Source organism: Corylus avellana, chromosome 1 (genome assembly GCF_965113065.1).
Source record: "Corylus avellana chromosome 1, dhCorAvel1.hap1.2, whole genome shotgun sequence".
Lineage (NCBI taxonomy): Eukaryota > Viridiplantae > Streptophyta > Magnoliopsida > Fagales > Betulaceae > Corylus > Corylus avellana.
The window spans coordinates 23,156,175-23,228,263 of NC_142490.1; the positions used below are offsets into that span (position 1 = coordinate 23,156,175).

The 72,089-nt window shown below is 34.7% G+C and overlaps 5 pseudogenes; 1 reads left to right on the top strand and 4 right to left on the bottom strand.

Annotated features, from left to right (window-relative positions):
* Nucleotides 1-7,160: 7,160 nt before the first annotated feature.
* On the bottom strand, nt 7,161-8,735 carry LOC132171816 (tyrosine decarboxylase-like; annotated as a pseudogene).
* A 5,300-nt stretch (nt 8,736-14,035) lies between these two features.
* On the top strand, nt 14,036-36,832 carry LOC148588130 (cyclic nucleotide-gated ion channel 1-like; annotated as a pseudogene).
* Nucleotides 36,833-39,605: 2,773 nt separating this feature from the next.
* On the bottom strand, nt 39,606-41,147 carry LOC132169490 (phospholipase A1-Igamma1, chloroplastic pseudogene; annotated as a pseudogene).
* A 7,989-nt stretch (nt 41,148-49,136) lies between these two features.
* LOC132169492 (phospholipase A1-Igamma1, chloroplastic pseudogene) lies at nt 49,137-50,675 on the bottom strand (annotated as a pseudogene).
* A 19,533-nt stretch (nt 50,676-70,208) lies between these two features.
* Nucleotides 70,209-72,089, bottom strand: part of LOC148588131 (uncharacterized) — a 5,165-nt pseudogene continuing 3,284 nt past the window's right edge.

Genomic DNA, 72,089 nt, shown 5'->3' on the forward strand with positions numbered 1-72,089 from the left:
TGTCCTAATGGAGTCCCAATCAGGTCTTGGCAGAGTCTCAACAGATTCTGACCGGGTCCCAGTGGCGTCCCAACCGGGTCTCGGCACAGTCCTGTCGAGGTCTTGGTGATGTCCTAGCTGGGTCTGCCGATTTGAGAATTCAATGCCCAAAATCAGAAAATTTGTTTACGGTTTTAAAAAATGAAAACAATTTTTTTGGAAAATTAAATAGGCTTTTTCGGTCAAATCCAAAATATTTTTCGTTAACTATTATTTTTCGTCACACCAAACATCTGAAAATATGAAAAATATTTTTCAGAAATTATTTTATGCCAAAACAAAAAGAGCCATAGAATTTGAGTTTGACTTTTGTTATAGAGTAAATCTAAAAACTTAATTCTTATTCAACTTTTATATAATTGGGTTGATGTAGAGCGTCTATACATCATTGGATTTATGTGTCTTTTTTTAATAACAGTTGATCAAATAATTTATGAGAACTCCACATATGCGCAGTTATACAAAAATTATATAAGAGTTGAGTTTATAGAATTACTCTGCTATGTTTGGCAAATTACCTTCTCCATATTTTCACTTCTCCCAAAAAAAAAAAAAAAAATGAACTCCATTTCAAAATGATTATCAAAACAAGTTTTATTTTTATTAAAAAAAATCATTAAAAAAATTAAATCTTATTTCACTTTTACTTTATTAAAATCATATAATTAATTAATATCCACATATTTAATGATATGCCCAAATTGGATGCGTTTGACCTTGCATTGGGGAAATAAAGCTTGACTTACTTTATGCGTGGGAGTATTTTAGAAGCTTATGCGTTTTTATGGTTTATGTGGTGTGTTTTAGGGACTGCGTTTTATATTGCATGAAATTGCGTTTTGGTTGTAACTGGCAAAGACGTCCTTTTCTAATTAGTTTTCACCATGCTGGCGTTGGTTTTACTCTATGAACCACCAACCTAAATGGTACATATATATCATTTAATAATAGAGGCTTATTAATGTTTATTAACAGCTCGTTTAATAATCAAATTTAGTTCGAGCTAAGCTTAATTGAGCCGATCGATCTCGAGTATGTTCATGAGTAACTCTGTTCATTTACGGCTTTGAGTGTCTCATCACAAGAGAAGAGTAATCACAACTATTAGTTAATAAAATTTATTTGTTAATTCATTATAATCTCTGACACTAAAATAAATAATGACAAAACTCCATTATTATTGAATTATTACAAAATAACATCTAACTCTTAAATATTAAATAAAATATAAAATTAAATACTAATAATCTAAATAAAACTAAAACACTCAATTATTTAATTTTCATTGTGCATCAATAATATATATAACTTGAGACTTGACTTATCTGATAAATGAGACACATAATGAGTTCCCACGTAATATATTCCTGACTTGAATCACCAATAGATGAAATTGAATAAAGGCTATTCAACTTAATTAATAAATTAATTAATGAAGACATTTGGAATATTGGAAACAAATAGAGAATTGAAGAAATTTTAGTCTCATATCTGATCGGCCGTACTGTGAACTTCCACATTGAAGACTTGATCCTTTCACCTACAAAAAAAAAAAAAAAAAAAACGAAAAGACGACTTAATCCCATCAGTTTTCTGGGTTTTTTTGATGAATAAAATAGTATTTTTAGAATGGATTTATGGGTCATCTTTGATAGAGGAATTATGATTTTTTTTAGTTCCTTCAACGTACACTCAGGGACAGAGCTAGAAAGTTTTATGGGAGGAGACTAAAGCAAATTTTTTTTTTTTTTTTTTTTTTTTGCAGCATGTAATGAACTAGTACTTTTTCTATTTTTTTTCTTCTTTTTCTAATCACTGGTAGTACTTAAATACAATGAAAAATTGAGCTTAGAATTGTGTCATACTCTCCAATTAAATATTTAAATTCTAACAAACAATATTCTCAATATTTAACAACCATAATATCCAAATTACAAGACCATTTAGATTAGGAATTGAGCTTAGAGCAGAGATGGAGGGAGGGGGGACCAGCTGGGGCCATGGTCCTCCCCCCCACTTTAAAAAAAAGGATATTACCAATTATTCAAATTGCTATAGCTAGCTTCCAAAAAGTCTCTATAATTAATACACCTTTACAACGACGTTGCTTACACACAGAGACGGAGGGAGGGGGGACCAGCTGGGGCCATGGTTCCCCCCCCCCCCCCCCCCACTTTTAAAAAAAGGATATTACCAATTATTCAAATTGCTATAGCTAGCTTCCAAAAAGTCTCTATAATTAATACACCTTTACAACGACGTTGCTTACACACAGAGACGGAGGGAGGGGGGACCAGCTGGGGCAATGGTTCCCCCCCCCCTCCCTTCACTTCCTTAAAAAAGATATTTTAAGGAGTAAAAAAAAAAAAAAATTAAAAAAATTATACTGGTCCCCCCCCCCTAAAAACTAAATTGATAGGTCTCGGTCCCTCCAACTCTCTTCCACCAGTCGGTTCTTACTTCTTAGGTCTTACTTCTTACATCATGGAGTTTTTTTTTGGTTAATTTTTCTATTGTTTGGCTTGGAAATTTGGTTAAGAATATGAAAAGTTGATTTTTTTTTTTTTTTTTTTTTCCTTCATAGATTGGCTGTTGGCTTGGAAACTTGGAAATTCCTATTGCTACTTGGAAATTTATGTGTTTTTTGTTGTTGTTATTTTCTTTATGTATGTATGTAAATCTTGGATCTTTTCTCTGTGAAAATAACAACAACAAAAAACACATAAATTTACATACATACATAAAGAAAATAACAACAACAAAGAACACATAAATTTCCAAGTAGCAACAGGAATTTTCAAGTTTCCAAGCCAACAGCCAATCTATGAAAAAAAAAAAAAAAAAAAAATCAACTTCAGATTCTTAACCAAATTTCCAAGCCAAATAATAGACAAATTAACCAAAAGAAAACCCTAGGATTAACCTAAGAAGTAAGAACCAACCGGTAGAGGAGAGTTGGGGTGACCGGGACCTATCAATTTATTTTGGGAGGGGGGACCAATATAATTTTTTTTTTTTTTACTCCTTAAAATATCATTTTTGAGGAAGTGGGGGGGACCATGGCCCCAGCCAGTCCCCCTCCCTTCGTCTCTGTGTGTAAGCAACGTCATTGCAGATGTGTATTAATTATATAGACTTTTTGAAAGCTAGTTATAATAATTTGAATAATCGGTAATATTTTTTTTGAGGAAGTGGGGGGGACCGTGGCCCCAGCTGGTCCCCCCCTCCCTCCGTCTCTGCGTACACTTGAACTTCAATCCATATCTTTACATACAATAAATTAAGTAAGGAAAAAATATAAAAAAGCTCCTCAAACTACCAGTCATTTGCAATATGGCTCCATAATGTTCAAAAAGTATTAAAGTAGCCCCCAAACTACCAAAATGTATCAAAAATGCCACTTATTTTTTTATATTCCTATAAAACCCTTATTCTTTTAACAAATAAAATAATAAAATAATTTTTAAAAAATACAAAAAAAAAAAAAAAACCAATGGGCGAATAAATACAAAAAAAAAAAAAAAATGTTTTTTTGGAATAAATAAATAATTTAAGCCAACTACAATAATTAATTTAGGCCAACTACAGTGACTATTCATATCGTATTAAAGTAAAATCAGACATACGATTCTTGAGATATTCCAAAAAAAAAAAAAAACAATTTAATCTCTAGAGTCAAATTCTGTGAAAAAATTGTTTTTATTCTCCCATTGATTTTACTTTAATACAGCATGAAGTAATTTGTAATTTAGACCAATTACAGTGACTAATTATTTATTTATTCCAAAAAACTTTTTTTTTTTTTTTTATTCGCCCATTGGTTTTTTTTGTATTTTTAAAAAACCGTTTAGTTTTTTTTTACAATTATTTTATTATTTTATTTGTTAAAAGAATAGGGGTATTATATGAATATAAAAAGATAAGTACCCTTTTTGATACATTTTAGTAGTTTAGAGAACTACTTTAGTACTTTTTTAACATTAAGGAGTTTATATTGCACACAACTGGTAGTTTAAGAAGCTTTTTTATATTTTTTCCATGAAGTAATTTACTGAAGGTTTCATTCACATGTGGCTGTTGGAATCCCAAAGGTGTACGTGTTGAAATAGTTGCAGCTTCTTGTGTTACTTTTACCCAATATTATGAATCATATAATATGACCTCTTACAACAAGTTAAGGTTTTTAACATTTCCTAGTCCAGCACAACCCCGCGTTAAAGTCTACCAATGCCATGTCCATGTCTCTCTTCCTATACCATTTATTCCAAAAGATTAACCTGATAAAAAGAAGTAAATTTATAGCTTGTTTGGGATTGCGTTTGAAAAATAGAGCTTTTAAGTCAAAAAATGTTTTTTTGGCAAAAACTTCATTTTTAAGCTTTTGGCAAAAGTACTTTTTGGCCATTTTTAGGCTTTTTGGACCCCTTAAAAACGTTTTTAATTTTTTTTACCAAACGAGTACTTTTTATTCAAACAGACTTTTTGTGTGTTAAACGTAATTTTAGGCACTTCAAACGCAATCACAAACAGATCATTAATCACTTAATCATTACTTTAACATTCTGCCTCACGTGTGGGCTTAAACTCCCTTTTAATAGGTGAGGCCTAACATGCTAAATATTTAATTTAAATTGGTGAAAATTTGACGAAGTCAAGGTTCGATCTCAGGACCTTCGGCTCTGATATCATGTTAAATTATCACTTATCTCAAAATAACACACACACATACCACTTAAACCCTAAACCGTTAAATTACCACTTATCCCAAAAAAGCACGCACACATACCACTTAATGCATCTCTCTCACATCCCCCTCAACATTAAATTATTAATCTTCACCTTCAAATTCCAAGCATATATATTGCGAGGTGATCCATAATAATCTTGGCAACCAACCATGGCACTATCCACAATTTTTATTTTTCAATGCCCAATTATGTTTTGCGTTCTATTCTTATTAGAAACGTAAATTTGTCGCATTAAGTCTCAATTTATTGATACATCATGTTTCTTTTACGAACCTAAATATTAAGTAATTTTAATAGGCTTTTGGAGGAAAATTGAACCTCACAACGCAAGCGCTAATTTGTATAATAATTTTCATCAATCCATACTTTATTCCAATATTGTACTTAGACTCCGTTTGTTTCGATGTAAAATACTTTTCTTTGAAAAATTAATATTTTCAACATGAAAAATGATTTCCTGGAAAACATTTTCCGGTGTTTGGTGCATACGACATAATTTTATATATATATATATATATATATATATATATATATATATATATATATATATATATTTTCATTAAATCATATTAAACTCTAAATTACGCAAATGTCCCGACTAAGTCTTAGAAGTGTCCTAACCGAGTCTTGTAGGGACCCCACTACGACTCGCAAGGGACCTGCTCGGACCCAGCCTAGACCCTCTCAGGACCCGCCCAGAACCCGTTAGGGACATTTTTGTAATTTAGAGTTGATGCAGCCTAACTATGGGGAAGCGAATAAAACAATACGAGAAGAAGAATAAATAACTCTTAGATCTTGAGTCTATCAAGAATCTGAGAGTTCTTCTCAAAACAATAGAGTCTATATAGGGTTTAAGGAAAATATGAAGAAAACTCCTCTGAGTAATTCTTATTGAAAGAAAATTGATCAAATAACATAGACTGTCTTCTCAAGAGGCTATAATTATATATTTATAGCCCCAAAACCCCTAGTACTAATAAAGAATGGAATTAGGGCTCCCACAACCCTAATCCTAGTAAAACAAGTAAACTAAGTCGGTTTTAAACAAATAAGAGCGAAAAAATAACATAGGAAGCTCCGAGTGCGCTCGATCGCAGGTAGAGTGCAATCACAGTTCCAGGGGATATTCCCTTTGCTGCGCGAGTCTGGGATCTTGTCACCGTCTTCTAGGGCGTCTTCACACATTTATCCCTTCGGGTCTTCCTCATATACTCGCAGGCATTGTAGTCTACATCAAGAGTTTAATATGATTTTCTCCATAAACACCAAATACCAAAAAAAAAAATTCCAAGAAAATGTTTTTTGCTGAAAACATTTTCCGACATTGGGGACCCGATTGAGACCCCGCTTGATTTTCTGTACACGTCAAATACCGGAAAATGTTTTCTAAGAAATCATTTCCAAGAAATTGTTTTCTGCCGAAAATATGTTCCGACGTCGGGTCCCGGCGAGGTCCCGATAAAGTCCTGGCAAGGTCCTGGACAGGTCATGGGCAGGTCCGAGCGGGTCTTGGTCAAATCCCAGTGGGATCCTAGGTGAGTCCCGGCGAGGTATCGGGCTGGTCCGGTTAGGTCCTGGTCAAGTCCCGAGTGGGTCTTGATGGGGTCCCAAATAGATCCTGGGCGAGTACCAACGAGGTCTCGGGCAGGTCCAATTGCGTCTTGAGTGGGTTTTGGCAGGGTCTTGGGCAGGTCCGGTCGGATCGCAAGTGAGTTCCAGTCAAGTCCCGGGGGATCCTAGGCAGGTCTTGGCAGGGTCCGTCGAATTTAGAATGAGATGCTCAAACTCGGAAAATGGTTTATGGTTTTCAAATGTGTAAACCAACCGTAAACCATTTTTCGAAAATTGAAGAATTTCGGTCAAAAGGAAAATATTTTTCTTTGACTATTTTTTTATATCTCATCAAACACCCGAAAATACGAAAAACATTTTCCAAAAATCATTTTACGGCGAAACAAACGGAGCATTAATTAGAGGTTACAACACTGATTTAGACTAGTATTAGGACTTATAATCCCGCTTGGACTTGGACTCTTTTCATAACTAGGATTAGGACTTAATATTATAGCCCCACTCGGAGTAGAACTAGGACTTTTACATAAAAATAAAGATTAAAACAATATTGCTCCCAGTAATCTCAGAGAGGTAGGCAAAGATATACTTATAGTCCTAACTTGCTAAGGACTGTAACAATTTCCGCATCGCATCTCCCTCTTTCATTGGTCTTTCAAATGCTGTTCAATAAGTAAATTCAATAGCATAGTCTTCTATAGCATTTTGTGTTTGAAAATTATTTTCTGATTGGAGGACCACGTACGCCACAAAGAATTGAGAAAGGGTAATGGATAGAATTTTACTCAAAGCTTACTTTTAGTTGGTGCTTAGTATGGCGGTTGCATGCTCCTGCACAACTTTCCAAGCCATTATCACGTGTCGTTCCTCTACCAGAGTCGCGCCGACGGCGAACCGTATGGCGTAGACATTCCCAACCACGGCATGAGTCATGAAAACGCGGCCTGACATGTTAATGGACTCCAATAACTTCTGGTTCACCTCATTTGAACTTCCTTCTTCTTCTTCGTCTTCTACGACCTTATAATGACCATTCTCAGCGTTACCAATTTGGTGTGATTGCTTTGGCTTTCGCATAGCTATACCCATTGCTTTTGGCAAAACCCTAAAGCAAACCATAGCAAAATTTCTAGGCACCACAATTTCAAACCTCTTGTCCATTGCTACAAGCTCTTCAAAGACCTTGGCCATTTTAACATGACTTCTCAAGAAGTTCCTCAGGTTAGCCACGCCATAGCTTCTAAGCACAAACCACAGCTTCAAGGCTCGGAATTTCCGGCTTAGGGTTATCTGCCAGTCTTTGTAATCCACCACTTGCCTTGAATCGGTGGCTTTATTCCTCAAGTACTCAGGGTTGGTTGAGAGAGATTTTATCAAGGCGCTCGGATCTTTCACCCAAAGGCAGCAACAATCTAAAGTGGTTAAGAACCATTTATGAGCATTGAGACTGAATGAGTTTGCACTCTCAACGCCATCCATGAAATGCCGGAACTCAGGACAAATGCATGCACTTCCGGCATAAGCACCATCGACGTGGACCTACACGCCATAATCTTTTGCCACATGGCATAACGCGCCTACTGGATCAACGGCAGTTGTTGAAGTAGTCCCCACAGTGGCACATAAAAACAATGGGACTAAACCTGCTTCTATGTCTTTGCACATTTCGGATTGGAGGAAGTCTGGTGACAGCGCAAATGATGTCGACTTTGTGGTCTTGATAGCTCTGACATTGTTTGGGTGGATTCCGGCTATTTTTGCTGCTTTTTGGAGTGCAATGTGCGTTTGGTCGGAGCCATAAACCACCAACTCTCTCATGTTGTCTCTCCCGATTTTGCTTAGCATTTGATCCCTTGCAGCGACGAGTGTGCACAAAATGGCCTCACAAGTGGTCCCTTGTAGCACACCCCCACCATTGCCAGAGAAAAGAAAGGACTTGGGAAGCTTGAGCGTCTCTCCAAGCCAATCCACGACTATTGTCTCAAGCTCAGTGGCGGCTGGAGATGCAATCCAGTTGAATCCGACCACATTAAATCCGGCACTAAGCATTTCGCCTAGAAACCCTGCTGTGCTACCACTGCTTGGAAAGTAAGCGAAGAAGTTGGGGCTTTGCCAATGTGTTAAACCAGGAATTATATGCTCCTGCACGTCTTGCAGAATGGTTTCCATGGGCTCTGGATTATATGGGGTGGACTCCGGCAAACGTTGCCGGAGATATCCTGGTTCCACTTGGCTTAGAACAGGGTATTTCTCAACATTCAGATAATAATCGGCTAAGAAGTCTATCATCACGTGGCCTTGCCGCCTGAACTCCTCAGGGTCTAGTGGATTGTTGTTAAAGACAGAAGAGTGGTCAAAATTGAGGCTAGCCATTTTTGGTACGTACAGAGAGAAGAAATGGTTGAGTTGGTTTCTTTGGTTTTCTCAAGGAAGAGTTGATGAGTGGGAAAGAAACTGAAGCGGATGAAGAGCTTATATAATTCAGTTAATTTACTTCAACTCACCATTCCTTGACGAGCTCATGTTGAGTACAACAAGAATCGTATAAATTAAAGTCGACCGTTTCAAAATTATTTGGTTAATTTAATCTGTCACAAATATTAATTAGGTTGACAGTAGGGAGGGGGGACCATGGCTCCCTACTTCCTAAAAAAAATATTACCGATTATTCAAATTGTTATAGCTAGCTTCCAAAAAGCCTTTATAATTAATACATGTTTGTAATGACGTTGCTTACACATAGAGACGGAGGGAGGGGGATCGGCTGGGCCATGCCCCCCCCCCCCCCTCCACTTCCTCAAAAAAGATATTTTAAGGAGTAAAAAAATAAAATAAAAATTATATTGATCCCCCCAAACCCCCCCCCCCCCCAAAAAAAAAAAAAAAAAAAATTGATAGGTCCCGGTCCCCCTAACTCTCTTCCACCGGTTGGTTCTTGCTTTATAGGTTAATCCTACGGTTTTATTTTGGTTAATTTTTCTATTATTTGGCTTGGAAATTTGGTTAAGAATTTGAAAAGTTGATTTTTTTTTTTTTTTTCCCCTTCATAGATTAGCTATCGGCTTGGAAACTTGGAAATTCCTGTTGCTACTTGGAAATTTTTGTGTTTTTTGTTGTTGTTATTTTCTTTATGTATGTATGTAAATCTTGGATATTTTCTCTGTGAGGATTTCTAGTTCTTGATTTGGTATGGTCGTATGAGAATTTTTTATGGGTTTTTATAATTAATGCCATTGAGAAATCTCTAGTTTCTCTTTGAATTTTTGTTCCACCCATTGAATTTCAAGTTTGAAATCATAATGATTTATGAAATTTTTGATTAGGTCCGAATTTGGAGGAATTTTAGTAAGAAGCTAAATTCCTAAAATTAACTAGAGGCTTTTGTGTGTAGAGGATTTCTATACATGATTTAAGATTTGGGTTGTTAGATTAACGGGTTTAAAGCTTTAATTTCACTATTGTTTATAGTATGAACATAAACCTTAATTTGTATAGTATGAATTAAAATTAGGGCTTTTGGTATGTGAACACTAGGATTGCTAATTGGATGTGTTAATTACATTTAAAACGTTAATTAACCCTAGACTCTCATGAGTTCAATGGAAATTGATGCCCATTGGGTTTAGGTTCTAATATATCATATTATAATCATATTGATTGTTGTATGTGAATATGAGTATTCTAAATTTGGGGTAAGTTGCTAGATCGATGGAATAGGAAGAGAATAATAATTACAGGGTTAAAGTGTAATGTTTAAGTTAGAGTCTATGTGATGATTATGTTATTCATGTGAGTTTGTTCATTGTTAACTTACACATATTTTTTCTTTATTTTCTAAAGACTCAAAATGATCATGTAAATTTATTTGTAGATGATGAGAAAGTCAAATACAATACTTGACTATGGGAAAAAAAAAAAAAAAAAAAAATGCAGAAGCGAAAACATTTCACTGTGAAACTGCAGTCAGCATAAGAGGTTATCAGAATTACATATACAAAATATATATAATAAGAGCAAACAATAAATAGTTCTAAATATGTATTTTTTTACTATTTAGAGAGAAAGAGAATGTGTATTTATATAAGATTGAATGGAACCTTATAAAGTCGAGTCACCGAGCGAGCGAAACCAGGGTTTTGGACAAAGCAAATTAAGACTGGATTTGTTGTTGGATTTTAGGATGTCCTGTTCTCATCTTATAGCAAGGTACTAGATCTAGTCAACCATTTATGTATATAGTCTACGCCAAGTCTTTCCTTTAATTAATTTATTTATTTATTTTAACCACGGAAGAAAGTTTAATTTATTCCAAAGTCTTATTAAAAAAAAAATATTATTCAAAATTCTACCCGATCGGCTAGCTAAAAATACCTAGGACAAAAGTATAAATTCAACTAGGACGGGCGTAAACCTTGTCTTTTAGCCCCTCAAATGGAGAGCTGTCGATTTACCACTCTAATAAATTCTATTATCTCTTGATTAGAATTTTACTCGTTCTTAGATAATAGTAGTACAAAAGGAAAATAATAGTCACAATTCGAGTTGATTGCCAATTATATTTTATTTTCTATTTTAGATTAGGATTTTATTTTATTTGGTTAAGATTTTATTTTATTTGATTAGAATTTTATTTCGTTTTCTTATTAGGATTATATTTACTTTAATTATTTCATTTCCTTCTTAGGATTAAGTTTACTATTACTATTAGGATTATGTTTACTTTCTATTCAAATTATTATCAATTAAATAATTTTATTTCAAATACTTTGCAGAATTTTATCTTTCTTTTAACTTGTAGTATTGTTTTATCTTTTGATGAGAAGACGCTGACACTAGTATTGCTTTATCTTTTGATGAGAAGACACTAAAGCTTTTTATTGTGGTTACTTAGAGCCTGCTTGGGAGGATTGGCCAAGAAATTTTGGAAAATGATCCTCTCCATTTTAAAATTCCTCAATTTTCTCTATTTAATTTATTTTGAAGGGTATTACATTTAATGCACTACCATCATTAAAACTTTTAGACAATACTACCTTTCAAAATACACTAAATAAAAAAAATTAAGAAATTTTAAAATAGAGAAAATCCGTTTCCAGAAATTTTGGTAGGAGAAAAAGAAAACAGTGCAGTTGGTATAAATTCTGGATCCTATTTCATTTAAATTCTTTTCAAGAATCTAAATGCTCCAACAGAATTCACATGGTGTACAGCCAATTTAGTAATTGGATATAGGACAAGGTTAGCATTAATTAGTTACATGAACATTAAATGAAATTTAATGCCAATGAGATATATTGAGTGGCTGAGAATTAACCAAGTTTTTTTAAAAAAAAAACCAAAGGTCGTTTTTTCAAACGTTTGCTTATCACGTGACGCCGTTTGTTCAAGATTTTTTTCACGGCACTGCACTGTTTTATATACATAAATGGTTGACTAGATCTAGTAACTTGCTATAAGATGAGAACAGGACATCCTAAAATCCAACAACAAATCCAGTCTTAATTTGCTTTGTCCAAAACCCTGGTTTCGCTGGCTCGGTGACTCGACTTTATAAGGTCCAATTCAATCTTATAAAAATACACATTCTCTTTCTCTCTAAATAGTAAATAAATACATATTTAGAACTATTTATTGTTTGCTCTTATTATATATATTTTGTATATGTAATTCTGATAACCTCTTATGCTGACTGCAGTTTCACAGTGAAATGTACACGGACCGACACACTGCATCTTTTTCGGTTATTAAAACTTTATATATATATATATATATACTTTTTTTTGGGTGGGTGAATTTGGTTAAAGGGAGGAGAGTTGAGTCATTTCAAATCGATTATATTAGCTTTCAAAATTATAAATATTTGAAAAACTATAACGTCCTTTTTTTTAAAGGGATCTTTTGGATAAGTCTCCTAATTAGTAATTTTATAAGTTATTTTTGTGTCACTCTCACTACAAGAAACTTAATCTTTAGGAATGACTTATTTTATACGCTAAAAGTTCCCTAGTGGCAGAGCCAAGATTTAGTGTGAGGAGGGGCGAAATTACAATAATAAAATATAATAGTAAAATATGGTTTTTAATAGTAAAATATGTTTTTCTCCTCATATATATAATTTTATGAGAATATATTGCAAATTTTAAAATATTAGAGTTCAAATTGAAAAAAGTTCAAACTTGAAAAAAGTAAATTTTGTAATGAACGAAAGACCATGTATATAGTGAATTTGCACGGGAATTCTTAATTGCATGACCGTCGCCATCCCATCTTTAGCAGTAATTTTACACCTAATCAAAAATAACAAAGAAGGGTTATGAGATTCAGAACTCGAATAAAAAACAACATTTGCGTAGAAATCATCAATATTAACTCAAACAAACCAATAGACTCAGTGGCTGGAAGAAATATTGCATCAGGAATAGGTCCAAGAATGGCTGATGGCCTGGCCTGCAATACACAACAAACATAATCTAAACAATCTAGAAAAACTTTCATGATGCTGTTTTTTGGGAGTAAATTAATGTGTCATTCGAAGAATGACGATGCGGCTTTTAAAATTACAATTTGATCAAAATTCATTAATGATTAATCACAAGTCCAATGGTTATTTTAAAAGCCACATCATTCTTGAAGGAAAACAAGAGGGACATGTAGTATTATTCAATGAAATGAAGAAAACGAGGCCGAAAAATACTAATACAATCATTTAAAAAAAAAAAAAAAAAAAAACACATTTTTCTCAAACTAATACTCAATTTGTAATGTCTCTTCGATTAAAGATTGCATCATATCCCCTCCTCCCAATTACTAAAACTAGATCATAACCCATGCTATGCGCGAGATTCTTCATTATAATTTAATTTTAAAATCTAAACGTATTTTTATCGTACTTTTCATTATAGGTTAAAAAATCATAAATTAGTGGAATAGCAATAAATGACTTAATATATATATATATATATATATATATATATATATATATGTGTGTGTGTGTGTGTGTGTGTGAGAGATGACATTCAGCACTTATTAGACTAGATTGAAGAAAATTTCCTCTAAAATAATTTGAAGGAAATTTCTATTAAAAAAATAAAATAAATAAATAAAGTTATACACATGTACATTTCTAAACATAGTGACACAAAGTTACACAAAGCATTGCATAAATGTAGAAATTACAAAAAAAAAAAAAAAAAAAAAAAAAAAAAAGTACTACTATCATAAACAGTTTATTTTATTTTAATCCATAAATTTTAAAACATGTTAAAATATTTGTTCCCTTATGTGTAATTTATAATGAAAAAAAGCATAAAGAAAAAAATAACAAGAGGAATCTAGCTTGAGAAAATATTGAGACCTGCACAAAATAACTCTAAATTCGGGAATAAATGAGATCAAATTTGTTTCTTACTTGACCCACGTATCTTCTCTCCTTAATGCTTTCAACACGTACGTAAATGATTCATACGGACGGAAAGTATTTTAAAATGTGTTGTAAGTTTATTTTGCCTTTATTTTGCATATAATCTTCTAAATTATAATGATCGCCCCAGTATGGTTTCACTTTTCATTTGTTCAAAAGTTTCACTTCGTAACCAAAATCCGTGAGAAATTTTGTGTTTGCAATGTTAATGTGGTTTATATTTCATAAGTTTATTGTGTTAATTAATGTTATTATGATTGGTTGTGTTGGGGTTGGAACCCATCTTCAGTTTTTCAAGTAATTTTTTGTAGGCATATATTGTAAACACCTAAGATTATAGGATCTATGACAATATTTATTTTATATGGCCCCACTATTACATGAGTTGAAGAAAGAAAATGATATAAAAATATTAACTTGATTTTTTGCTTCTTATATTCTGCTCGATCAGGAATTTAGATATTGAGAATCAATTAGATTATGGAGTTGATTCAAGAGGCAGACACAAGAAAATTCATGACCAATCAGGGAGGCTCATTTTGATGTGGCATGAGATGTTTTTAGTGACATTTGTGATCACAATATCAATAGTGGACCCTTTGTTCTTTTACCTTCCTGTGATCAACGAAAATGACAAGTGTCTAGCATTAGACAGGAGATTAAAGATCACTGCTATTTATTTGCGATCGTTCTTCAATTTGATCTATTTTGTGAATATCATTTTGGAATTTTTTCGTCCTTATATAGATGAGAATGCTAGCTATTTGTCTGAAGGAACTGTGATGGATACAAATGCTCGACTAACAGCAAAGAGGTATTTGAGGTCGTACTTCGTAGTTGACATCCTCACTATTCTTCCGATACCACAGGTAAATGAGACTTTTTTGCTTCTAAACTGTTATGATTATTATTTTTTTCATGTTTAACTGCAATGAGGATTCTATCATTTAGCATCTTTCCTTCAAACCTTATAGTCTCCTTCGTTTCATCTCAACATATATATATATATATATATTTTTTTTCTTTTAAAATAATTGTGTAGTACTTCATTCAAAATCAAGAAGATATATAGAGCTTGTTTCTCTTTAAATACAACATCATAGATACAATAACGAATCACTTCTACCCAAACAATATCTACGACATGCTTAATTGTTGCTTTAACAAGCTATAAGTTACTAGAGTTGAATATTAAACTTCTCATAAATTTTATTGATCACTCTTATGTTCATATAGACTATTACGTACATAGTTGGAATACAAATACACTTAAATAGAAAATATAATTCTAATAGAACGCAAATCTCATATTTTCTACTAAAGATATTGCTTTATCAGCAAGTCTTTTTATTTTCCTGGTAAAAATAATAATAATACATCATTATCTTATTTAATAATAATTCTAATATATAAATATTTATAATATATATTCATCTGGTTATGAACTCGTAACACTCTTTTTCCCTTAAAATGACCTTTGTCTTCAAAGTCGTAGAAATGATTAAAACTTATAGCAGCTTCGAGAAAATATTTGTACCCAAAAATATTTGAATCCAAAAAATTTCTTGAAATCCTCCCCAAACTGATTCGGGCTTTACTCCTAACATACTTTCTTTAACAAGTGTCCCACCAAGGCATCAACAACTCTCTCTTCTATTTATTTATTTAGTTGGGAGATTTGTCGAGATTTTCAAGAAAAGGCAAAACAAAACATGCGAGACATAATTAAGGAGCAAGGCCTTTTGTTTTGTTTTTTTTTTTGTTTTTTTTTTTTGTGTTTTTCCCTCTTTCTAAGCCGCACAAAGAAGATAAATGTCTCCTCTTCATGAACCTCAACATCAGAAATATTAGGAGTGTAGAATTGTTGGCTAAAATTGGGAACCAAAACGAGATACTCGATTTTTCATTTTTGAAAACCAGAACCAAAACCGGAGCCGAATACCCCAATTATACAATAACCGGCCGATTCCGATTAGTACCAAATTATCCGGACCAAATAACCAATTTTTTAAAATAATTATATTTTGCGCTTATTTTAAATATTGGGCCTAAAATTTGATTTTAATTTAACCATTTTGGCCCGTTTTGTAAAAAACTATTTAGCTTTTTTTTTCCCAATAATTTCATTCGCATCTCTCTCCATAACACTGGAAAACTCTGGAAAGGGAAAAAATCAAACATATTCGAAACACCTTATTCTTGAGCAGAAGAAGCAAATAAATTGTTGTATTGTTGTGGACCATTCAAACAGTAGGAAATCTACAGCATATACCAATCAGAATTCAGAACAAAGGAACAATCCAAAAAGCCTGCAATCCGAGGAACCGGTCAAACAAAAATCATTCCTTCGCAAATCAGATCCAACAAAAATCATTCATTTGCATCTCAGATCCAAAAAAAAAAACACACACACACACACACAAAACTCACAAATCCATATCGACACAAAAGCAGAATAGGAAATCTACAGCATAATAGACCAATCACTCAATCAGAACAAATGAAAAATCCAAAAAGCCTGCAATCCGAGGAACACCGACAAACAAAAATCATTCCTTCGCATCTCAGATCCAATAAAAATCATTTCTTCGCATCAGAGATCCAACAACAAAAATCAAAACACACAAAACCCACAAATCCATATCGACAGAAAAGCAGAATAGAAAATCCACAGCATATACTAATCAGATCAAATGAACAATCCAAAAAGCCTGCAATCTGAGGAACACCGACAAACAAAAACCATCCCTTCGCATCTTAGATCCAACAAAAATCATTCCTTTCCGTCGCATCTAATATCCAACAAACAAAAATAAAAAACACACAAAGGCAGAACTCGGAAGTGAAGCGTGAAGACAAGAGCGAGAGAGAGGGAGGCGGAAGTGAAGTTGAAGTGTGAAGATGAGAAGTGTCGTGAGAAACCTCATAACCCTAAACCTAAAGTAAAAATAAAAGCGAAAATATATATATAACCTAAACCTAAAGTAAAAATAAAAGCGAAAATATATATACATACCAGATTACCCAGTTCAACATCAGAAATACTAAGACTACGCCATAAAATAATATAGACCATAAATAATTATTTTAGCTTTAATTTTTTTAAGTAAAGCTAACATAATTACGATCTCGATCATTTTCAATCGGATAGATCCTGCATCATCCCACATAGATTTGAGCCACACAGAGTCTAGATCCTCAAACATGACTCGAATCAAGTCTTTTGCCACCACAAGTTGGTTCTCCAAATTCATCTTCAACTAAGCTAAATAAACCGTGCAATTTATACATAATGGAGGGGAAGAAAAACAAGTGTAAGCCTAAAGACTTAGTGAGTTAAAATGCACAAGGTATTTATACCATTTAATGATGAACTCCGGTTGATAAATTATGCAATATTTTGGCATGACAGTTGTTCATGAATACAGTATAGATATATTACAAGCTATAATATGTGATTCAATGATAGTTCAACTGTATGGTTTATCCAAGATATTACATATTCTCAGCAGGTTGGCGCTGTCCCAATGAACCTCTAATACAATGTTGTGTCCATACCATTGTACGCTATCATCCATAACACTAGTAGCCCGATTGAGTCTGACCATGGGTGGCTTACGCTACTAATGATGTACGTCTTATAGTGACCCGCCAATTAAGGCTGCGGGTCACGAAATACCCATTGAATCTAAGGCTCATATATCATATCGACACACACATTTGACCATAGAGTTAACATATATAGTAAGTCCATAACTGTTATCCTGTATGTATCAATGTATAATGTCATACGATGCAATTAATCTTATCCATCTTTTACATGCATGCTCTTACAAACTCGTCATGTTCTTTATCTTGTTAAGTAATACATTTTCACAATAATGTAGAGTTCATAGCATAGAAAAAAATGTGTTTAATGAGAATTATAAAAATGCATGTTTGGTACACAAAATAATTATGCAATGCGGGAAAAACAACGGCTAGTGTCATGTGAGTTTGTACTCACCCGGATCGTATAGCTCTTCCAAAAGTCCCTTTGATGGTTTCAATCTCTCTAAATTTGTGAAAAGCCTAGCATTATTCGTAACTTAGGCTAGAATGAGTCCTAGACCTAAAAATACACCAAAACAAGGTCTATATCTGAACGCTCTGCCAAACTAGTGAACACTCGGGCTCGGGGTTGAACGCTCGGTCAATAAGGGTCGAACGTTCTCACAAAAGGTCTATCCTGAATCCAACGACCTTCCATCTATAGAGCATAACCAACCTAAAATATCATCACCAAGCAGAATAAAATACTTCTAATGGAAAAGAAATGCTAAAAACATGATTAAAACCTAGAGTTCTTGATTTCTAACAACTAGGCTACTGTAAAACATAAAACTAGCATAACAACATAAGAAAAACAGCTAGAGAGATGGTTATCTCCACACGACAAGAATCCTCAAGAAGTTCCTCCTCCTTCAAGAACACCCAAAAATCTCTCAAAATCTTACAACAACACTCAAGCAGGGGTTCATGCCCATACGTCCGGCCAGAAGGTTCAGGTGGAGCCTCATTTGTTCCAAACATCCACCTATCCTCCCAAACTGGTTCTAAGGCTACCCAAAGGATTCCTAACATATTCCTAGCCCAAAATAACTTCTCCACACAACATGAAATATACCCCACAAGAATTAAACACTAACAGATTAAGGGCAACAACAGAACTATAAGCTCAAAACTATCAACTAAGCTAATTATAAAAAGCACTTAAATAACATAACAACTAAGTAACGGACAATCTAAGCTTAGAAGATTACCTCCTTAAAGCAAAACCTCCAAGAAATCTCTCATTCTCCTCAAAGAACTCTTACAACTCATAAAATAACTCAAGCAGGAGTTTTAGAGGGCAACATAGGCAGAATGAGGCTTAAGAGTCGAGTGGGGAGGGGTATTTATAAAGTTGAAAAGCCTGTGAGCATTGTTGGAATTGTCCTGAAATGTAGAGTACATGCAGTATTATAAGGGAGTACGTCTGCGTACTATTTGTAGGCGTACGTCTGCGTGGTCCCTCATACATTCGATAAAAAATTCGAAAATTCTCAAAATGCCCTCCCAGTTGTTCCTAGTGACGCAAAGCCCAAATTAAGACTCTAATTAAACTATCTAAGCTTAGTTAATTATTTGGGTCACTACAGCAGTCCTGCAGTGCAACGAGCGTTTGGTACTGTTGTGCTGAATGTTCGCGTATTGTTTACCCAATGGTTTTAGGGTTGCAGGTGCTTGCTCGGACATTATTCAACAGTCAACAAAAAGTCAACGAACACTTAGGCTGGTCCCTACACGAACATTCGTATACTATTACAGGCGAACACTTGGGTGGTCCCCACTGCCAAACATTCGGTTAGTAACCAGAAATTTTCAAAATTCCCCTTCAGCTAACCCTAGTGACCCAAAAATCCAATTAATCCTCTAACCAAGCCATCGTTACCCTAATAATTATTTGAGTCACTATAGAAGGAGCTGAGGCTGAGGCTACAATTTTGGGTCAAGGATAGCTTGTTGAAGGTGATGGATAAGGCTTCAAAAAGGAGGAAGGATCTAGATAAAACTATAGACAAACAGAAACATAAAGAAGAATTTTCATGGAAAAAAAAGGAGGAAAAGCTTCTTCCCTCCTCCCAAATTGGGAAGGGAAACAGTTAACTTTCGAGAGGAGTTGTCTTCTGATTGTTCAAGTATAAGTTTGTTTGATTTCAATGTCCACGCTTTGTGCTTTCCCCCCAACATTTTTTTTTTTTTTTTTTTTTGTTCAGACATTGCAGCTCCATCAATATTTATTAAATTATAGCCTCCACTCCTTGCTAATGTTCCCACTTTTGAATACTACTTATGCTACTTTGTTCATTCTTCTGTACCCCCACAGTACTGCACTTTTGAACAAAATTTGCATAGTCAATGAGCCAAAAAGAAGTGGAAGAAGCCTAAAAAGAGCAAAAGATAGAGCCATCCAAAGTTAATGGACATCCTCAAGCAATTGAGGTTCATGACAAGGGACAAAATAGTGTCAAGTGCCATTTCTGCAAAAATTTTGTGTATGTTCAGAAAGATTGCAACAAACGTAATCCCATTTTTATAGAAATTTTAGCTTGCATATGTTTCTAATCAAATCTTACTATGGTTCCTTCTAATACTTTGTGGATTGACTTAGATTCTACTGATCATATTTCTAATTCAATGTTTGGCTTCCTTGCAATCTATACTTTAAACCCAAATGAAAATTTCAGTCATATATCTATAGAAAGATTAGAGAGATTAGTAGAAGATGAGATTCTTTTGAGTATAGATTTTACTGATTTTGGTGTGTGTGTGGATTGTATTAAAGGAAACAACCCAAAAACAGAAAGAAATGTGCTACAAGAAGTGGAGGACTTCTTGAAATTGTCCATATAGATATTTGTGGACCTTTTGACTCACCATCTTTTGGTAGAGAAAGTATTTTGTCACCTTTATTGATGACTTTTCACATTACTGTTAATATCTATTTATTGCATGAAAAATTTGAGGTTGTGGATGCCTTGGAGGTATACATCATTGAGGTTGAAAGACAATTAGATAAAAAAAGGGATAGTTGTTAGATGAAATAGAGGTGTTGAGTATTATGAAAAATATGATGGATTGGGTCTCAATACCCTGGCCCATTTGCTAAACTCCTTGAAAGGATGGCATTTGTGCACAACACACTATGCCATGCATGCCTCAATAGAATGGAGTAGCTGAAAGGCATAATCATACTCTAATTGATATGGTTTGGAGTATGCTAAACAATTCCTCTCTACCCATTTCATTGTGGATGAAAGCTCTTAATACCACTGTATATTTATTTAACAAAGTTCATACTAAAGTAGTTCCAAAGACTCATTCTGAATTCTGTACTGAAAGAAAACCATGTTTCAGATACCTACATGTTTGGGGTTCTTCAATGGAGGTTATAATTTATAATCCACATGAAAGAAAATTGGATTTCAAAACCATTAGTGATTATTTTATTGGTTATACAGAAAAATCCGAAGGGTATAAGTTTTATTGTCTTACACATCGTACGGAAATTGTTGAAATTTATAATGCTAGATTCGTTCAAAATGGTGAAATCAGTATAAACCACGAAATTAGGTTATTCAAGAAGTTAGGGTATAAGTCCCACAACCCATAACTTCTAAAGAAGGTTTTGTTCCTACAGTTGTAGAATTGTTTGGTAATGTTGAACAACAGATTAATGATCAATCACTCAATGATGAGATTATCACCATTAACCATTTATGGAAGAATCACAAGAAATAACATTAAGGAGGTCTTATAGAAAATGAAGACCTGTAATTTAAAATGATTATGTAATTTATTTACAAAAATCTGATTGTGACATAAGGACAAGTAAGGACCTGATTTTTTTTTTTTTTTTTTTCACAAGCCATCACAAGCAATGATTCTGTTAAATAGATTGATGCCATGAATGATAACTTGAAACAATAGACCAAAATAAAGTCTAGGATCTCGTTGAATTTCCTGAAGGATATAAGGTAGTTGGGCATAAATGGTTCTTCAAACAAGTTTGACTCTCATGGAAAAATCAAATGATATAAAGCTATGCTAGTGGTTGAAGGTTTTAGTTATAAATGATGCATTGATAATAAGAAGACCTCTCCATATCCAAGAATGACTCACTTAGTATCATTATTGGTTTGTGATGTAGGACGATATTTACTTATATTTTCGGTAAAAATGAAATAAGAAAAATATCAAAAATAATATTGGAGTAAAGCCACTTGATCAAAATTTTACCCGTTCTCAGAAAATTAAAGTACAAAAAGAAACATTGTTACAATTCCCGCTGATTGTCAATTTTATATTATGATTTATTTATTTATTTTTATTAGGACTTTATTTCCTTTCCTTAATAGGGTTAGATTTGTTTTAATTATTTTCCTTTCCTTATTAGGATTAGGTTTACTATTGTCACTAGGATTAGGTTTACTATTACTACTAGGATTATGTTTACTTTCTTGACAAATATTTCTCTTTTATAAACATGCTAGCTTATTATGTAAAACTCAATCAATTGATTTATTATCAAATTAGAAAATTTTCTCTCAAATACTCTGCGAAGTTTTATCTTTTTTTTTAGCTTGTGTGCTTGTTTTTATATTTTAAATAGAAGACGAAGACACTTCTCATTGCAGAATCAAAGATATTGTTATTTGGTTAGTTACTTTAGTCTTCAGCTACGCCATTTTGGTAGCTCCTTATGATTTAGAGTTGCACCAAATGGATTTGAAAACCCTTTTTTTGAATGAGTGTTTAGAGGAGGAAGTCTATGTGGACCAGCATGAAGGCTTCTCAATAAAGGGAAAAAAACACATGGTTTGTAAATTAAATTAGTCAATATATGGAATCAAAGAAGCTTGCAGAAAATGGCATCATTATTATTAAGGTTTTAAGGAAAACACTATTAATCAGTGTATATACCTAAAGGTTAGTGGGAGGAAGTTTATGTCTTTATAATATATGTTGATGACATATTGCGTGTTAGTAGTGATCTTAGTTTGTTACGAAACCAAGGACTTTCTCTCTAAGAACTTTGAAATGAAAGAAATGGGTGAGGCAACCTATATGATAGGAATATAAATATTCTAAAATTGATCATGTGGTTTGTTAGGATTGTCTTAAAAATGATACATTGAAAGAGTTTTACAGAGATTTGGGATTGAAAACTGTTAAGCTAATTTTGCTATAATTCAATAAGGGGATTAGTTTCGTCTCATGCAATTCCCATGAAATGAATGGGAACGTTAACAAATTGAAAGAATACCTTATGCATTTGCCGTAGAAAGCTTGATGTATTCACATACTTGCACTAGGCCAAACATCATTTTTATAGTTGGTATTTTGGGTGGATACCAAAGCAATCCTAGAATGGATCATTGCAAAGCTGCAAAGAAAGTAATAGGGTACTTGCAAGGAAAAAAAATATCATATACTCACTTTAAAGAGGTATGATCATTTAGAGGTGATTGACTACTTCGATTCAAACTTTGTCGGATGTGTTGATAGTAGAAAATCAAATTTTGGTTATCTATTTTTTGTTAGCTGAAGTAGCAATCTCATGGAAAAATGCAAAATAAACCATCATTGCTGCATCCAAAATGGATGCTAAATTTCTTGGATGCTTTGAGGCCACAGTTCACAGTTTACACTTGCAGAACTTTATTTCAGGACTTTGAATCATCAACACTATTGCCAAGTGGTTGAGAATTTATTGTGATAATTTTACAGCTTTATTTTTCTCAAAGAATGACATATATTCTAATGGCGCTAAGCACGTGGAGTTTAAATATTTTTCCGTTAAGGGGGAAGTTTAGAAACAATGAGTATCTATATATAGAACATATTAATACAAAACTCATGATTGCAGATCCATTAACAAACGACTTACTACCAAAGTCATTTAAAGAAAATGTTAACAAAGTGGGTCCTGATTGTAACCTATAATGCTCAAAATGTTTATGGATTGTGTATGCTTGTATACGTTATTAGACACTTTTGAGATATCATTAAATATGTCTTTGATTTTTCTTGTTTTCCATTTTGTACATACATATAAGATTTGAATGAATGATAACAAAAATAGTACTCTTTGATAAAAGACATTTGTTTGGACCATTTTTTAGCCACTTCTTATTTATGAACCGCGATTAAATAGGTTGCTAGTGTTTGGCACATGAAAGACTATGCCGCCTTTTTGATATACAACCAGGCACCATGACTCATACTAATAGGTTGTTTGATTATGGTATTTATAATGACCAACTTAAAGTAAGGATGGATTAGATTTTTTATTTTATTTTTATTATTTTTTATTTTTATTTCGCTTAATGTTGACCTTATTGAGTCTAAAATAATATTTGTCATATGGGTCATGTAAAAGATTGTAAGAATTTAATGACCCATATGAAAACTGTTAGACTCTTGATATTAAAGGTTATTTAATTCTAATTCTTTAAATTGTTGGTTAATTAAGAGAAATGGTTTTGTATTTAATGAACTCTTACTTTTATGGGAAATGGAGTTATAGATGAATAAGGAAACCTAGTCCTCCCTTTCTCTTATAAATATACATAACCTCTGTCGGATATGTGTAACTTATGAGGTTCAAGGGAGAGAAGCTGATTTTTGGTGTTTAGGCTTTCAAACCAAGATTTAAGAATGTTATATTGCTATGCATTGTGGTATATATGTTCTTTTATCTGTTTATTTTGAAATCATGGTAGTTACGGTCTTGAAATGTATAGAATGTTACGTAGATTTATTTTACAGATCTTACCCATGCTCCTTGTAATTTGTCCAGATTTTAGTTCCAATTATTATTTAAAAAATGAGAAGCTCGAAATTTTTGGACATAAGGAAGCTCCTAAACGCCATTGTTATCTTGCAATATGTGCCAAGATATCTTCGAATCCACCAATCATGGGAGCAACTTATCAAAACTTCCAGAGAACTTTGTAGAAGAATATGGATTACACGTGCATTCCATATTTTTGTACATATAATCCTTGCCAGCCATGTAAGTTTGATTATCCCTTGTTAAGTTTTTTTAATGCTTATTTCAGTCTTGCTTTAATATGTAAGTAGTTTTTTTTTTTTTTTTTTTTTTTTGTAATTTTATAGAACTTTACACTTTACTAATAGCAAGCATGCATGCATTTCGCTCATTCTTTTTTATACATGCATGTATAATCGTAACTGATGCTATTATATGAAACCCGTTAAAAACCTACAAGAGTCAATATGTTATGATAATAAAAACCTAAAAGCAAAAATGAGATTGTGACATCCGAGCGAGAGTATATAGGAACTGAACCCTAGCTCTTTAGAAATCCTTTCTAAGTAAGTCCCTTCCAAGAACTATTGAGATTTGGTCAACACAATAGAACTCATACTCAAATTTTGCATGTTTGTGGGCGCAAGAAGTGATACTCTAAACAAATGAGCTTTTAGAATTTTACTTGAATCATGTTAAAGATTTTCCCAATCAAATTTTACAAAAAATTGGATTGTAATCGAACCAAGTCAATTACTCAATTAGTATACGATCAAACTCGACTTGACAAAATTAAATATGACTTTGAGTAGGGATAGAACCATGTATAGACCATGGCTACGTTTGGTTTTCAAATTTTCTTTTAATTTTTTTATTAAGTTATATATATATATATATCATTCTTTCAACCATTTGTTTTTGCAAATTCAATGGACATACTATTGAATTTATGGGAATCATGTGAATTTGAATTTGTGTGGGACTCGCATATGATTCCATAAATTCATTGGAATGTTCATTGAATTTATGGAATCATATGTGAGTCCCACACAAATTTAATGATAGATTCACCAATTCACAATACGAAGATGGTTGAAAGATGGTTAAGAGAATAATTTTTATCCAGAAATGTGTGTGTGTGCACGCGTGTGTGTTAAGGCTTAAAAACTAGGCTTGCCCCTATCAAAAATAAGTTTGAGCTCTTATTCATACTTTGGCCTCTCTAGATAAGAAATCTTGGTTCCGTCTCTGAACTCGAGCTTGAGTCAAGTTCTAATTGTTTGAGTTCCACTTAAGTGAAATTAACCGAGTTCAAATTGATCAACTCAAATAAAATGAATCAAGCTTGAGCTTGAGCCATGTTTCAGTTTACATTAACAAACAAAGACCAGCGAGTGGGCCCTGTCTCTTGTCCCCTAGTCGCTGCTGCTGCTTGCAGGTTGTCTTGTAGTGTTTATGTAATTTTTTTTATTTTTTTTTGGTATTTCTGTTGTATTTTGTTTAGGGTTCTTGTCTCCCTGTACTTTTTTGGTTAGATCTAGTAGAGGAGACTTGAGATCCGTTCTTGGTGTTGGTCCCTATCTTCTTCGGTTCCTAATTCGGACTTAGACAGTATATTTACCACTCTAGCCTCTTTTAGCAGTGGATGCTACTGTTTCTCTGTCTCTTTTGTTTTTATAACCGTTCGTGCAGTCAGTTGAAAGATGTTTAAGAGAATGATTTTTATCGAAAAGTGTGTGTGTGCGCACGCGTGCGCCTGTGCGTTCGTGTGTGTGCGTGTGCACGTGTGTGTGTGTGTTAAGGCTTAAAAACTAGGCTTGCCCCTATCAAAAAAATAAGTTTGATATGTGTTCGCCTTAATATGTGTCAGGATTTAGATATGTTCGCCTTAATATGTGTCTCTTTTGGTTTTATAACCGCTTTGTGCGGCCATTTGAGAGGATCGGATCACTTGTTTGATCCATTTCCTACCTTTTGTATATATTTCTGCACTGTTTTATTTCATTTTAGGCGTGTTGTTGGGGAGCCCACCATTTTTTTGATTTTAGGATTTTCCATTCTTTCTTCATTTTGAATTAGGGGGGGAAGTAACCCTTTTTCCTTATTTAATTAGAAAAAAAAAAAAAAAAAAGGAAAAAAAAAAAAAGAAAAAGAAAAAAAAAGGGTGGGTCAACCATCATAAAACGAGAAAGACGTGTTTTGCAGAAATAGAAACCTTTGGGAAAATGAGGAGGGGGTGGGGCTAAAAGAGAAAAAGCTTTTAGATCGTGTAGTCCTCAAATGGGAGAACATAGCAGATAATAGTGATAGAGAGACGGGGGGATGATTTTGCCGTTGAGGGGGTCAGGAGGAGCATGATGGCCTCACTACAAAAAATAAACTTCTATTTTCTGACGTGGCAAAAATCATGACGTGACAAAAAATGTCACGTTAGAAAATATTTTTCTGACATATCAAAAATTATCATGTCAAAATTTTTTGACATGTTAAAATAGCATGTCAAAAAATTCTGATGTGCTTAGACGGGCGAAAATAGCACATCAAAAAATTTTAACGTGCGAAAATGGCACATCAGAATTTTCTGACGTGCTATTTTCACACGTCAGAAATTTCTGACAAGTTAAATATTGACATGTCACTAAAAAAATTGGCGGAATTTTAAACTTTTTCCCTCTTCTTATTTTCTCTCAACTTTTTTCCTCTTCATTTATTTCCCCACACTCTCTCTCTCCTCTCTCAATCTCCCTTCTCTGCACGGCAGCTCCCTCTAGAGGAAGAAGAAAAGGAAAAAGTGTAGAGAAAAAATTGAGAAGCAGCAGGTTGAAGAAAGTAGAAGAAGAATAAGAAAAAGAAATGAAGAAGAGAAGTAGAAGAAAAAAATAAAAAGGAGAAGAGAAGAAGAAGAAGAGAAGATAAGATTTGGGTTTTTGAAGATTTGTTGGGTTTGACGTTTAGGTTTTTGATTTTTTAGATTGATTTTTTGATTTGGGCTTTTGATTTTTTGAAGATTTTCTTGGTTTGGGTTTGGGTTTGGGTTTTTGAAAATAGAGAAAAGAAGAGAGAGAAAAAGAGAAAATGGAGAAAAGGGAGAGCTGGAGATAAGAAGAAAGAGAAAGGGAGAAAATTGAGAAAAGAAGAGAGGGAGTGGTGCAGAGAAATTCCAAAATAAAAAAATTTTAATTGAAAATCAATTTTAATTAATAAATTATTTAATTGAAAAACAAAATTCCAGAAAAAATTTAAAAAAAGAATTTTTTTTTTTTTAAAAAAAATTTACTGACATGTCAATTTTGACACGTTAGTAAATTTCTGACGTGTTACATTTTAAGACGTTAGAAAATTTTCACGTGCTAAACAGTAACATGTTAGAAAAAAAAAAATTTAACTAACTCCTATATATCTAACATTCAACACACGTCAGAAAAATTTTCTGACTTGTCAGATACCATGACACGTCTTAAAATTCTAGTAAAAAAAAAGAAAATTGTTATGACACATCAGAAAATTCTAGTAAAGAAAAAATTGTATTTTTTTTTTTTTTTTTTTGTAGTGGGCCTTAATTATGTAGGGCTTCGATATATGACAAATTTACGTGAAAAACCTTTTATTGTAGAGAAAAAAAATTACCGGATACATCCTATTAATCCACTATAATAAAATAGATTTTACAACAGTCGAGTTTCTGCCTAAACTTGAGTTCAAAGCACATTGAGAAATAATACAAAAATATCAATTTTCTTCAAAAAAAAAAAAAAAAAACAAAAAACAAAAATCTGCATATATGCAGATTTTTTTTTTTTTCGAATGAAAATTTATATCCGTAGAATTTACTCATCTTTAAGCGTCTTGTCGATCTTTTTAGATACTTGGTGCCTTTTGGTACTTTTTCTCTATCAAAAGACAGCCTGCTGGCACATGGCCTGTGAAATTCACAGTGGATGCACCCTAAGTTGTTTTAAATGTGGTCACAATTTAGAAAATTACTCATTTTTAAATGATGCTTGCCTGTACGAACCCCAAACACAACGCTCGTTAATTTTGGAATATTCCTTGAAGCGCTTCAATTTGGTATTGTGTCATCCAGGAATATTCTATAAAAGATTATGGACTGCTTTTGGTGGGGCCTCCGAAATTTGAGGTTTGTATATGTATTGGACTCTTTGTGCTTCATAATAGTTTTAATCAGCATTTGTTATCAATAAGAGAAATGTTAGACCTATAATTTTTTATAATTATTTTACAACCTTGTTGATACATGTTAGCATATGATTGAAGAATGTTAAATTTTTTTAGTAACCGACATTACTCCAATTACATGCTGACACATCATGAAGTTATTAAAATAAAATAAAATTTGTAAGCGTAGCATTTGATCTTGTGAATAAACATGCAATGTTATTGTAAATTGAAACATTTAAGTAGTGAAAAGTGATTGGAAAGAGAAAAAAAAGGTCTTTTTATTGAATCTTTAAATACATAAGATGAGCATTCACTGTGAGTTCTTCAAATAAAAGTAAAATTTGAGGATATAAATTCATTTTATGAAATTTAGAGAGCCATTTTAAAAATGAATCAAATATCAAACTTCTTATACTTCTCTTTAATTTACACTACAAAAAAAAAAAGAATAAAAAAAAGGATTTTTTGATGTGTTTACAATCATACATTTTTTGCTACGTCACTAATTACTGACGGGCCGGGTAATTACAGCCATGTTAAGAAAAACTTTATTGACGTGTCATTTTGACACGTCAATAATTATTAACGTGCTATTATTTCACACGTCAAAAATTAATTAATTAATAATATTAATTATTTGTCTTAAAAAAATATTAGATAACAAAATTTAATTGGTATATATATATATACCTGATTCAAAATTTAATACATATATTAATTGATTTTTTCTTCTTTCTCTCTATACATAATGATTATTTTGGATTTTTGTTTTAGGTTTGTTTCTGTCTTTGGTATTTTTTGTTCTGTTGTGCTTGTTTTCTCTCTCAGTGGGTACTGCTTTTGGGGGTTTTCACTCAAACTCTCCCCCTCCCTGTTTGTTTGTGTGTGCCACCGATCTCCTCCGCGCTCACTTTACTGCTCACCGCTGGCTGTCGGGTCTTTTCACGCGCCCCTCCCGCACCAAGCTTTTTGTGCCACCTTCCGCGGCGGCTTCCGGCCAGCTCGCGATCGGCCTCCTCTGGCTGCTGTGACCCGCTTTTAGTGTTTTTCGCATTTATTTTCCTATTTTGTATTTCCTTTGAGTTCCCCTGTATTTGGTTTTATTTGCTGTAATTTCTTTTCCTGCATTAGTTTTATTGTTCCCTTTATTTCCCTGTATGATTTTATTTATGCTTATAATAAGGCTTTCTCCTCCTGCTTTGTTGCGCTTGGTTGCTGCTCGATATTACTAGTCCAAACCTTTTGGTTGTGGATGTGAAATTTATCCTGACTTTTGAGTCGAAGAGGATGAGTATTGGCTTGTGGGTTTTGCTCTCAAGGCCAAGGAATAAGTATCGGTTTGAGGGTTTTGCTCTCAAGCCCGAGGAATAAGCGTTACCTATACATTAGATGGTGTCTGTTTGTTACAGATCTGAGTTTTCAACCTGATATTTAGTCATAGGTTAGCAGATGCTGTATTTTGGTTGATTTGGTATGTTGTTGATGACTGTATCTTTAGCTTCGGCTATGATTTACTTCAGAGCTTTTTGCTCTGTTTGTAAAAGCTTTAGGCTCGCAACTTTTATCAATGAATGAGTATGATATGTTTTTTTTTAAAAAAAATAATGATTATTTTGATTAGAATTAAATAACTTATTGTATCGATCAATTAAATTGAAATTTTAGGGCTTTAAATGTCGTCATATATTAAGCGATATATTCAAACCCATTAAAATTTTATAAAACTAGTTAATGCTATTGTCTCTTAACACTCTTATGCATTAGTTATTAAATTTTTATAGACAATGATAAATATGTACATATTTCTTGTGGTTTGTACTCTTTTAATTTATTTTGAAAAATTATTATGGCTATATCACGTTTTCAATATTGTAGGAGTATTATAAACTAAAAAATTAAAGTGTTTTTTAGTATTAACAATCTAGAATATTAATACATATATGTATTATCTTAGTCTTAAGTGTATAGTATTTTTTTAAAAAAAAGTGATCATATAATGTTTTCTCTTATTTTCAATATAAGTGTATAGTATTTTTTTTTTAAAAAGTGATCATATAATGTTTTCTCTTATTTTCAATATATTTTCATAAAATCTTCATTTGCGGTTTTTTTTTTTTTTTTTTTTTTTTTTTTTTTTTGTGTTTCCCTTAATAATATTACAATTATTATTATTATTATTTTTCAATATTTTTTTTAGAGAAAAGAATTATTATTTTTAAATAATTTTTTAAATATTAGTGACGTTTTTACATATTGGCACGTCAAAATTTTTTTTGATGTGTCAATATTACCATGTCAATAATTTTTTGACGTTGTACTTTTTCCACGTCATTAACTTTTCTGACATGGTAAAAGTTCCACATCAATAAATTATTGACGTGGCAATATTGACACACCAATTATTATTATTTTTTTTTGATATGCCACTTTTTGACACGTCAATAATTATTGACGTGTCAAACAGTGACACGTCAAAAAATCTCCGTTTTTGACACCCTAAAGTTTAACGAGAAATGTTAGAATCTAATAAAATCCACATATTTTGCCTATCAAAATCGTAGGTGGCAAAGTGCACATGACCCAAGTTGATGTAAAATGAGAGAAATGCTATAGTACAATAAAAAGATCATTTTTTGCCCATAAAAGTCTTAGGTGGCAAGAAGCTATAGGCCCTATCCGTAGTTGCTATGGCCCCACCTACTAATGGGCCTATGGCCTCTTGCTACTTAAGACTTTTAATTTATAGGCAAAAAATGGGCACATGGCCCAAGTTGATGGCAAATAGCATTTTGCCACCTAGGATTTTGATGGACAAAATGTTGGGGGTTTTATTAGATTCTAACATATCTCAATTTTGACGCTTGATACAAGTCAATAATGACACTTCACTAAAGTTTAGTGACATGTCAGGCCACCTAACACGTCAAAAACACCCAGTCAAGAAAAAATCCATTAAAGAGAGTAAAAATATAAGCTAAAAAAATTATATAACTTTAGCATTTTAGCTATTGGAATGTAGGGATCGGAGTATGTCTTACAAAAAGTTAAATGTAAAGTAGAGAAGGAAGCTCGTTAAATGGGTGTTCATATGAGTTTTGTTAGATTTTTTTAAAAAAAGCTAAATATAAAGAGCTCATTGTAGAAAAAAAAAAAAAAAAAACTATAGCTAGTTACTAAACTGAATGATCTCAATAATTAACATTATAAGGTTCAGTACAAATGTAATCCTAAAGTTACTGAAATTTTTTTACAAAAAGCAAAAGAAACTAAATTTAAGAGTATTAGAAAACTGTAAAAAGGAAATAATATAATTTTTGTTGTTTTTACAAAATGCCCTAAAAAATACAAAAGTCCTCAAATCGCTATGTAAACCCCCCAAAAAAATCCTGATATTACGAAAAAAAGAAGAAGAAAGAACTAGCCATCACATGGTCCTATGTCAAACATTCAGGTGTTCTTGCATTTTTGTTGAACCTAGCAAAGAACATGACAATAAAACATGTTCTGCATGCGTAGTGCTAGGTTTAAGTATTGTTGACTTTATACAGCCAGCAATGCCCCCCTTTTCCCACGAATATTTCAAGTACAACCCCCCATGGTCCTATGTCAAGCATTCGGGTGTTCTTGGATTTTTGTTGAACCAAGCAAAGAACATGACAATAAAACATTTTCTGCATGCGTAGTGCTAGGTTTAAGTATTGTTGACTTTATACAGCCAGCAATGCCCCCCCTTTCCCACGAATATTTCAAGTAACCCCCCCACCCCACCCACACCCACGAATAGGATCATTAATTAATTAATAGTATTCAAGTCAATATTGATATGTCTTTAAAAGTTTAGAGCAATAGATCTTCATTTGAAATAGAGAGGATTCTTGTCGTCTCCCGCACACACACATTAATTGTTTTTTTAAAAGGAAAAATCATTCCAATCTCATTAATAAAAAGAATCATGAGCATATAGCTCTTACATCACAAGAGCACAAAGCTCAAAGAATGCAAATCATAGCCGAAGTTACAAGGTTACAACATCACAGACACATACATAACATTCTATAATTTAAGACTTATCTATGATTTCAACTTCCACTAGCCTATAACTAATCTTCAAATGAAATAACAGATCTGCTTTTGGCAGACACGATCCAATGCATAGGTAGCGCTTATTCCTGAGCCCTGGGCACATAAAATGTCCGTGCCAACACTCATTATCCTCGACTTGAAAGCCATGATACAATTCTCATCCACAACCAAAGGTCTGGACTAACAACAAATACCCCACAGATCAATAAGAGAACAAGGCCTTATTACAAGCAAATAAAACAATAACAAAAACTACATGGAAAACCAAAACAGAATACAGGGAAGATTAAGACAAACAAAAACAAAACGAGGAAACAAAAAACAAAACCAACAACCAAGAGTAGCACCGGAGGGGGAGTGGCGGCCAAGTTCGACAAAATCAAGATCAAGCTTGAGGCAAACCGGATCTGAACCCCACAAGGATACCAGAGCATGGGGAAAAGGCGATGCCCCAAAGGGGGGCTCAACAGCTGCTGGGACCGAAAGCAAGGCGCGGTGAGAACCCCTAAAGAGGTGGAGAACGGGGAAGGGGGAGGAGGAGAAGGAAGGGGGGAAAAAAGAAGGAGGGGAGGGGGGAGGAGGGAGAAAGCGAGCCCATCCCTCCTCCCCCAAGGAGAGGACCTGTGCGGCGCTCCCTAAGGAGCTCACACACATTGATTAATTAATTATGTTATTATTATCTCATACATTATAGTTCTCCAATTTTACAGATCTCTTGGTCTAAACCTTCAAATGGGAAAACTGTTTTGCAGTTTCTATTTCGGTCATTGGTTTGCTACAATACATGTAGGTTGGTGCTCGACATCTTTTTTTATCCTTTTGTATTTTTAATATTCATATAATTAGTTGTGTGATCAACATTAGATCAAATTCTTTCTGTATGCATAGAAGGACACTGGCACAAATATCACCCTTTACGTTTTGTATTTTTTCTCTCTTTCCCTCTCTATAGACTATAACTTGCTACATACAGTACTTGGTTCAAGTTTTTATTAAGGGTTAAATACTAAAAACTCCCATAGGGTTTGGACACTTTATTATTTTTTTTTCCCTAGGTTTTGTTTTGTATCATAGGAGGTACCTGCGATTTTGATAAAAATCAAAATTGGTCATTCCATCCATTGACCGTTAATTGACTTAACGGAAGTTCATGTCACTAACACGTGGACCAATTAAAATTCGACACCTGGCATAAGTGGCCACGTCATTAGTGATGACGTGGCCACCTAATTAAATTATATATATATATATATATATATATATATATATATATTTTTTTTTTTTTAAAAGAAAAAAAAAGGAAAAAAAGAAGAAAAAAAATTGGGCCACCCCTTGGCCATTTGGGGGTGGCTAGCATCTGGCCGGATGGGGGTGGCTGAACTACCCGAAATACCCATTGGGGTTGGCCAAGCCACCATGGGGGACAAAACCACCCCCAGTGGGTACTGGGGTGGACAGGCGACTCCCATGGCCAAAGGGGGTGGCCGAGCCACCCCCAAACCAACTTTTTTTTTTTTGTTTTGAAAAAATATATATTTTGTTTAAAATAAAAAATTTAATTAGGTGACCACGTCATTATTGAGGATGTGGCCACTGATGCCAGGTGTCGAATTTTAATTGGTCCACGTGTCAGTGACGTGAACTTCCGTTAAGTCAACTAGCGGTCAATGGGTGGAAGAACCAATTTGGTCTTTATCAAAACCACAAGTACCTCCCGTAATACAAATCAAAACCTAAAGAAAAAAAAAATAAAGTGTCCAAACCCTAGGGGGTTTTTAGTATTTAACCATTTTATTAAATATATTGCACCAAGATCAATTATTGTTTTAAGGAAGACACTGTTTCTTCGTTGGTTAGTTGTGCAAGGCACAAACAACCAAAAAATTATTCGGCCTTCTCGATCTATTAATGGGAAAAGGCATTAAAAGCCTTTTTATTATTATTATTATTATTATTATTATTATTATTTATTTATTTTTTTTATGGACCATGTAATTTGTGTTATTTCTATTTTCCAAAGGTTAATTAATATTTAATAAGATTTGAAATTTTTCTACATAGTCTAATTTTTGTGTAGAAGTCTTGTAGATTCAAAAATTCCTGAAATTCAAAAACAGATTTATTAATTGCTAATTTTAATACTTATTTTTTTTAGATTACAATATTAATTATGAGAAGGTAAACTGTATATTTTAGTATCAAAATATAATTATAAATGATTAAATTCATCATTTTTCTGTAATTTGATAAACTGAACATGTGTTTTGTAATAAGCATACGTGGAGGTGGCAAATGACGATTTGATACAGAATATGAAACGTAAGGAACTAGAGATAAAGTTTTGGATGTCGAGAAACCGGTTCCCTGATGATATAAAAGAGCGGATCATGTCCTTTATACGGTACAGACTGGAAGGAAAGATAAGTTTTGATGTGGAGAAACCGTGCCTTCATCTTCCCATAGAAATTACAAAGGAGATTAAGCACCATCTTTGCTTACCCATTCTAGAAAAAGTGAGTCTCTTTTTTATTTATTTATTTATTTTTAAGCTTTTGCACAAAGTAAAAAAAACAGTTCAATTGGAAACTATAATTATTTCTCTTCGGAAGAATGTAAGAAAATAAAATAAAAAAGTTGAAAATATGAAAAAAAATAGTATAAAAATTGATAGGCAGTACTATGATATATATTTTTAAATGAATTGAATTGATATTTAAGGTGCAGTTGTTCATCATCCAAGAACCCCATTTTAGCATTCATGTTGAAGTCCATATTGGCATTCTTTACTTTGAAGAAAGTAAACAAATGTCGATTATTGAAGTGGCCTTGGTCAGTGCAAGTTGTTTTAGTTCTTCACGTTAAATATCCACACACCCTCGTATAATCTTTTCCCATTGTTTGCAATCTAGGTGAAAATCCTTGAAAATAAAGGTGAATATTCGCTGCGATTGATCTGCCAAAGTCTCAAGCCATTGTACTACAATGAGGACAGCTACATTATCCAGGAGGGAGAACCGCTTAATGGGATGCTCTTCATCATATGCGGTAGAGTATGGTGCTTCAAAACCAGTTATGGTGAGAGTGGTGGGGGCCCTCAATTTATTGAAAAAGGTGAGTTCGACGTAGAAGAACTTCTAGAGTGGGGGTTCAACGGCTCCCCCTCACCCAAACTATCTCCACTAAAACTATCAAAACCTTTACAAAAGTTGAAGCCTTTATTCTAACAGCCAACGATTGGAAACTTAAGGTTTGCAGGCATTTCCAAGCAGCTCGCCGGCGCATCAAAAATGAAAATATCCCAAAATGACTAAGCATAATAGTACTAGCTAGCTATCATGCTCTCGGTGCTTCAAGACTAGCAGTGCCACACGTTGTTGAAAAGCAGTAGTTTGTTCTAAAGGTCTTTGTGTTAAGTTGTATACTCCACTGGTTTGCTTGTGATAGAATTGCTAGTTGTTTGAATTTTGAATGGTGAAGGCAGAGTTAGTAAATGAAGAACTTGTTAACGATTAAAACTATTGAACTTGTTAAGCATTTCTTTGAATATCTTGGTTCAAAAGGGTGATGAAGCTCTTTTTTTCCTTTGATGGGTGGTAGTATTTTTTTTTTTAGCTTGTGGTTTTTTGTGTAGGAGACCATTTATAATTGCTTGATTTAGGTTTGATTTCTCGTCGTTTGGTGTAAATAACTAAGTTCCAGCTTTCTTGCTGGTGTGTTTAGGTGCTTTGTCTGTGTTGGAATGAAAATTTTATGCATAAAAAATAATAAATAAATAAAAAACTATTGAATTGCCACAGATTGTTATTTGCTGAATGTATGCATGTCTTTATTTTCTTTAACAATACATTAGGCTATTTTATTTTTTTATGCCTAGCAAACATTGAACAAATATGTTAAGAATATATTTGATATTATTCTAAGGTTATTTTTTTTCTTATGTATTGTAAGGTTTCCTTAGTTTACTAGGTTCAGAACATGGCATTCGAGGACAAACTTGGTGAAAATGGGGTGAAAATATTACGCATTGTTGTTAAGCAAGATATAGTCCCAAAATTGCCAGGGATCATAATTAGCAAAATTCTTGATACTAGAGTAAATTGGGTTTACAGCCATGTAGGAACACAGCTTAAGCTTGACATGTTCATGTCACCATATCTGAAGCATGAGTCTGATTTGGTAGGGAGCCACAATTTGGAGAGACATCTCCATCTTTTAGATGGATTTCTTTGTAAGCAGTGCAAGTTTAGGTGGAATGCTATGAGAGATGTTGCATTGGTGAACAAGACAACAGGTATGCTGATAAAGGAGTTGAGGATCCCTCAGTTTTGGTACCAGTTACCTCACAAGGGACTTGTGCTTAACAAACATGGAAGGTGGGTGAAGCCTTACAGAGAACCTGAAGATGTTCCTTTTCCATTTTGTGAAGCTTAGCAAGCATCAGTGTCCATTAATTTGTAGGGTATAAGATGAATGTTTCAAATTGCAGGAATGTTCCCTCTTTGATCATTAAGCTTCTTAGTTTTGATGAGGATGATGTACATTTGACTCTCAATTGATTGAATCTACGATATTGAAGTAGCTCTCAAAACTCGATTTTTGTTTTTTTTTTTTGGTAAATATACTATAAGTCCTTGGGTCAACGTGCCAAAATTAAATTCTCCCTATGTTGTTGTTGTTGTTTTTTTTTTTTTTTTTTTTCGAAAATTTACTCCCTGAATCAATCGAAATGCCAAGAAAATTTCTACTATCAAAATTTTTTAACTGTCGTTAGATTGGTTAAAACACACTGTTTTAATGAAGACGACATCAGTCTATTTTTTGATCCTATGTGTGCACTGTTAACACGTAGGATCAAAACGCACCGTTTTGGCACTAGCCAAAACGGTAAGCTTTGGCTGACTTGGGGCTTTATTGCTTAAACCCTCAAATCGAGCAAAGCTTCCCCGATTCAACCCTTCCTTGACGAAACCCATGTAGCCACCAACTCACCCACGGAACTCCCCCAACGCACTCACCGGCACGACAGAACCCACCTGCGGTTCATCAACCCGACGTCCTAGTAATTTTCTGGCGTCACTCCGTCACAGGTAAGAAGTCTGGCTAAGGTTCTATTGATTCACAATTTTTTGATTCAAAAAATTTTGGAAAAATGAAGGTATTTTCTAGAATTTTTTGTGGGTTTTGTTGGTGATACAAATTATGTAAGCCGCGTACTCACATTCAAATCAGCACAAACACTAACATATATTTAATTATATAAATTTAAAAAGTTAAACAATTTTTTTTGTGCTTGCCTAATCAGGTGATATAAAATATGCAATTTAAAGTTACACATTAATGTCCAAAACACAACCTTTCCATGCTTCAATGCCCCATCAACCAATGGCAAATGAGCAGTACACAAATCACCAATAAAAAAACCAATATATATGTTTGGATCCTCAGTCTAGTTCTAAGTGATGACACTTCACCCTTCAGAGAATTAACTTCTTTACACAACTCAGGTAGGACCTCCTGTTCGCAAACATAGGTTTCGTCGACATACCATTGGAAAAAAAGACATTGTCTAACTTTCTATCATTACACAAAGAACTTGACAATGAATACTAAAATTACGAACAAGTACGAAGTAACAACCATTTCTTAACACCATATTACCCAAATCAAATACCTTTTTATGGTCATACATAGCACACTCATAGAATTGCCTCTCAGGATTTTTTATATCCGTGGATGTTATAATTGAGGTTGTAAGGCTGCACCTAAACTGCATAGGTTCCATATTCTCTTTGACTAACAATATTACATATGCCGACGACATTGACTGTTCATTCTACAATAAAACCCGAAATCATTAGCAGTAATCTGCTAAAACTCTTATGTGTTTCACAAAATAAAATTTACAAACCTTTTTCAGCTTCCAAGTGTACAATTCGTCTTCATTGTCTCCTTGCCCAAAAATTTTCTTCCTCCCGTTCATCTTTTTTTTTTTTTTTAAAAAAAAAAAAAAAACCAAGTTAGAAACCTCTTTCACACTTGCAACAATAATTACTCTTAACATCATCATAAACACAGCAACTCTAGTTAGAGAATTTCAATTCTCAAATTTAAAAAATCCATCGGTTCCAATATTTCAAGTAGTAATTGACCATCATTTCAATACAAGCAATTGTCAAAGGAGTATATATAAATCTAACACAGATTTGACAAAAAGCTTTGAGATGGGGCTTCCAATACAACAAAAAGCTTCCATCAACAAACATAATAGGCTTACATAACTTGTATCACCAATAAAACCCACAAAAAATTCTAAAAAATACCTCTATTTTTTCCAAAATTTTTTGAAGTAACGGAACCCTAGCCGGACTTCTTACCTGTGACGGAGTGATGCCGGAAATTACCACCCCTAGCTTGAACTAGCCTTGACCCTAAAGACAAATAACTCCTTAAAGAGTTGTATCTAATAACATTCATAACACCTTTAAGAAATGCATGTTAATTGTTAAGAGGTACCACTGTTTCTATAAAAGGATGCATGGTACATGAATTTATTCATCTTTGCATTCTCTCTCAATTGACAGAGTATAATAAAAGATAAGATACAAAATAATTGTTTATTAATTAATATATTACAATTTTTAACTCAACCACCTATCAAAATGTCTAATTTAATTAAAAAAAAAAAAAAAATTGAGTAGTTGCTCATGATAGATGTAGGCTCTTTAAAGTTCGATGTATAAAATGATTTTTGTTATAACATGCTAGCTAGCGGGCCAAACTTTTTGTTTATTAATTGTTATACTTGCGTCCAATCCTAATATGAATTAAATGGAAGAGCTATTATATAACCTATTTCGCATTGAGAGTATTATTTAATAGATTCTACTTTGACTATAAATATTTGAGACTTGACTTTTCTTTCCTTCTTTTTTGTCTCTTTCCCTTCCTCCTTTTTCTATTTTTTCCTTACTCTGCTTCTTCTTTCCTTTAGTTTCGGACTACAAAGGCATTGCTTTAAATATCTGAAATTCCTTTAAATCTCTGTTAACAATATTGGAAGAAATGTTTTATTTTTAATTTCGTTAGCAAAAATATGGTTATGAATATGTGTGCATGATAGCTTTAGATATTAATTAGAGCTAGGCTTAAGACCAAATACGTCCTAACACAATTTAGGTTTTGTTTTATAATAAAAAATTATAGTTTATACCGCATATAGTACAGATTCAAGTACATCATGTGTTTGCATTCTATCTACAAAAGGATGAACACTTTTCTCCCTAGCAGGTGAAGGTATGTCTTCAGGATCTCTCTTTGGTTTTTCCCATCTTCCATGAGCATTACAAACTAATCCCTTGTTGGCCAATTGATACCAACAACGTGGGATCCTAAGCTCATCAACCAACATGTCACATGCCTTGTTCACTAAGGCAACATCCCTCCTTGCATCAGACTGAAATGTTATGCTAGTACTATGAAACCCATCGACAAGATGAAGGTATGTCTCGAGGCTATGGAACCCTGCCAAATCCAATCTTCTTTTGAGGTAAGGCGATGAACGAACATCGAGCTTCAATTCCACTCCAACATGGGTGTATACCCATTTTAATGTCCCCGTGATATCATCAAATTTTTGTAAACCCTCGTTGAATACAAGTCCTGGCATCCGAGGGACCATGTCTTGCTTAACCACCACCCTCAATGTTTTAACTTCTAGCTGATGAAGCTCATCTCGGAAAGCCACGTTTCCGACCCTCGGCGCGCCGAAGGAAATCACGCTAACGGGAAGGTTGGGAATGGTTGATGCGGCTTCGTGAGCATTGAGGAGAGCCAGTGCGCCACCCAAGCTATGACCGGTGATTGTAAGGCTAACTTGTTCACCTTTTTCCCTATACAATTCAACAAGCCTTGTCACTTCTTTCATCACTTGCTCTGAGGCGCTTGTTTTGTTGTACCTAGTAGATTCATTCTTACTAGTGTAAAGACTATGAAACCCATGTTCAACTTCGGCATTCCTCTTCCCAAATGTCTCTAACTTCCTTTGCATATCCTCGTACCACTCCGAGGGCGCCACAGTTCCACGCCATGCCACCACATTGTCTCTCCGTCCGATCCTACATGTCTCCTCGTCATCGCTGACCACCACATATCCCATCCAGTTGGAATCTTTGCTCCACGTGTTGACCAAATGTGACCTCTCCAGCCACTGAGGCATATCTATGTGGGACATGGCATAAATATAGTTGGTGACTCTGTAGCCATTTTTAGTGAGGCCTAGTTTCTCAAACAAGTTTTTGCGGTTGTAGCGGCAACTCCCGCAATACTCGGAGAAAGATTCAAAATCAAAAGCGTCGTATGTTGCTTGTGCGAATTCTCCATATTTGACAACCTCTCGTCGGAGCCAAGGTTGAAGAGGATCCAAAAGATTGTCCCAATCTGAAGAACCGTGGATCTCACACCACTTATGCGCTATCACCTCCTTGGGAGAAGTTGTTGGAGTGGAGTGTTTCTCTTCACTAAAAGAGTCCCAAATGGATTGGTGAAGCTCCGTCCGAGGAGGGGTTTCAAGATGGAGGTGGAGGAGATGTGAGAGCGATTCAGTAAGACGTGAAGTCGGATTTGATGGTTTTGTTTTCGGGGGATCAAGAAGAGCTTGTTGATGGGCATGGACTACAGAAAACTTGGTCTTGCTGGAGGATTGTGTGGTGGGAAGATGAGTGTAGATGATCTTTGTGGATAGAGCCATGATTGGTCGCCAAGGTGATTATCGGGGATTACCTGGAAATGCTTAGAATTTGAAGGTGAAGATTCTTGTTGAGGGGATGTTGGGGAGATGGAGAGAGGCCGAGGGTATATATAATAGGAAGAGAGGAAGAGTTTCACGAGGAATGGTAGTGGACTGGAGATAATGTTAAAAGCCTCGACTTGTAGATGAAAAGGTCATATTATATGACTCGGTCTCACAGGTTAACGTTGATGGGGATTGGGTCAGTAGTGGTACTATTTGAATTATTGAAAGCTAATAATTATTTAAATACTAACAATCTATGTAGCTTATATATTAAAACATACATAGTAATTGCGTTTACGTACAATGGGAATCAAGCCCCAAATTAAAATGTACGTTTGAAAGCATTCCTTAGCTTTGACTTAGAATATCATTTTTGTCACGACAGTACTCTAGCGTACAATTTGGAGTTGAATTTTGCATATATTTCCGATTCAAATATCATTTTTGAATTTAGCGTACAAGAAGCTGCAAAATATTTTGCTTTCAACGCGTCGGGGTTCGTATTCCAACGTCATATGTGCATCATCATCTTGCAATATTATTCTTTGGCTTAAAAAAAAAATGCATTAATTCACTCAATTTTTATATTTTCTAAAACATAAAGATATTTGTCAAGGAAATAATAGCCGAGAAAAATAAGCTAGGGTTAAATTGAACCCAGATCTAGAGAATCCATTCTCTCTTTATCCCAAATATTCCAAATGGATTCATTAATTAACTTTTTAAAGAGTACTTGAAACGTCGTCTTTATATATATATATATATTAAACTTACTGTCTACATAGAACGAATGAGTCTCATTTCTTTGATGAGCAGAGGGCCCATTCTAGCCAGCCCAAATATAGTATTAATGCTTTACTATTTAAGGTCGTTTTATTTGAACTATATATTGGCAGGAGACTCGATGAAGAAAATCTAAAGTACCCAAAAAACTGGACAATATTAGATAATGGTGGGCGGTTATTAACCGTTCGCTAACCGCCTTCCGCCTTTATATATATATATATATATATATATAATTTAGAATTGATGTAGTATGTAGTAAGGTATTATCATATAATATATTATCATAAAAACGACGTCATTTTGTTTAAATGCCAAATGTGACGTGGCATTTAAAATTACTAATAGATTAAAATTCAATAATAATCATCTCAAATTCAAAGTTGATTTTAAATGTCACATCACATTTGGGATGACTCTATAAGAACTCTTACCCTTCTTATATCATTACTCGTTAATGTAGAATTCTAGAAAGTTTTAAAAGACATATCATATTTGGGAAGACTATAAGATGATTGTAGTTATTGTTATATCATTACTTGCATTTGAGATTGTGATTTTAAATTAATTCACAGATAAAGAAAATTGCTATTGGAAAAATGTAGAAAATTTACATTTACAAATCGTTAGTACAAATCACATGTAGGGGTGGGCAAAAACCCGCCCCGATCGGCCTATATTTGGGTTTTTTTTTTTTTGCAAAAACGGGTTAAATTTCTTCCAACCCATAAAGGGCAAGGTGGGTTTCGGGTTTATAAAGTTTTGGGCAGCGGGTACCCGCCCCGCTGATTAGCATATAAAATGAAAAAACCCTAACTTCTTCTAATTTTGACGCCTCCTAAGACCTCCTCTCTCACTCTCGCCAATCCCTCTCTCTTTCTCGTCGCTTCCTCTAGTCACAAAGCACTGACCTAGCTGCCACTCCTAGATTTCTCTCTCATCTCTCCCTCTCTCTGGAAAGTGAACTAACGCTCTCTCTCTCTCTCTCCCTTTCGCCTCTCACAGACTCACAGTGCCTTCATGATGGAAGTATTTTTTTTAAAAAAACAAACACACAATTTTAAAAGTTAAACTACAATTTTAAAAGTGAAAGTGCGATTTTATCAAACACTTAACTATACATTTAAATTAATTATACTTTTTTAAAATCACAAAGTCAAGCCGAGGTCGCAGGAGAATAAGGGAACATTGAACTCATTTGAGTAGAATAAGGGAAGATTGAACTCATTTGAGTTTGACTTTATGACATACTGCATCCAACCAGTACCGGACGATTGCTGCAAACCTTTGTGACATTCAACACGTACACCTTGGCAATATTCCAACTTCCACGTGTGAATAAAACATTCAGTCAATTACTTTCTTGCACGTATTATGTAAAGATGTGGACTGAAAGACACTGGCTACCTACCAGCGAATGCATCAAATTAAGACGAACAAAAATTACTAATTTATCCATACACCAAAGAAGACCCATAAATCCATTCTAACTAGTTAATTACTCTTCATCCCTGTAAATATATCCATAAAATTTTACACGTCATCTATCATTAAATTTTCAAAAATGTCTTCTCTATTTGTTTCCAATATCCCAAATGTCTTTCTTAATTAATTTATTGAGTTGAATATAATAAGAAACAATTATTTTGCATCTTTCCTTTTATTTATATTTTCTTAACATAGATATTAATTGTATTTTTTATATATTAATTAATACCCAATTTTAATATATTTCTCATTAGCCAACTTCCATAAAATTTATTGGTTCCGCGTAAGGGTTATAGGTCTATGTTAGGCTTTAATTTTTTTTTATTATTTATTTATTTATTTGTTTTTTGTTTTAGAGAAATTAAGCAAATTTATAAATATGAAAATCAAATCAAGTACAATACTCAGCTAAGATAATATCAGAAATACATGGGGACATTCCTTGAGAAGAACATAATCCTCCCTTAACGTTTCCTTTGCAAGCCTATGGCCTATGGAAAAGGATCCTCTTGAGTCCTGTTGGATTGGAGAGGTCTCCAGTTAATGGCCAGGATCCTCATGCCACATGTCCCATCTATTTAAATATAATAAAATATTATTTTTTATTTTAAAAATAAATAAAAACTAAAATAATCTAATAATGTTTTTTTTTTTTTTTTTATGGCCCTTGGCGGTGGCCGGACCACCCCCAAGGGCCACCGTTTGGCCTGGGCTGGTCGAACGGCCACCCTTTGGGGCCGGTTGGAGGTGGCTTCCCTTGGGGGTGGCCGATTTTTTTAATTTTTTTGTTTTTTGTTTTTTTATATGGCCCTTGGGGTGGCTGGAGGGCCATATAAAAAAATATATATATTATTTTAGTTTTTATTTATTTTTAAAATAAAAAATTATATTTAAATAGGTGGGACACGTGGCATGAGAATGGCCCTAAGATTTTTCCTAGTGCCATCCTCATGACAGGATTGGAGAGGAGCGAGATCCATGGCCTATGGGCTGCGCCATTTAAACCCCGCTTCACATGTTTAACTTTCTATTGGTGTTTGGAGTTCAATACCCCTCTAGCATCATCAATTAATGTCTCGTAATTTTTACTGCCACTGTTTAATTTAATGTCCATTTCACAGTCTGAAAATTCTTTATCTCTTTATCTGCAATTAATATTCCAAATGGCTTCGTTTTTAATAAGTTGTTTCATCTCTTTTAAACTTATTATCAATATTGCCCTCCTCCCCTTCTTTTCTTCATTGAGGTTGGCAAAATTTGTTACATAGTTCAACAATTAACATAATACTTCCAACCACTAGTCGACGAAGCTGCAAACCTTCTTAACTTTCAACACGTCGCGGTTGGTATTTTCCAAACGTACGTCACGTGTGTACGTGTCTTGCATTCCCTCGATCGGGCAAGAAAAAAAATTATGTCTTTTACATACAACCTATTTTCTGTCAATTAGGAAAAAGTAATTGAATCCCAGAATTTTGTAAGGAGCTAGAAAACTAAGTTAAGGGTTATATTACAAAGATTACAAGTACAAAATTTTCCAAAGTTTCTTTTATATATATATATATATATATATATATACACACACACACACAAAAGGGGATGAAAATTCGAATTAGAGATCTCCTCTTCATGAGGTATGGCCTTAAGTTGATTGAGTTACTCCTTGAAAATACATATACAAGACTAAACTGAAAGGGGAAATACTACCGGTAGGGATAGTATATATTGTGATCACAAGGAAATTTTCATGAGGTTGGGCATGTATTAACCTATTAGAGCGTAGGTTCGACTCTTGGTAATGAAAAATCATTCATACAAGCTAGTCTGATTAATATCAGTCACCTTGTGAACCAATGATGTCCTGGTAAGGCTTCTCAGTTTTGATCAACTGGGACTATGAACTTCAACACTGACAGCTTGGTGCTATCAGTGTTCTAGGTCTTCTTTGATGAGTGAATTAGAATTCTTCTGGTTAGAAAATCGTGGCTTGCCATTGACTGAATCAGAATGCATAGCTTTATAGGCATGAAAAGTATTTCATTAGAATTTTGAAAATGGATTTATGGGTAAGTTTGTGTTTGATGCATTCGATCGTGGCTTGTTTTTTCAATTCAAATATTTACATTATATAAAGTAATTGAGTCGTTAATGCATGATACACATGTAGGTGTTGAAATGTCAAAAGAGTTTGCAGCTTATTCTCTACTTCTACCCAATATTATATTCTTTCGTCTGCTACTGCTTGGAAGTAGTTTGTTCAGAAGCCAGATTTTATTTTCTTTCGTTTATACTTTATATAGTCAAATGGGCCCAAACTCATGGTCGGAAATAAACGATTAGAATGTCAACACCTAAAATTAGGTGAATTATTGTCTTTGTTTGTTTCGATGTAAAATATTTTTTGTCTTAAAAAATGAATTTTTTTTAAACATTTTTTGGTGACTTTTGTCAAATTTAACTCTTATATAAATTTTAGACAATTGAATTAATGTAGAATACTCATAAATTATTGAATTTATGTGTCTTTTTTAATAAAAATTGATCAAATAGTTTATGAGCACTCTACCTTGGCTCGGTTATATATACACGAGTTACATAAAAGTTGAGTTTGCAACATTGCTTATTAGAAGTTACTCATTACTTATTTTAAACATCTTATTCTTTGAGCCTATAAAATAAAGAAAAAGCACTCATCTCCAAAAATGGTAGCATAAACTCTATGATGATCAAGAAATAAGCTTCACCATAGCTGGGCATAGCCTTGGTGGAGCTTTGGCTCTCCTCAATGCATATGATCATGAGGTTTCAAGTTCAATCCCTGGCCTTCCCATTTGTGTCATCTCTTTTGGTGTACCAAGGGTTGGGAACATAGCATTTAAGGACAAACTTGGTGAAATTCGGGTAAAAACATTACGCATTGTTTTTTTTTTTTTTTTTTTAATAAGTGAAACAAGGGAAATGGAAGGGGATCAAGGAAACACTTTCCGACTCATGATTCTTTTAGAGGAAAGAAAAGGAAGAGAAGTGTGAATGCTTCCATAACAGTAATGAAAAGCGGCTCATTTGACAACAAAATGTGCCTGAAGATTAACACTCCTTGAGACTTTGGTTGCAGACCAAGAAGGAAGAACAGATAAAAGAGAAATGGTGTCAGCAATAGTGGCAGCAGAAGACCATCCCACAGTCAAGTTGTTAAGCAAGATATAGCCCCAAAATTGCCAGGGATCATACTTAAAAAATAAAAATAATAAAAAAAAAAATAAAAAAAATTTCTCCATAAGCTTCATGTGGGTGCTAGAAAATTAAATTGGGTTCACAGGCATGTAGGAACACAGCTTAAGCTTGACATGTTCATGTCACCATATCTTAAGCATGAGTGTGATTTGGTAGGGAGCCACAATTTGGAGATATACCTCCATCTTTTAGATGGATTTCTTTGTAAGCATGCAAGTTTAGGTGGAATGCGAGGAGAGATATTGCATTGGTGCATAAGACAATAGGTATGCTGATAGAGGAGTTGAGGATCCCTCAGTTTTGGTACCAGTTTCCTCACAAGGGGCTTGTGCTTAACAAACATGGAAGGTGGTTGAAGCCCTACAGAGAACCTGAAGATGTTCCTTTTCCATTTTGTGAAACATCTTAGCAAGCATCAGTGTCCATTAATTTGTAGGGTAGATGAATGTTTCAAATTGCAGGATTAAATAAATATCCCTCTTTGAACATTAAGCTTCTTAGTTTTAATGAGGATGATGTACATTTAACTGGCAATTGATTTAGTCTACGACATTGAAGTAGCTCTCAAATTAAAACTCAATTTCTTTTTTTGTTTTTTGTTTTTGTTTTTTTTGTTTGAGTAATGCAATACACTACACTTTTATCTTACTATACTCACGTGACAGGGTTGAGGAATTTGACATGTTTAATTAAATGGACAAAGTTAGGGTTAACATATATAGTCTTATACTCATCTATTGATACGACCAAAACTAAACACTAATTGCTACCCGTAGCTAGCTAGATCTAGGCTTGACCATATATACTAGACATAACTCCTTGAAGAGTTGTATCTAATAACATACATAACTATTGGAGGAGTAATTAAGGAGTTGCACATTTTGTTAAGAGGTACCATTGTTTCTATAAAAGGATATTGCATGGTACATGAATTTTTTCATCTTTGCATTCTCTCTCAATTGACGTACGACAGATCGAGTATAATAAAACATAAGATACAAAATATTTGTTTATTAATATATTACAATTTTTAACTCAATTACTTATCAAAATGCCTAATTTAATAAAAAATTTGAGTAGTTGCTCATGATAGATTTGGGCTGCTTAAAATTTAGGTATAAAATGATTTTTGTTATAACATGCGGGGGGCCAAACATTTTTCTTTTTTTTCTGGGCAGGAGAGGACTATAAACTATTTTGCATTGAGAGTATAATTTTATAGATTCTTCTTTTACCATTTCAAATTTCAGCATAAACTATTTTGAATATAATTTGAGACTTGACTTTTCTTTCTTTCATTTTGCCTCTTTCCCGTCTTTCTTTTTCGACTTTTTCCTTACTATATATATATGCTTCTTCTTTCCTTTTGTTTTCGGACTACAAAGGCGTTGCTATGAGTTATGGGACTACAAAACTCATTGGTGGACCCGTAAATTCCTCAAACTATCTCTCAAACATCCAATTAATGTGATAATGTCTTTTAAACTACAAATTGTGTCAATATATATATTTTTTAAAATTGTCGAAAAATGTCAATATTTTCTAAGGCCAACAAAAGTACAAAAATGACAATAATTTTTTTTTTAATAAGACCAAGAATATCCTTATATATTTAATCAAGAATATCCTTATATATATTATTTTATTAAGGGTATTTTGGCTATTGGGGGAACATTGATATTGTTTATTAATTAGTTTAGATGGTGTCTGTTTGATGCAGATCTGAGTTTTCAACCTGATATTTAGTCATAGGTTAGCGGATGCTGTGTTTTGGTTGATTTGGTCTGTTGTTGATGACTGTATCTTTAGCTTCGGCTATGATTTACTTCAGAGCTTTTTGCTTTGTTTGTAAGAGCTTTAGGCTCGCAACTTTTATCAATTAATAAGTATGATACTATGATATGTTTTTTTTAAAAAAAAAAGTTTATTGGGAACATTAATACAATTAATAGTTTCGAGAAAAACATTGATGATGGGATTGTAGATTAAGGCGAGTATATATATATTCAAGACAAACCATTTTCGTCTCGTTATTCCATCCAACTCCACTATAACTTAATATAGTGTCTTACGTCCTTACAATCACGTTAATTTGATGTGATCCTATTTCTCCCAAATCTCCCTTTAAAATAGGATATAATTCGCATCAAATTATTCATCGGCAGTCGTAATATTCTAAAAACGCACTCTCACTCCTAAGAAAGTTTTTAGTTTGAAGCAAATAAGTAAAAATATTGTTTCAAATATTGGTAGAAATGTTGTATTTATTTATTTTTTAATTTCATCATTCTCTCTTCCGGAAAAATATGGTTATGAGTATGTGTGAATGATAGCTTTAGATATTAATTATTAGAGCTAGGCTTAAGACCAAACCAAATATGTCCTCACATAATTTAATTTTTTTAAAAAAAAATTTTTTTATAACAAAAAATTAATAGTTTATACAGCATATAGTACAGATTCAAGTACATCTTGTGTTTGCATTCTATCTACAAAAAGATGAACAGTTTTCTCTCTAGCAGGTGAAGGTATGTCTTCAGGATCTCTCTTTGGTTTTACCCATCTCCCATGAGCATTACAAACTAATCCCTTGTTGGCCAATTGATACCAACAACGTGGGATCCTAAGCTCATTAACCAACATGTCACATGCCTTGTTCACTAAGGCAACATCCCTCCTCGCATCAGACCGAAATGTTGTGCTAGTACTATGAAACCCATCGACAAGATGAAGGTATGTCTCGAGGCTATGGAACCCTGCCAAATCCAATCCTCGTTTGAGGTAAGGCGATGAACGAACATCGAGCTTCAATTCAGCTCCAACATGGGTGTAAACCCATTCTAAAGTCCCCGTTATATCATCAAATTTTTGTAAACCCTCGTTGAATACAAGTCCCGGCATCCGAGGGACCATGTCTTGCTTAATCACCACCCTCAATGTTTTAACTCCTAGCTGATGAAGCTCATCTCGAAAAGCCACGTTTCCGACCCTCGGAGCGCCGAAGGAAATCACGCTGACGGGAAGGTCGTGGATGGTTGATGCGGCTTCGTGAGCATTGAGGAGAGCCAATGCGCCACCCAAGCTATGACCGGTGATTGTAAGGCTAACTTGTTCACCTTTTTCCCTATACAATTCAACAAGCCTTGTCACTTCTTTCATCACTTGCTCTGAGGCGCTTGTTTTGTTGTACCTAGTAGATTCATTCTTACAAGTGTAAAGACTGTGAAACCCGTGTTCAACTTTGGCATCTCTCTGCCCAAATGGCTCTAACTTCCTTTGCATATCCTCGTACCACTCCGAGGGCGCCACGGTTCCACGCCACGCCACCACAATGTCTCTCCGTCCGATCCTACGTGTCTCCTCGTCATCGCTGACCGCCACATATCCCATCCAGTTGGAATCTTTGCTCCACGTGTTAACCAAATGTGACCTCTCCAGCCACTGAGGCATATCTATGTGGGACATGGCATAAATATAGTTGGTGACTCTGTAGCCATTTTTAGTGAGGCCTAGTTTCTCAAACAAGTTTTTGCGGTTGTAGCGGCAACTCCCGCAATACTCGGAGAAAGAATCAAAATCAAAAGCGTCGTATGTTGCTTGTGCGAATTCTCCATATTTGACAACCTCTCGTCGGAGCCAAGGTGGAAGAGGATCCAAAAGATTGTCCCAATCTGAAGAACCGTGGATCTCACGCCACTTGTGCGCTATCACCTCCTTGGGAGAAGTTGTGGGAGTGGAGGGTTTCTCTTCACTAAAAGAGTCCCAAATGGATTGGTGAAGCTCCGTACGAGGAGGGGTTTCAAGATGGAGGTGGAGGAGATGTGAGAGCGATTCGGCGAGGCGTGAAGCAGGATTTGATGGTTTTGTTTTTGGGGGATCAAGAAGAGCTTGTTGATGGGCATGGACTACAGAAATCCTGGTCATGGTGGAATATTGTGTGGTGGGAAGATGATTGTAGATCATTGTGGATAGAGCCATGATTATCGATCACCTGGGAATTAATCCTTGGGATTTGAAGGTGAAGATTAATGTTGAGGGGATGTGGGGGAGATGAAGAGGGTATATATAATAGGAAGAGAGGAAGAGTTTCACGCGGAATCGTAGTGGACTGGAGCAAATGTTAAAAGACTTGACTTGTATATGAAAAGGTCATATTAATTAAGTACATGATTCACACGTTTGATGGGGATTGGGTCAGTGGTACTATTTGAATTATCTAAAATTACTTAATAACTTGTGACCAAGTCCAACAATCTATATATATATATATATATAGAAAGAAAAACAACATTTTCTTTTTTTTTTACATTGGAATCATGCCTGAATTTGATGCCCCATATTCATATCTTTTAAGGCATTACTTATTATTAGAAGCGTCGATTTCAAATATTTTAGGGGAAACTTCACTGAAGACCCCTAAACTTCTATCCGATTTGATAAACCCTCTCTAAAACTTCAAAATCTCTCAATTTAGTCTCCTAAATTTTCAATTGCTCTCAATTTGGACCACTTCGTCAGATTTCAAACGTTACATGACATATATACCTCTAACTTTTGTATAAAATTCTAACTTCCAAAACATTTTTTTTATTTTATTTTTTTAAAATAACAAAAATCTTGGATATTTTGGTCCTTTTCTTCCTTTTTTTTTTTTTTTTTTTTTTTTTGAACTGCTAAAATTAATGTAGGGGTCCAAATTGAGACCAATTGAAAGTTCAGAGGACTAAATTGAAAGATTTTGAAGTTTAAAGAAGTATTTCAAAACAGGTAGAAGTTCAGAAGTGTTCAGTAAAATTTTTCCAATATTTTAATAACAAAAGTGGATGTTACAGTTAAGTACCATTTTTGTTATATAATACTTCCAACTACTACCGGAAGAGGGAGTATAATAGAGGACGAAGTATACAACGAGCTTGTATTCCAAAGTAATATGTGCATCATCATCAATTTTTGTGGTCAATTTGGTTTCAATAGGGTGCATGATTTTGGAAGGTGACCCCTCCAAAAACATACTTAAATTTATATAACTAATTTTTAGTAATATATATATATATATATATATGAACGAGTTAACGAGTTTGACAGACGAGCCGGTTGAGCTTTAATTTAAACTAGCTAGCTCACAAGCCTTTATCGAGTTTACTCGAGAGAGTCAAGTATGTATCATTTATTAATCAAGTGGGTTTTTACACTAACAAGCTATAATTTGGGTCCAAGCAATCCGAGCGAGTTGTGGAGCAGACTAGTTTTTTACTGCCCTAATCTTTGATATTATCTAATTGAAGAGCCCTGTGCTTAAATCGTTCGATTTCTTTCCAAACAAAAAAGTACTCATCAATTTATAAATTGAATCCAAATCTGAGATTTCATTAATTCTCTCTTTATCCCAAATATTTCAAATGGATTAATCATCAATTAATTTTTTAAATAGTTGAAGCGCCTTTATTAAACTTATTATCTGCAGAGATTGAATGAGTCTCATTTCTTGGATAAGCAGAGTGCCCGTTCTAGTTAGCCCAAATATAGTATTAATGCTTTACTATATATTTAAGGTTCTTTTATTATTTGAACTATTCAATATTTCAACTTTTATGTCGTTTACAAACATATGCATAAAACTGAAAATAAAAATGTTTTTAATTAATGAAAGACTTTCTTGACAAATGTTAAATAAAAAATATTCAATCTTGAAAATACTTGTCTAGGAACAAACATTACTGAAAAGTACTTGCTCTAATTTTCAAGATAGGCCAGCTCATGGGGCATTGTAATGAGCATTATATTAACATCGAGTAATATTAGAAGTTCTTATCTGTTCTTTTTGTGTCATTCTATGAATGTATGTTGTGACTTTTAAAATTATTATTTGATCAAAATTAAATAATGATCAATTACAAACCCAAGTGATATCATTTTTTAGAGTGACTTCTAGTATTACTCAGATACAGCTATTAATACAAAACCCTAGCTAACAATAAGGGTGAACTTAAAAGCGATTGAAAAATAGAATATTCATATTCCACCCTTTAATAATTCCAAAATAAAATTACAAAATTCGTAATAAGAGTATGTTTGACATTGCAATTTCATACACAAAAAATGCGATTTTAAACCAATTCACATATAAAAATTAAATTTCAATTTTAAAAGTCAAACCGTAATTTTATCAAACACTTAACTGTATTTTAATAATTATTATTTTTAAATCGTACTTTTTAAATTGTAAACGCAAACAACCCGAGAATAAGGGGAGATTGAACCCCATTTGACCAGTGGAAAGAATATAAAACTTGGCTTTATAACATACTACATCCAACCAGTACGTACCGGACGATAGAGTATAATATTAGGTCAGTTTTTTGACATTCAACACATACACCTTGGCAATATTCCAACTTCCACGTGTGAATAAAACACCCAGTCAATTACTTTCTTGCATGTAATTAAAGATATGGATTTAGGACTGGAGGAAACTGCAAACCTTTTTAACTTTCAACACGTCGGGGTTGGTATATTCCAACGTCACATGTGTACGTATCATGCATTCCCTCGATGGGCTTTGAAAAAAAATAATTGAATCCCACAATTTTCTAAGGAGAAAAATAAGTCAAGGGAAAGGGTTATATTACAAAGATTACAAGCGCAAAATTTTCCCAAGTTTCACAAGTATTACTTGTGAAAGTCTCTTACATATATAAAACTAAACTCAAAGTAGAATGATACCGGTTTAGTGATAGCGCTTTCTGAACCACTGATGTACCATAATGAGAATGAGTCATACTATAATTCAATTGGTCTTGAAAGTTAAAGTTCTTTCTAAGTCTGTTTGATAAAGACTTTTACATACTTATTACAGTCTTTTACATACAAGACTCAACTCAAAGTAGAATGTAAATCAAGAGTAATGCTAAATACTCAATTATAATCCTGTAAACATTATCAAATATGATTCGAGTCATATATTTGATACGCGAACTTCAACATCGACAGCTTGATGCTATCAGATTTTTTGGTCTTCTTTGATGAATGAGATAGAATTTTTAGCTCTTCTGGTTAGAAAATCGTGGCATGCCATTCACTGAATCAGAATGCATAGCTTTATAGGGATGAAAAATATTTCATTAGAATTTTGAAAATGGATTTATGGGTAAGTTTGTGTTGAATGCATTCGATCGTGGCTTGCTTTTTCAATTTAAATATTTACATACAATAAAGTAATTGAGTCGTGAATGCATGATACACATGTAGGTGTTGAAATGTCAAAAAGTTTGCAGCATTTTAAATCGTACTTCTACCGACTATTATATTATTTCGTCTGCTAGTGCTTGGAAGTCGTTTGGTCAAAAGCCAGGTTTTATATTCTTTGGTTTATGGTCCGTTTGGGAGTGTATTTTTTAAAAAATAATTGCGTTTTTAAATAAAATCGTAATTTTGGAGTGTTTGAGATTATGATTTAAAAAATACAAATATTAAAATCGTGAAAAAATCCGTGATTTCTATAAGCTGATTAGAAGGTGCTTATTTGAAAAAGTGCGAATTTAAACCAAAATCACGATTTCGTTTAAAACAATATTTGGCGCAATATTTACCTATTTGGCCATGAAACCGCAATTATATGCTAATGTTATCCAAACACTCAATTGATAAAAAAAAATACTTCTTAACATGTTTTACCAAATGCCTATGCGATTTTAAAAAGTAGCGATTTCAAAAACGCAATTTTTAAAATTGTATTTATTGAAATTGCACTTCCAAACGAGCACTTAGGGTCCGTTAAATTATTACAAGATAATATATACGGCAAACTAAATTATAAAGAATAGTTACAGCATTAAGTTAAATTATTCCTATATGAATTATGATAATAAAAGGATATATGCCGACAGCATCATGTCTTGGGAAAGAAGAGATGCTGCATGTCTAGTCTTTCCAAGGCGTCACATAAGTTTAGCTTATCTGGAGAATATTTTGTTGAGCTTGAGTAACTGCCTGGCTCATGTATTCTAACACTCTAGACTGTTAAGGATAAAATTCCATCATTCAAGGTGATTAACAGGCCATGATTCAATCTGACTGACAGCCCAACTCACAGCTCTCTATGCTTCCTGTGACAAGCAACCCCTCAGCCATATTTTGCTTCTCTCCAGGATTTAAGTAAGCAACAACTGTATTCTTCCATGACAACCAAAGATAGAAGTCTTCTCATTTTTCATAATTGGTTTTACTTTTGCCTCTAGTGTATTAGCCTACATGTGGCTTTCCTTTTGTACTTTTTTCCTTTGTAATTTATCTTGTACTAAGCTTGGCTATATATATATATGAATAAACTACTATGATGTTGGTAAGTTAACCAAATCAGTGCTTCTCAAATTCTATCATAGACCATTTAAAGGGAACCATTCAATTCGTAATAACTTATGCTTGCAATGAGCAAAGTGAAGATTTTTTTCAGGTAAATGTTGTAGAACATACAAATGCTCTAACTAACTTATGAAGAGGATAATTAAACAAAAAAAAAAAAACTTATGCAGAGGATTAGGATTATTTCCAAATGGCCGCTTGAAGTAGTTTCTTGAATTGTTTTTCAGCACTTTTTCACACACGGGTCATGCTTTTTCAATGTAAAATTTTTAATTTTTTTTTTCACATCATGCGTTTGATAAAATGCCTAAGGCCTATTTGAGATTGCGTTTAAGTAAGTTAAAAGTGCGTTTAACACTCAAAAAGTCCGTTTAAAGAAAAAAAGTAATCATTTGGTAAAAGAATTAAAAGCACTTTTAAAAGTCTAAAAAGCCTAAAAATGACCAAAATGCACTTTTGGCAAAAGCTTAAAAATGAAACTTTTGCTAGAAAGCATTTTTTTTTTTACTTAAAAGCTCTATTTCTCAAGTGCAATCTCAAACAGATTCTAAGCCAACATTACTTGTGTGTTGTATGGAAAAGGTGAAAGCTTACTTATGTTGGTGAGGGTATAGGCTACCAAGTAAGCTTATGAAAATTGAAGGATGACAAGCACATCAAGTCAAAAGTCACCTAATCACCCTCATCCTATACAATCCTATACAAGCACATCAAGTAAGTTCAATTAAATTTGTTAGCTTTAGTTAAGGTTAGGAAGTTAATTAGTTATGATATGAGATTTAAGTTTGGAATAAAATTTTAATTGAGGTGTGTTTTTTTTTTTTTAAGAAAAACAATGATAAAATGATGAAGCTAGATAGAGAGCTTCATAGAAGCTTCACCTTTTTTATTTTTATTAAAAAAAAAAAAAAAAAAAAAAAAAAAAAAAAAAATTGATCTAGAGGATGTATCGGTAAGAACAAACAAAAAGTAACAAATGAAACCATGCAGAATCAAAAGGCAAATGAAAAGAAGAAATACAGGACCGCATTACTGAAAGAGAAAGAGAATGGGACTTTCTCTATTCAAATAAGGGAAAACAGGGGACTTCCTGCCGAGTTAAAACAGAGAAAAAATGCTGCTGCATTAATAAGCAGCAGAACTTCTGTCATCCTTTTCCTACAAACATTAGAAAAACTCCCCATCACTCGTTTTTCTATAAAAGACCCAACACTTGCCATCTTCGTAAAATACCAAAAAAGAGAGCAATAATTCACCTCCCCTGTTCTGGCTTCACGCCAAGAGTACATGAGAAGGCAGAGAGACAGAGAGATTAAAAAAAAAAAAAAACAGGGAGGAGATCCCTTGAAGTAGCGGCCATTTTGTGTAGCGAGGTGAGGACTTTTAGTGTTAGTTTTTTTTTTATAATACGTTCCGTTTATTTTGCGAAATAGACCCCAAATAATAGAATGGTTATTCTTATAGAATAGCTATTTTTTCATTTATTAAGAGTTTATTTCTAAGAATAGTTATTCACACAGAATAAATATTCTCTTAAAAGAGAAATAGTTATTGTTGAGAGTAAATACCTCCCATTTGGGCCTGGCAACCCAAAGGCCCACAGCTCAGTAACAAGGCCATGAACTAAGTCCCAACAAGCATGTTCTATAATTAATGAAAGTCCAGCTCACAAGGATCGACGTTGAAAAGAAGAAAGATATTATGGAAGCCCGGTTAGTCGAGGATTGACTACCCGGGGACAGCCCTCCTGAGGCTGTCAAACCCTTAGCTTCCGAGAGATCATTTGTCACTATAATCAAGCATTGTAGCCACGCCAAACTCCCAGTATTCAAACGGTTGACTCTCATTGGGTTAGAGAGTCTTTTCGCTATTATCCAATATCACAAGGATAGTGTTAGAGCTCGCATTAAACTACCATTCTCAATTCAAATTAGGCTACACGGATAATACCAAAAGGAAAGAGGATCAAGCTATAAGACTCGGATAAGATCACAGAAGAACTCCAGTCTGAGTGAATCTATCGGCCTATAAATAGATCGCACTCCAGGTATCAACACTGACGTTAAATACATAGTGATTACTTGCACCTTTCTCACAGATCTTACTTGAGCATCGGAGGGAGATCACGCTCAAGACAGGACATTTTCTCTTCGTGTTTACTTTCTCTATTTCAGGATTCGATCTCAGAGCCCTCATTCACATGTACTAGAAATTGTTCTAACAATTATTCCTCTAAAAAATGAAAAGAATAGCTATTCCTGAAAGAATAGACAAAGTGGTTCAAAAAAAACCATTTTTTGTTTTATTTTTCTTTCAAACTTAAAAATTCAAAAAACAAAAAATAAAAACAAAAACTGTTGAATGTTTTGATGGCACGGCCATCCACAGCAAACCCTAGAGGTGGCCGCGCCACCCCTGATGTTAGTGGGGGTGGCCGTGACCACCCCCGGGTAAGAATCCGGGATGGCCGCAACCACCCTCCGAGGGCACCAGGGGTGGCCACACCACCCCTAGGGTTTGCTTTGGGTAGCCGGCCACCCACAATTTCAACATTTGGTTTTTAGATTTGAGTTTTGAAAAAATCAAAAATCATATGGGCTCTTTAGTAATTTTGGTTCAATTTCAATTATGCAATATGTATTGCTACAAACTAAGGAATATAAATAATTATTCAATTCAAACATCTTCAATTTCCAGTAATAACTACTAATTTTCCTAACGGAATACACATTTCACAAACCAAATGAGGCCTAAAGTTTTATGTTGCTTATAGAATGCGATTTATGTGTGGGGTTAATGACAAAGTGGTTTATAAGAACCAGAATTTGATTTTAGAGATTTTCTTGTAATTGATTGTAATCTGCTATCATCAGATTTGATGATTTGATTACCATATTTATCTATCTCCATTTTCCTATAAGGACTCGGCTTCCATGCGGCAAACCAAACTACCGCATATTGTTTGAGGGCTGTGATTCCCTTAGGCAAACTACTCATTAACTACACTAACGTGGACAAAAATAAAAAAAAAAATAAAAAAAAAATATAGGGGAAATTAATCCCATTAACTCCCTTCCATCTTCTCTCTTTCTTTTTTTCTACCCAATATGATTCTCTCTCTGTTTAGGAAGATCTTTCTACCCAAGAGAGATCATTGGTTCTTTCTTTCTACCCAAGAGAGAAAGAATAGAAAGAAAGAGAAGAATTGATAGTTTTCTTATTGAACAAGCAATTTTGAGGATTGCTCAACCTCCAAGTTCACAATTGAACCAATGTCTACAAAGCTACTGATTACATCTCAAAAGAGTCTATTTATAGCTTCTTCATGAACTAACAACTTCTAACTAACTCAACTGAACTATAACATAATTAACAGAAGCTAACAGAATTAACAGAAGCTCCTAACTAGATAGCTAAGCCACATGCGGCTGCTTCCTTCTAATACAATCTATTAAGTAAGATAACCAACTACTCATTTTGTTCTTCCACCCTTGCATCTCCATGTGGATGAATATGCAGCTGCCACCTCATCATCTTCTTGCACAGCATATTACAATACTTCCCTGTTTAAAACACCTTGCCCACAAGGTGTGGGTAGGCCTTTTCAAGGAGTGAAACTCCTCCCAAGTTGCATCCTTAGGAGAATGTCATGTTCATCTTACCAACACTTCAGTAATTGCATGATTGCCTTGAGCCCTAGACCTCCGAGCTAGCACTCCTACTGGTTCAGGCTGAATGATCCCATTTCAATCGACAAGAGGCAATGTAGGGACTGCAGTATTGCTTCTCCCTATCTTTGGCTTGAGTTGTGAGACATGAAATGCATGATGTATCTTGGTAGTGGCTGGTCAATTCAATTCATAACCTACCTCCCCAACCTTTCTAACCATTATGAAAGGACCATAGAATATAGGAAACCATTTCAAAGCCCTTCGACTAACTAAAGAGCCTTGTCTGTAAGGCTGCAACCTGAGATACACTTGTTGTCCAATGGCTAAGGTCCTCTCAGACCTTCTCAAGTCAACATATTTCTTCATTCTTTGTTGATCATCCTGTAGATTATGTTGTAAAAAGGCTAAGATCTCCTCTCTAGACCTTAAGACTACATCCACAACAGCCACCTTAGTAGTCCCGGGTACATAGATCAACAATCTAGGTGATAGTCTCCCATAAACAGCTTCAAAAGGTGTCATCTTGATGGATGCCTTCCAACTGGTGTTATACTAATATTCAATCCAAGGTAGCCAAGATATCCACTACTTAGGCCTATCATGATCAAAGTACCTCAAATAGTTTTCCAGACTTTTGTTAATTAGCTCAATTTGGCCATCTGTTTGTGGATGGTTGATAAGGGCCGAATGTTGCACATTCAAGCCCCTTAATTTACATATGTTAATTCCTTAGCATTGTTATTTGTTTGATTTTGTTTTGTTTTTTTTTTTTTTTGTGTTTCTGGTCTCATTTGACAAACCATTGGTAATTGGGCTTTAAAAGACAACATTCTGAGCATTCTGGATCTAGGATCGAACGCAGCACTCCTGGGATTGAGCGCACCTGTGCTCGAGCATATGCGGCCAAGGATCGAGCGCATGACTGCGCTCACGCGCATATCAACTAGGCTCGAGCACACATAACCTCGGATCGAGCGCACACGGGCGTACAGTGCACGGTAAGAATCCTTTTCCAGTTTGGACTTGGTTTTCAGTCTCCCAATTGGACTAGGAGACTGACTTCTGATTTTCTGAGGATTTCTAGGGTTTTAGGGTTTTCCAAGTCCCTATAAATAGAACTCTAAACATTGTAAACAGACACACCGCTTCCTAGAGCTATAAATCAAAAAATTGTTTTTGAAACTTAGAAGATTATGAGCCGCTAAACTCCTTTGTGGGGTGTAGATGTAACCCTATCCAAGTACAATGGTTTGATTGTATTTAATTTCTAGAATTTCAATTTATGCTTGTTAATTGTATAACTATGAGAATTGCTACCTTTTGATTATGTTCTTAATTATTAAATGCAATTGTTCTTAAATTCCAAAATCAATATTTGTGAAATTCTTCTCTTGTCTTAGAAAGTATTTTACTTTTATTGAAATCAAATCATTCTTGTTTTCTGTGATTATGAGGATGATGGTTATACAATGGGTTTAATTGACATATTATCAATAGGATTTGATAGGCCATGCCTAGGGAAGACAGATTGTATTACACCCTAGTTTAGTATAATTTAGGTAGATAGTCCATGCCAACCGAAGATGGGTTGCACTTATTCATTGATTGTATATATCCTGTTAAAGAATTTGATAATTTATACCTAGGGAAGACGGGTCGTACCGCATCTTAGTGGTTAGGTGGACGATCCGTGCCAACCGAAGATAGATTATACTTATTCTTTAATAAGGTAGTTTCTTGTTTATTTATAACATGCATAGAATGAATTTCTGAGATTAATTATGATTAACCATTGTTGTGCGGATAGAGGTGAAGTCAATACCCTACACTCTCTCTCTTATTTTAAATCTCTTTTATTTTCATGCACTTTAGTTTTAAAGAAAATCAAATCAAATATCTTTTTAATTAAGTTAATTTTAATCTTTTGAATTTGATAATAAAACCCCTATAGTCCTTGAGGTTCGACACCCTCAATATAGCCATATCCTACAGGATTCGTACTATTACGAATGGTAATTTTAATTGATATTTTTTGTCACAAAAATACCACATCAATTTTTGGCACCATTGCCGGGGACTACTTAATGGTTTTATTGTCAAATTTTTAAGGATTAATTTTAGCTTAATAATTAATTTTTCTGTTTTAAGTTGCTAATTTTAATTATGTTGTGTGTTTGTTTTTTTTTTTTTTTTTAGAATTTGCAAACAGGTCTGTAAGCTGCCTTCTTTGTGACTATGATCGAGTGCAAACCGCGTGCGATCGAGCGCACAGACGCACTTCAGCAAGCACTAAGCCAGTAGCGCTCGAGCCCTCTCCACGTGTGCTCGCACCCATCTGCGGCAGTACACTCGAGCGCACCTTGTCGTGCGATCGAGCGCACTTGCGGCAGCTTGCATCCAGAACCCTGAGTGCAATCTAAAGCCGTTTGTGAGCATTGTTTGTTTTATGTTTTTAGCTTATTTTCTTTCTATTCTTTTTAAATTTCTGTTTAGTTTATGAGAGGTCGTCGTTCTTTGTCTTTTCCATTAATTTCTTGCGACCTTGAAATTGAACGCACCCCTAGACAAATTAGATCCCAAAATAACTCTAATTTGCTAGAAGAGCGTTCCACTGAGACCATGGGGGACGGTAACCACGTAGCATTGCAAGATCACTATCTTCCTACCACTTAAACTACTCCCACATGTCTGCGGTTGCCGGAAATTACGGCAACCCATTATGAAATTAAGCCCAGCACTATACGAAGTTTACCTTCTTTCCTAAGGCTTAGTACTGAAAATCCTTATGACTTCCTCAGTGATTTCGAAGCAATTTGTGATACCACTAAAATGAACGGATTCACTGAGGATGCCCTAAGGATGCGTCTTTTTCCTTTCTCCCTCAAGGAAAAAGCCAAACATTGGTTCCAGTCCTTAACACCCAATTCTATCACTTCTTGGGCTCAATTGCAATAATAATTTCTTAAGAAGTATTACCCCATAGGAATGACCAATGACACTAGGAGAGCCATTACTACCTTCTCCCAATATGAGGGAGAAGATTTTCATGAGACTTGGGATAGGTTACAGAGCTTGCTTAGATCATGTCCACACTACGCTGTCCCAAAATGGCAGCTAGTGCAGTGTTTTTATGTTGGCCTAACCGAGTCCAATAGAAAAATGGTAGATGTATCATGTGGGGGAACTTTCATGTTAAAAAGTGAAGATGAAGCATGGGCTATGTTTGAAAATTTGAGTAACAATTCTCTTCAACTGGTCTCCACCAGACGAAGGGCACCAGCACCTAAAGCTCTCAAGACAGGGAGTTTGTATGAAGTAGGCCATTCCCCAAACATGGCTAACCAAGTAGTTGAGGCTATCACCAAGAAGCTAGACCAATGGATGACTGCTGGTTTTGCTCCTCATACTATCCACATGCACACACCACATGAATCTTGCTCATTTTGTTCAAGTTCTATGCACCATGTAAATAACTGCCATCTTGCTGGAAATTTTAGTGATGTTGGTAATGAGCAGGTTAATGCAGCTTTCTTCCGACCGGGTAATGATCCATATTCCAATACTTACAACCCCAGGTGGAGAAATCATCCAAATTTCTCGTGGAAGAATTCAAATTCGGGCAACTCAGCCCTAGGGCCACACAATCAAGCTCAATCCAACGGGCAGCCCTACCAACCTCATTCCACTTATCGGCCTCCACAGCAGCACTACCAGTCTCCCACAGAGTCTAATTTTGAGGATCGGATGCTAAAAGCAATGAGTGAGCTGACCAGCGAGATAAAGCAGTCAGTCAAGGCTCAAGAGGAGATAGTAAACTCATATACTAAATCCATTGCCAAGCTGGAAGCTCAAGTTGAACAACTTGCCAACACCCTCAACAAAAGGGATGAAGGAAAGCTTACAAGTCAGCCAATGGTAAATCCTAAGGGGCACTACATGGTAGATGAGGGCACTTCATACTATTAGCAAGTTCAAGCCATCACCACATTGCGGAGCGGAAGAATAGTTGACAAGCATGTGGAGGAGAAGAAGGATGAGCAAAATGAGACCCCATAGAATCTGCATCAGGACAAGGATAAACAAGTAAGCATCGAGGCATCTTCATCATCTGCCCCCACTCCTGAGGTACCATATGAGCCTAAGGCCCCCTTCCCAGAACGTCTCAAGGCACCCTCCCACTTCGGGAAACAAGGAGAGAAGATACAAGACATGATGGAAACATTCAAGCAGGTTCAAATCAACATCCCACTCCTTGATGCCATCAAGCAAATTTCAACTTATGTAAAATTTCTCAAGGACTTGTGCACTCAAAAGAGGAAGAATCAGAAGCACATTCCCAAGAAGGTCATTCTCACCGAGCAAGTAAGCTCTTTGATTCAGCATAACACTCCTCCAAAGTTCAAAGACCCTGGAGCACCTACAATTTCATGCGTCATCTAAAACATTGAGATTGAGAGAGCTCTCCTCAACTTAGGAGCTGGTGTTAATTTGCTTCCATACTCGGTATATTAGAAACTGGGCCTAGGGGAATTGAAACCGACAAGTACTATCTTGCAATTGGCTGACCGCTCGATCAAGAAACCCCATGGGATTGTGGAAGATGTCATTATCAAGGTGGACAAGTTCTATTATCCAGTTGACTTTATAGTTCTGGACACAGAACCGGTCCCAAATCCAGAGAAGCATATTCCTGTCATCCTTGGGCATCCTTTCCTTGCCACAGCCAATGCATGCATCAATTTCCGGACCGGAGTAATGAAGATCTCTTTTGGGAATATGAAGATCAGATTGAACATCTTCAATGCCTTCCAGAATGCGCCTGATCAGAATGCATGGTTCTTCTTGGATGACATTGGAGAAACTGTTGAAGACCCACCTCCTGATCCTCTATCTGAAGTTCCATCATGGAGCAACCCACCGAAGCCTATGCCTCTCACTCCAAGTATTCCACCACCTGATGACAACTCCACATGGGACATATTTCATTTAGAGGTTGCTGAAGTGGATTTCATTGGGGTGGAAATTTTTTTTGCAAATTTCCTAGCTACCCCAGTTTTTGAGAACTCCCATAGAGACAAGAGGTTGATCATGAAACCAATTCAGGACAAATACCCTGAACATCACCATAGGGAGCATCAAGACCTATTAGCTGGGAGAAGCAGTTTCGGGATGTTAAGAAGAATCCTCTTCCTTGTGGAGTGCTACATGATCATAAAGAAGAAGGGATGGAAGAACTTGATTAGACTTCTGAAGGATCGAGGTAAGATCCTTCGAGACTCAGACTTACATTGAGAAATACCTCATAGGATCAAGCGCAAGCCCTGTGCGCTCGACTCCTCATTCCACCAGGGTACATGATCTCCATCCAGGTTTATTTTATCCATTGTTGCTTCATTCTTTGTTTATATTTTTACAACAATGTGTGCACTTGATTGGTATTTGGTTGGAGTATCACTTGACATGTGTTTTTGCATTCAAGTTTGGGGGAATGATATGCCCACATCTGCTCATTCAGGTATTTTTGTACTCTTGATCTTGGCAACATAAGATGCTTCTTGTTTCAATTTAAATCTATCTTGAGCACACTAGCACATGTCTGTGAGGTATGAATTTTGAGACCAATTATGTTTGTTTTCAATATCTTGAATTCTGTTGGGTGACATATTGGGTGAATAACTTTGGCATGCTATAAAAAAAAAATAAATAAATAAATAAAATCAAATTTCAATTTTTTGCTGAGTAACCGGACCTCTTGCCTCATTAAGCAGTGAGTGTTCGTATCAAAAAGTGAAAATTTTGGGTTGATTAATAAAATGGCTAGCTTAGCTTTGTAGCCTTTTTGACTCGAGTTAGTAAGTCCTTAGGGATATCTTCACACCTAATGCCCTAAAGCTATTTGGTTTGGGAGACATTGGCCTAACACTCGATATATGGGTCAACTAGAAAGCTTAAGGGAGCTAAGCATTGCAAAGCCTACAAAAAAAAAACAAAAAGAGAAAAAAAAAAATATATATATATATATATATATATATGCCTTGGTTGTTTCATTTCATATGAAGTCCAATGAATTCTGAGATGTTGATTCTTTCATATTGGAATTATTTTGAAGCCGTTCACTTTGCACTAATTGAAATTTGTGTATCTCAATCTGCCATTATATATATGTGTGTGTGTGTGTATGCCTTGGTTGTTTCATTTGATATGAAGTCCAATGAATTCTGAGATGTTGATTCTTTCATATTGGAATTATTTTGAAGCCCCATAATTATGTGTTAGTTCACTTTGCACTAATTGAAATTTGTGTATCTCAATCTGCCATTGGTAAGTGATTTGACTTATAACTCCTTGGAATTTTGAAGATGGAGTTTTTAATTTTAAGCTTGCTAAGGAATGAGAACCATTATTTTTGTGATGCTTTATCCTTTTGAATGACATAATGATGACAATGTTTGTGAGTATCATTCTTGAAAAACCCTCACGAGACTTCACTCGTCCTCTAGGGAATTCCTAAGGGTTTACAAGGCTTGCTGCATACACTAAATGCAACCGTACATCTCACGAAAGCTGGATTTATCTTTTTAGTTTTCACTTTCTTTTCTGTTTTATATTGCTAAGGGACTAGTAATATGTAAGTTGGGGGGTGTGATAAGTGCCGAATGTTGCACATTCAAGCCCCTTAATTTACATATGTTAATTCTTTAGCATTGTTATTTATTTGATTGTTTTTGTGCTTCTGGTCTCATTTGACAAACCATTGGAAATTGGGTTTAAAAGGACAACATTCTGAGCATTCTGGATCTAGGATCGAGCGCACCTGTGCTCGAGCGTATGCGGCCAAGGATCGAGCGCATGACTACGCTCGCGCACATATCAGCTAGGCTCAAGCGCAGATAATCTCGGATCGAGCGCACACGGGCGTACAGTGCACGGCAAGAATCCTTTTTCAGCTTGGACTTGGTTTTCAGTCTCCCAATTGAACTAGGAGACTGACTTCCGATTTTCTGAGGATTTCTAGGGTTTTAGGGTTTTCCAAGTCCCTATAAATAGAGCTCTAAACATTGTAAACAGACACACCGCTTCCTAGAGCTAGAAATCAGAAAATTGTCTTTGGAACTTATAAGATCATGAGCGGCTAAACCCCTTCGTGTAGGGTGTTGATGTAACCCTATCCAAGTACAATGGTTTGATTGTATTTAATTTCTAGAATTTCAATTTATGCTTGTTGATTGTATAACTATGAGAATTGCTACCTTTTGATTCTGTTCTTAATTATTAAATGCAATTGTTCTTAAATTCCAAAATCCATATTTGTGAAATTCTTCTCTTGTCTTAGAAAGTATTTTACTTTTATTGAAATCAAATCATTCTTGTTTTTTGTGATTATAAGGATGATGGTTATACAGTGGGTTTAATTGACATATGATCAATAGAATTTGATAGGCCATGCCTAGGGAAGACGGATTGTACTACACCCTAGTTTAGTATAATTTAGGTAGACAGTCAGTGCCAACCGAAGATGAGTTACACTTATTCATTGATTGTATGTATCATGTTAAAGAATTTGATAATTTATACCTAGGGAAGACGGGTCGTACCGCATCTTAATGGTTAGGTGGACGATCCATGCCAACCGAAGATAGATTATGCTTATTCTTTAATAAGATAGTTTCATGTTTATTTATAACATGCATAGAATGAATTTCTGGGATTAATTATGATTAACCATTGTTGTGCGGATAGAGGTGAAGTTAATACCCTACACTCTCTCTCTTATTTTAAATTTCTTTTATTTTTATGCACTTTAGTTTTAAAGAAAATCAAATCAAATATCTTTTTAATTAAGTTAATTTTAATTTTTCAAATTTGATAATAAAACCCCTGCAGTCCTTGAGGTTCGACACCCTCAATATAGTTCTGTCCTACAGGATTCGTACTATTACGAGTGGTAATTTTTAATTGATATTTTTGGTCACAAAAATACCACATCAATGGTAACTGGTGCTCATCTTGAGTGTGGTTCCTTGCATTCTAAACAATTCCTTCCAAAATGCACTAGTAAAAGTAAGGTCACAGTAAGAAACTATGAATGTAGGCATACCATGTAGCTTAATGATATAAGTAACAAAGAGCTGAGCAATCTTGAATGTAGTGTAAGGACGAGCCAAAGAGGTTGAATGACTGTACTTAGACATTCTATCCACCACCACTAAGACTACAGAATGTCTATTGGAGAGGGGTAATCCTTCCACAAAGTCCATAGATATATCAAACCAAATCTGGAGAGGAATTGGATAGGGTTGCAGCAATCCAGCAGGAGATGTGTTCTCATGCTTAGTTTTCTGACAAATTTCACTTCCTAATAAACTATTTAAGATCATTCTTCATTCCCTTCCAAAAAAAATCCCTTGTTGCCCTCTGCATTTTTCTTTCATAACTAGAGTGACCTGCAAGCTGATCACCATGAACAAAAGATAAGACTTGAGCCTTAATGATTGGATCATCTCCTAGGTAGAGTATATTTTTGTAGAACACCAATCCATCTCTGTAAGCATATATACTGGTATTCAATTGATTATTTAGTCACTTAGTAACCAACTCCTTCATTAGTAAGTCATCCTTATAATGTTCTTTCAACTTAGCAACCCAATCCAAGGTGGGAATTGATAAAATAGCAATGGAGATCTTTTCTGTCTAGTCTTCTCTTCTAGATAGAGCATCTGCCACTCTATTGTCAATATCCTTCTTAAACTGCACTATAAAATCATAACCTAACAACTTTGTACCATTTCTGTTGGAAAGGAGTTCTAACCTTCTGTTCTAGCAAGAACTTCAAGCTTTGTTGGTCAGTTTTGACAACAAAACTTTGCCCTAACAGGTAAGGTCTCCACTTTTGGATTGCAGTCACCAATGCCAATAACTCTTTCTCACAAGTGGACATGAGAAGAGCTCTTTCTTTCAAGGCTTTACTCAAATAGGCAATAGGTTTACTATTTTGAATCAAAACTACTCCTAACCCAACTCCACTTGCATCACATTCATTGACAAAGGGTTGAAAAAAGTTTGGCAAAGCTAGGACTAGAGCTTCAGTTACTGCAGCTTTCAGGTTTTGAAAACCCTCCTTGGCAGCTTCATCCCACTTGAATACTTTCTTTTTCAACATAGAAGTTAAGGGAGTAGTAATTGATCCATACCCTTTTATAAACTTCATGTAGTAGCTTGTTAAACCCAAGTATCCTCTTAAGGATTTGATGTTACTTGGAAATAGCCAATCCACCATTGCCTGTATCTTGCCTGGATCAGCTTTCACCCCATGTTCTGAAACAATAGGGTCTAGATAGTCCACCTCATTACACCCAAATCTACACTTTGACATCTTGGCAAATAATTGGTGTCTCCTTAAGATGTCTAAGGTCATGTGTAAATGGTTTCTGTGGTTGTTTACATCCTTACTAAATACAAGAATGTCATCAAAGAATACCAAAATGAACTTCCTAAGGTGAAGCTGAAAAATATAGTTCATTAAGCTTTAGGAGGTAGAAGGTGCATTAGTTAAACCAAATATGGCATAATCAAGAATGCATAATGGCCTTCATGTGTCCGAAAGCAGTCCTAGGAATATCATTTTCAACCACTTTAATTTGGTGATAACCAGATCTCAAATCTAATTTAGAAAAAATGGTAGCCCCCACAGCTCATCCAACAATTCACCTACAACAGGAATCGGAAACCTATCTTTAATAGTTACCTTGTTAAAAGATCTATAATCCATGCACAGTCTCCATGTTGCAGCAGCTTTCCTCACCAGGATCACTGGAGAAGAAAATGGGCTAGTGTTGTGTCTAATCACACCAGATTGCAGGAATTCCTTGACTATCTTTTCAATTTCTTCTTTCTAATAGAATGGATATCTGTAAGGCCTGACTAACACAGGATGCACACCTTCTTGAGGGTAATAGCATGATCATATGATCTGTTCGATGGTAGATCAATAGATTCTTTTAAAATATCCTTAAACTCCTCAAGGATATCATCCAACACTCTTGGATTTTGAATTCTCTTCTGCTCACCAATATTGTTTAGCTTTTGGCATTGATCCTCAGTCTTAATCAATTGTAATAGCACACACTTATTTCCTTTTTTCAACCATCTAAATGAGCTTTCATCTTCTAAACTCCATTTAGAACCACTACAAAAATTATGTGGGTTAGTAACAATGGTTTAGTAACGTGTCACTAGGGTTAACACGTTACTAAATTTTAGTAACATGTATATAGTAACGTGTCTGGCGTGTTAGGAATTTGATTGTTGCTAAATCCCGTTTAGTAACGTGTCAATTTTTGACACGTTACTATACTTAGTAACGTGTCAAAAATTGACATGTTACTACTTAGTAACGTGTCAAAAATTGACATGTTACTACTTAGTAACGTGTCAATTTAGTAACGTGTCAAAAACTGACACGTTACTAAGTAGTAACGTGTCAATTTTTGACACGTTACGATTTTGTGCATAAAAAAAAAAAAAAAAAATTTAAATTAATTTCTCCAAATTTTGTTTATTTGTACACACCTGATCATACATCATAAATTGCTCTCACCATACATCATCAATTGCTATCAACATACATCCATTTCTCAAGTCCTATCCCAACATTCCCCACAACATATATCCATTTCATGTCCACAAAAATTGATATATATATACAATAACATTGTTCTATATTACGTCATTGTCCACAAATAAATTATAACTATATACATATATACATTAACAAAACCTTAAACATACAAGTTAAGTGATTCTCGAGTACATTACGTATAAACACCCCAACAAAAAATCTGGTGAACACCATCATAACGGGTTGACTTCTCCGCACTCACTGCAAATGATTACACAACAATTAGTCAGCAAACAAACACTCGAACAATCAATCAGGAATCATCAAGTCCTAAGCGACTAACTTCGTCAAACTATACAAACATCATACTCAACAATATTTAACAGTAGTGAAGTGAATAAACAGACGATAAATAACTTCAACGCTATAGCTACACTGCCAACTCACACCTTAGAGTACAACGCTATAGTTTCAATGATAATCCAAACTGTGAAAATGATCTAAAATTACAAAGCATATATATGATCTACGCGTATCCAGCATTTCCACAACCGCAACACATATTAATTTGTATTCCTAATTCCAAGTATTTTGAGTTAAGTATATACGCTATTTATAAATATTCGATAATAACTGGCGCGAAATAAGTCATATGTATACATACGGGCTTGCTGAACCAGTGGTACAATGTCTTGATAAGCGAGACTTTTGTCCACTCGGGGTCCGTTGTGGGTGTTCGTTTTGATTGTCATCCTCAGCTTCTAGCCTTACGTCATCTACACATATTACGGTATAAATGTGTTATACACATGCATGTATTCCAAAAACATATAAACAAAGTGTGATTACCAAACAAATTTATTAACTATTAAATTGATAGCCATTTCAGAAGTTACTCGTATTACTTTAAGAGAAACAAAAACTAATATTGTTTTACCTGGTCCACTAGCTACTGAGGACCTCACAATCGCACGGACTGGGGATTCTAAGTCTGGCGGAGCTCTAACATTGGTCACCTCTAGCTCGGAGACATGTCTCGAGCTCTCAAGCACACGAAGTCGGGCCTCATACACCGCCATCTGTGCATCCATAAGTACGTTAAACTCCGCAGTAATCTCAGACCTCTGCTGTGCCAACTGTGCAGCCATATCTATCTTGTGCTGCTCTCTTTCAGCTCCGAGTGCTCTTTCAATCATTTCCGGGACATTTGAGCTTCTTGGGTTTTGTGAGGATGGTTTATAGTAAGAGTAGATGTTGCCGTGCGTAGGAAGAATATTCTTACTAACCCCCCGAACACGACCCGCATATTCTGGCTTAGAGTTGTGCACTTGGGCGTATACGTCGTTTGGTGCCCACCGAATGGTCCCATGAGGAGCGTCTGCCAATTCTGCAGGATCGTTTTCCACTAGCTCCTCCATCAACAACTGTAAGTTACATTACATCAAATCATTGTTATTTATGTTGTCCATCACAAATAAATTTTCTATACATAAATACAAATAAAAAGATGAAGGGTGTAAACAACATACAACTCTCTCCTCGACCACCCGATTTGGGAAGCTACCGTCTGTCTTTCGGTGAGTCTTGATGTAAGCCTTCGCTCGAGTAAGAGTTATGCCCGTATTAATTAGCTGCAATTAAAAACCCACAACACAATCCATATGTTAGTATGTATATTAAATTAATGATGACATATATATGTATATAAATGGTAAATGACAGACATACCTCCTCATTGCATAACCTTGCCAAGCTCTTCGAGCCAGTGCAGTGTGTTGTGTTATTCTTGGCTCGTATCTCTCTCATATGCTGAGCAAAGTCCAACACGTACACAACACATATACGTTATTAATTTGTGACACATCTTTATAATATTAAACTGTTACTGAAACTACACAATTGAAATTAACTTAGTAACCTACTTGATACGCGGGATCGCACCATTGCTCCAACAATATATCCACGTCTGTCGTGTTGTACTCTTTAAGGAGCTGGGACATCCTTTGCTTCACTATCGCAGGCGTCTCACCTCGTTGAATATGGAGTGTCGCTCTAAAGTCATGTCTCCAACCCCTCAACTTGTCGCCCATGTCACGGAATGCGTCCTTCTTGATCGCCACAATGTCAATGCCAGGCGGGATATAAAACTGCGTCTGCATAAGTTTCAAATTGAGAAATTATGACATGTACATCAATTAATCGTTAGTACCAGTGAGTCAAATAACTGCTATGTACAGTTGACTGTAAATTGAGAATTTCGTAACGTTTCACATACCATCAATGAGCTCCACAAGTCCTCCTTCGTGTTGTCGGGTACCTTCAACCAGTCGTCAGATATCCTAAGGAAAGCCCCGCCCCTAACAACCTTGCCCGTCACCCGTCTAAATTTTGACCCGCTTAGTCCTACTGGCTGCCACGATCCATTATACTCCATCACAATCCTTTTCCCAAGGGGGATGTCCCATACCTTGCGCGACGTATTTATATGCAACACTTCAATATTATTCTGTGAATCTGCATTGATGTTTAACACACAAAAATTAAAAAATACCGACATTAATCGGAAGTGAATGCTTATAAGTTAGAATAAAATATATAAACAAATACATACTTATTTCAACATTGACTACTATACATACCTATCGTCCGAACCTCACTGATACCCAACACTTGCCCAGCAAGTCCAGCAGGCTGGCCGTCCAATAAGTCAGCTGTCTCCACCTCAATGTCCTCATCGGCCTG